The sequence below is a fragment of a genome, unplaced genomic scaffold, assembly GCF_019419815.1.
Source record: "Pyrus x bretschneideri cultivar Hongxiangsu unplaced genomic scaffold, Pyrus_bretschneideri_v1 Contig58, whole genome shotgun sequence".
Lineage (NCBI taxonomy): Eukaryota > Viridiplantae > Streptophyta > Magnoliopsida > Rosales > Rosaceae > Pyrus > Pyrus x bretschneideri.
Window position 1 is genome coordinate 1745612 of NW_025999796.1, and position 72089 is coordinate 1817700.

General features: G+C 37.2%; 4 protein-coding genes, 1 long non-coding RNA gene and 1 pseudogene across 7 annotated transcripts; 3 read left to right on the forward strand and 3 right to left on the reverse strand.

Annotated features, from left to right (window-relative positions):
- The first annotated feature begins 8351 nt into the window (after positions 1-8351).
- LOC125471146 lies at positions 8352-10015 on the forward strand. The gene is made up of 3 exons (XR_007253416.1): positions 8352-8982; positions 9082-9209; positions 9601-10015. It is a non-coding gene; the product is annotated as an uncharacterized LOC125471146 (long non-coding RNA).
- A 6035-nt stretch (positions 10016-16050) lies between these two features.
- On the reverse strand, positions 16051-22553 carry LOC103929500 (annotated as a pseudogene).
- Positions 22215-32437, reverse strand: LOC103937978. 3 transcript variants are annotated; one of them, XM_009347961.3, is made up of 15 exons: positions 32246-32437; positions 31813-32013; positions 30984-31640; positions 30647-30853; positions 30235-30546; positions 29349-29479; positions 27920-29074; positions 27525-27666; positions 27271-27430; positions 26866-27029; positions 26161-26246; positions 25059-25158; positions 23988-24049; positions 23192-23351; positions 22215-22738 (listed from the first exon to the last, which is right to left on the reverse strand). In XM_009347961.3, exons 1-15 carry the CDS (start codon positions 32420-32422, stop codon positions 22565-22567), a joined length of 3888 nt encoding a protein of 1295 aa, XP_009346236.2. In that variant the 5' UTR covers positions 32423-32437; the 3' UTR covers positions 22215-22564. The 3 variants fall into 3 exon arrangements, with proteins under 3 accessions (XP_009346236.2, XP_048427215.1, XP_048427216.1); XM_048571258.1 differs by lacking the exon at positions 22215-22738 and having other exon boundaries at positions 23213-23351; positions 25084-25158; XM_048571259.1 differs by lacking the exons at positions 22215-22738; positions 25059-25158 and having other exon boundaries at positions 23213-23351.
- Positions 32438-34183: 1746 nt separating this feature from the next.
- On the forward strand, positions 34184-35914 carry LOC103937979 (inactive protein RESTRICTED TEV MOVEMENT 2). Its single transcript, XM_009347962.3, has 2 exons — positions 34184-34482; positions 34830-35914. The coding sequence occupies exons 1-2, from the start codon at positions 34371-34373 to the stop codon at positions 35789-35791; spliced, it is 1074 nt and encodes a 357-aa protein (XP_009346237.2). The 5' UTR covers positions 34184-34370; the 3' UTR covers positions 35792-35914.
- A 3412-nt stretch (positions 35915-39326) lies between these two features.
- Positions 39327-42933, reverse strand: LOC103937986 (double-stranded RNA-binding protein 1-like). The gene is made up of 5 exons (XM_048571280.1): positions 42693-42933; positions 40721-40815; positions 40407-40626; positions 39777-39953; positions 39327-39634 (listed from the first exon to the last, which is right to left on the reverse strand). Exons 1-5 carry the CDS (start codon positions 42931-42933, stop codon positions 39327-39329), a joined length of 1041 nt encoding a protein of 346 aa, XP_048427237.1.
- A 5818-nt stretch (positions 42934-48751) lies between these two features.
- On the forward strand, positions 48752-51802 carry LOC103937981 (protein AE7). Its single transcript, XM_009347964.3, has 6 exons — positions 48752-49040; positions 49316-49448; positions 49658-49763; positions 49860-49959; positions 51072-51117; positions 51435-51802. The coding sequence occupies exons 2-6, from the start codon at positions 49322-49324 to the stop codon at positions 51533-51535; spliced, it is 480 nt and encodes a 159-aa protein (XP_009346239.2). The 5' UTR covers positions 48752-49040; positions 49316-49321; the 3' UTR covers positions 51536-51802.
- Positions 51803-72089: the final 20287 nt, after the last annotated feature.

Below are 72089 nucleotides of genomic sequence, written 5' to 3' on the forward strand. Positions count from 1 at the left end.
TTGGAAACTGACTCAAAAACGTAAAATAAAGTTTAAAACACTGAACTAGACTCAAAGAATGCAAAACTAAACACTTAAAACACTAAAACAAACCAAAAGACTCAAACAGCACCCAAAACACTCAAAACAGCCTTAAAAACACTTTCTGGGCAGTTTTGAGCACTTTAACTACTTTGGACGAAATTGGGTAATAAAATGAATCAAAACACTTAAAAACACAAACGAAGGCACTTTCTAACTAAGTTGGACACTAAAGTAAAGGGGGATTGAGTTTTTGACGAAATTAAATAAAATGCACAGAATGTAATGCAAACAGATTGTAAAGATGAATTTGATGAAAATATGGATGAAATGCTAGCTAGAGGGTTCTTCTCCACACATGTCACACTTGCACACAAAACGATTTCTAATTGCTTTTCAATAAACCATGAATTCTCAACGCCCCAGATTAACCGTGAATTGCACTAATTAACCCTCAGATTTTCCTAACGTTATTGAATTGGATGATTGCATACGACAACCCAAAACATTCCCCACAAGTCCCTTACATGATTGCATAATAGAGATACAAGCAAGAATCATTAAGTTCTATGAAAACCATAAGCGTTGACGAAGCATTTGTTACTATGATTGCATGAAACTTATGCCAAGAATTTACTTAACGCGATTGAGATCATCAACCTTTACTACTTGTGAATATAATTCCATAACGATTAGGTGAAATTTCTTTATATCCTAGCATCCAATTTATGCATGATAATTAATCGTGCACTATCAACCAACACACACAAATCAATGTAATTCACATAGATAAGTAAATTGAATTCACAACTTATGAAACGCAATTGGAAGTAATCAAATCATATTGCAAGCATAAACATGTATTCCCCTAGCCAAGGGGGGGTTTAGTTCCTCATACGCACAAAACAAAGAGAATTGAAATTAAACATTGAAATCAAGGAAAAGAAACACCTAAAAATTCCAACAACTCAAACTTGAATTGTATGAACGTTTAGGCCCTTCTCCTCCTCTTTGTTGCGGCACAAGGTCTAAGGATAGGTTTTGGGGGTTATGGATGGTGTAGAATGATGTGTTTAGGATAGGGATGGATGTAGGGGACTTCAAGGCTTATTTTTGTTCAGAAAATATGAAGAATGGTGAAGTATGGATGTGTTATAGAGAGGGGATGAATTTCTAGCGTGAATGGTGAATGAATGAATGGTTGTTTTGTGGCTGCAATGGATGTTTATTTATAGGTGGATGAATGATTAAAGAGGGAATATGACAGCTAGGTTGGTTGGTGGCTGCCATCATGAAGAGTGCATGGATGTGGCTGAATGGGTTAAAGAGGGAATGATGATAGGGTTAAAGAGGGAATGATGATGGGAGAGCATGTGGGTGACAGCTAGGTTGGTTGGTGGCTGCAATGGAGGTGTGGAATGATGATGGGAGAGCATGTGAGTGAATTATGAAGAGTGAATGCATGTAGGGTGCTGCTATGGTGGGAAATATTGGGCAAACAATATCCTAAGGCTTTATTACTTAGTTTAGGAAATGATGTAACTCCAAATCCTCCTTTAGGTCTTCAATTTCGTCCATTCCTTTTGGTCCAAGCATATGATATCCATTCCAAGCCCAATTTTGCTCCAAAATGCTCCAAAATGCATCCTTTTGCATACTTTGCCCTTAAATCCTGAAAATACATAAAACTAGCTTAAAAGACTACTTTACTAAGGAAAAACACTTTAAATGCACAAGACAAGCTAAACTAAGGTGCATAAATATGCTCCTATCATCTACCACTATCATTCTGAGGATATGTACTACAAACAATAGCTAATCTGCTAAATGAAGTGCCTCCAAATAAGTTCCACAAACACCATATGTGTGATATGGCATGGGAGAAGCCAAGTCTTAAACATCTTAACCTAGTGCTTTGTGCACGTCCTTACAAGTAGTGCTCACATAGAAAATTGGTCCTCAGACCATCTGAGTTAAAAGTGACATTGGATCTCCATTTTTTTTCTCGAGGATTTAAAAGCTTATTCATGAGCTTAGTCAACATGTAATTATGGATTATTTGACCTAAATGTATTTACAAGATATTCATCATATAATTTGCTTGTTATTACAAGCACAGTGTCCTAAGTTTTGTTGGCTATTTCATGCCACTTGGGATTAAATTATGAGCACACAATGTTTCATGGCTTACCACAAGTTTCAAGCAATTTATTCATTGTCATTTTCTGCTTATGAGATGCATCTTGATCACATGCATCATCATGATCAATTCGGTTAAGGTAAAATTTTCCAACCAATAAGTAATTGTGTACTGATGAGTCGATATTATGTATATATTTTAGAGAGCTTTCAGAAAAAGGGTTTGAGCTGAGTTTAATTTAACAAAAAACCATCCTATAATATTGTTTAATCAAAAGGGTTTCATATTTAATCGTAAGGACAAAACTAATCTATATCAAGTCCCACAAACATTGAACGCATATGGACTAAATTAAAAGCCCAAAATGAGATAAATTTGTTTCCAGCCCTTGCCCCTAACAAAAACCCCTTCTCTCAGCCAATGCTAAAAATTAATTCTTTATGAGTAATGATATTCATACCATATTTTTATACCACCTTAGGTGACATCTGATGTGAACAGCCACATCATTTGAAAAATTTGCAAAACCCAAGGAAATGAAGAAGAAAGACTCCTCGTATACTACAATCATCATTTAATTAACTAGTTTTTCTTAATTATTAGTTAATTAAATAATAAACTAAATTTAAAAATTTGATTAATTCAAATGATGTGGCATCTACATCAAATGTCATATAAGATGGTATGAAATATGATACAAAAACATGGCATGAATTGGATTACTCATACTTTATTTACATCTGTGCCACTACCTCATTAATCCACTAGACAAAGATTAATGGGTTGGTTATTCAAAAGGTGCCTACCTCCTCCAACGAGGTGCAGCCGACATTCTCGTCGAGAAGAGGAAGTTTGACCGAGCAAAAATATGGTAAGGATGGAGGATCAACATCCCAGTTTCATTTTCGGTTCGTGGTTTTTTAAGGAGAAAGTTTAAATTTGGGGTAATTTCTTGATGATTTATATCAGTCAACATCAAGTTTGGCTAATTCCCAAAATTTGGGTTGCGAATCAAGCAAATAATTAAGACAAGCAACAAGGGAGCAATCAACAGCAGTAAACCCAGGAAGGCGTTAAACCTTTGTGGGTTACGGAGAAGGAAAGTAAGACCATGGGCAAGGGAAATTTCAAATTTTAAATATAATATGTCAAAATTTTATTTGATGGCTGATGTGGCAAATTGAATACAAATGCTAAATTCTCTTCTTTTCCCAATGAATGTATCAAATATTTATTTTATTATTTTATTGGGCCTAGAGTTACATTAACTATTAAAAATAATCAAAATTAATTGTAGTTTTTATTCTATTAGTTGTTAATGGTATCCATGTATTAAAAAATTCAATTAAATATATTTGACTCATTTTTTGTTTGTTGTCAAAAAATGCAGCTAGAAAATAAGGAATCAAATGATCCACATGCCACATCATATATGGCATATCCATTGGAGATGGTCTTATGTGGCATTTTGATATTTTTGAAATTTTTTCTCTCTACCCGATTTGTCAAATTAAATTATTAAATTATAAATTTTTTTTTTCCTTTATTTCTATTTTATATTTTAAAGATTCTATGAAATTAATAGAAAATTAGTAGTCTGAAGCAAAAGGAACACCTTCTGCAAAAATAATAGGACATGCCCTTCTGCTTCAGTGGGTATTTCACCGGAGCAAATCTTGAGCAAATACTCTTTGAGTTTTTGTGCAAGATCAAGGTCCCAATTGGATTCTAGGTGACGCTCTGCTGCACTGTATGAAATTCGCCTCCACCGTCGCCGTTGTTGCTTCCACCTGATTCGTCTCTAGCGTTAGTTGATGTGATATAAACTAACACACCAATTAACCCTCTTTTTAAATAGTTGTAGTATGTGAAAGTAGGAATCGTTTTAGACCAGGGATTAGGAGGGATGCTAATCTACTCAAATTAGACTCAATTACACTTAACTAGACTCTTCTGACTCAAGACTGACTCAAAACTACACAAAACAAACAAATTGACTCGAAACAATGTGTATGGACGAATTCTAACTTATGTTGACTCAAAACACTAAACAGAAACCAGTTTGAAAATATTCTAACTAAAGGACACGAAATATAAAAGGGGAAGTGGTTTTTGACGAATTTAAAGTAAAAGCAAACAGATTTAAAGACTCTAAACAACTTTGGACGAAATTGGGTGTTTTAGTGGGTGAATGGCTAGCTAGAGGGTTCATCTCCACACATGACACATATGCATACAAATCTATTTCCAGTTATTATTCCTATAAACTATGAATGACAATGCCCTAAATTAATTGTGAACTGCACAAATTAACTCTCAGATTTTCCTAATTTCTTTAAATTGGACTCAACGACGCAATCAAATTATTCTTATCAAGTTCCCTATATGAACTGCATGATAGAGATACAAATCAAAGATCATTAAGTTCTATGAAAATCATAAGCATTGACAAGGCATTCGTAGCTATGAACTGCATGATACTCCTGCCATGGATTTACTTAACACAATCATGACTAGTGATTTCTACTACTTATAAATATAAGTTCATAACTATTAGTGAAATTCCCTTATATTTTAGCATCAGATTCATGCATGCAAACTAAGTGTGCACCCTTAATTAACATACAAGAATAAGTTATCAATCAAACAGATAAATAAAGCGCATTCATGTTTTACGAAACAATAACTGGAGTAAATCAATTCATATCACATATCTGTTCATGGCTTCAAATTCGCCTCTAACTAAAAAGAATTTAGTTCCTCATGTTCATCATAATTGAAAACCAAATTAAAATAAACATCGAACTAAAACTAAGGATAGAAAGAACCTAGAAACGCTTCAGCACTCCAAAGTAGGCAGCGACACTTCCTTGGATGGTGGCAGGCACGGCACTCTTCCTCTCATTCCTTCCTTGCACAGCACAAGTCTCTATAACTCTCAGAAACCTACGGCACACTCTTTGTATTTCTCTGAATTTCTCTCATGTGTGTCGTCTGAATTATGCGGCAGAAATTTGTATATATAGGCCTATGGTTATGCACAATTTCTGAAGGGAAAATGATTGCACAATCCTAGGGGGAAAAGGTTAAGGTTACACAGCAGAGAATGGGCCACCTAGAAGGAATAGGTGCGGCATAGAAATAGGACCAGATAAGGCCTTCTAGAAAGGGTATTATGGCAGGTTTCTAGAAGGACAAGGGATAAGGGGTGCGGCACCAATGTAGGAGAAGGATAGGGCTTCTAGAAACCTGATTTGTAGGTATCCTAATGTCATTTAGATGTCCTCCTTGCAGCTGGAATTAAGGTGGAATAAGATTATGTTAGGATAAGATAAGATAAGGTTGGATAAAGTTTGGATAAGATAAGGTTGTTTGGATAATGTTTCCTTCTTTTTAGCTGATTCCTTATCTTCCAAGCTTCCAAATTTGTTTCTCTAGATATTATGCACATTCCTAGCCTCTCTTGAACTTTAAATTCATCCATCCACCTTGCTCCATATGCAAGTTATCAATTCCAGCCCAAAATTGCTCTAAAATGCACCAAAATGCACTTTCTTGCCTTTTTTGCCATTTAAACCTACAAACACACGAAAATAGCTTAAATCACTATAATAAATAGAAACTAACTATGTAAATGCAAGAAAACAAGCTAACCAAGTCGCATAAATATGCTCCTATCATTAGTCAGCTTCCGTGAGTCGGATTGTGCATTGGCGCACCATGGAGGTGCTGGATTCATATTTGGTGGGGACTAGGTTTTTCAATTTGGGGGTTTTCTGAACGCGATGATTTTTTTTAGTCGAAATTAGTCCACAAATTGTGTGAAAGATGGAAAATCAAAGATTTTCTCTTCATGAGTTTGGTCTTGGTTTGATAGGAAGATGGATAGAGCATGAGAGAAAGCGAGAGAGGGCAAAAAATTTAATAAAAAAGATTTAATAATTAATTAAAAATTATTTGAAACTGCTGTCAAAATTGACAGCAACCCTTTCTGCTGGAGAAATTTTTTAGTGTTCGGTTGGAAAATTCTTGTGCTTTTTTTTTATTATTATTGTTATTAATGATTTGAACTTTTGACATCTCTTTTAAAGATGCTCTAAATGAAGCAGAAAAATAACATTTTATAAGGTTTTACTCCCTGCTTCTCGAGCTCATATAGATCAAGATTCAAGGCAAACCTTTATAATTAAGTCAAGTAAGAGAAAAGGCATGTTAAAAACTCGTTCAGCCAAGGCCATGTAAGATGCAAGTTTGGACTTTCTTGTGAATACATTTATTTCATCCCATAATATTTCAAAAATAAATTGAAAATTCTAGAAAGTAGATGTTGTATGGGGAGGAGAAGGCCTACAAGGAAGATGGAGAAGGGTGACGAAGGCTTGGTGGATGAGTTGTCGTCAAGGATGTGGGGGTGTAAGCTGGGTGGTGTCTTTAGTGGGGAGGGGTAAAATTAAGAGAGAGAATGAGAGGCACCATCTTAGAGAAATTTTTCATTATGACTGAAATATGGGTAGTAACATTATGTGTTTTTATATAAACGGTGGGAAATTGTATTTTTTAAATTATTAACTTTTTAGCACACATTTTTCATCATTGATATAATGACACGTAGTGTACCACTTCGTGTTCCAATCACCCTGAAAAATCTCTCGCCATCCTAGGGTAATTTTCGTGCTAGTTGGTATATCAATATTTTTTAAACTGAATATTGATTATCATTATTTGTTGAATTGAACACGGGTATTATCATTATTTCTTAAACTTAACACTAGTACCATCACTAGTTTTTAAACCGAACACTAACTATTTCTAAAACTAAACACGAATATTAATACTAGTATTATCACTATTTCTTAAACTGAACATTGACTATTTCTTAAATTGAACACTAATTATTTGTAGAACTAAACATGGATACTATCACTATTTCTTAAACTTAACACTAGTTCTATTGCTATTTCTTAAACTGAACACTTACTATTTCTTAAACTAAAAACTGATTATTTATAGAACTAAACAACGGTACCCTCAATATTTAGTAAACTGAACATTGACAATTTCTTAAACTGAACATTGACTATTTCTAGTACTGAACAACGGTACCATCACTATTTCGCAAACTGAAACTATTTCTAATACTGAACAGCGATACCATCACTATTTTGTAAACTGAACATTGACTATTTCTAGAATTGAACACAAGTACTATCACAATTTCTTAAACTGAATCTCACTATTCCTAGAACTGAACAACGATACCCTCATTATTTCGTAAACTGAACATTGACTATTTCTTAAACTAAATGCTCACTATTTTTATAACTGAACAACGGTATCATTACTATTTCGTAAACTGAACACTAATTATTTTTTAAGCTGAACATTGATTATTTCTTAAATTGAACATTGACTATTTCTAGAACTAAACAACGATCGTAAACTGAACACTTACTATTTTTTAAACTGAACACTAACTATTTCTAGAACTAAACAACGGTATCATTGCTATATCGTAAACAGAACACTGATTATTTCTTAAACTGAACACAAGTATTACCATTATTTCTTCAATTGAACACGAGTTCTATCACTATTTCTGAAACTGAACACTGACTACTTCTAGAACGGTTTAAATTCGGGATGAGAGAAGGCAGAGGTTTTGAAGATGGAGAAACTAAGGTTTGATCATGAGATTTGAAGGCAAAGAGAAAATGGAGGTGCTAGCGTTCCCTAATGACAATAGAGATGTTTAACGAAGTTCGTTATTTAACAAATTTAGGCCATTCTAAGCATTCCAATTGTATTTGGCTACTTGATGCCCTGGAGACTTTCTGTTTTCACATTTGAATTTGAATGGTTCGTTGGCTATCCATTGTTACTATCTATGAATTATGGCGATTAAATAAAACACCATATCACAGACAAACAAGAAGAGGACAAAGTAACCGCTCTTGCATAAAATTTCGATTTAATAAAAGAAACAACACATCTTTTATATATAAAGCTGGAGCTTCAGTTTGGTCACACACTTCGATAAAAATGATTGGATCAAATTGGCCCTAGGCTCAAAAAAAATCAAAACAGCAAAATTTAACGCATAAAATAATACAAGGGTAATTTTGTAAATTTAGTTTTAAATAATGCCCTGCTTCTTTGTTCCACACCACTTCATTCTTGCTTCACCGCGATTTGGTGAGTCTCGACTTCTGTCTCACAAACCTCTGCTTGTGTCGCTCTCTCCTCCACTGCTTCAACTCACAACCCCAATCTCCACCACCACAAAACATCAAATCTCCTTTTTTCGGTTTCTGAGTTGTAGGCAATTTAGGGTTAGGGTTTTTTGAAAGGGGCTTTCTACTTCAGTATTTTCTGCTGTTTCTGAGGTCTAACGGAGGAGGTTTTATCGGGCAAGGAGATAAAGCAATTAAATTTTAAAAATCTGGATTTACAGTTCGTATTTTGAGCCTGAATTCATGAAAACAAACTTAACCCATTATTTATCAGCGATAATTGATCTGATTAATTTAGTTTTTAATCATAATCAATGGCATGTAGCTTTAGCAGGAGTGGGGTTTGGGAAATTAGCCAATACCCATGTTGCTTTTTGTTCGTATGCTTTCCATTTCTCCTCTCTTGCCATCTTCTCTGTATTTTTACCCTTGGTTCCGTGGTTCTCCGGCCGCCGTTAAGGTTTGCTGGATTGTCCGCTTTGCTGAAAACTATGTCCGAAGGCCAGTGCAAGAGATCGCTATTGGTCAGCTTGAACCACCAACGATCTCTTCGTTGATATATCCTCAGCATTAGCAGACTGTTCTCCAAAGGTTGCTTTATCTGTCTTCCGTAGCATTTTACCCTAATATCGTTATGTATTATAAATTTATTACAAAGCTACAAGATATAATTCATTGTCTTTGCTTCAGGATTTTCAGCATGGGGTGGAATTTGTTGCAGAGCATGTACTCCCGCTGCTCATACCTCTTCTTATTGACCAGCAATTAAATGTTCAGCAGTTTGCCAAATACATGCTCTTTGTCAAGGATATTCTGAGGTAATAATTGAATGTTTTGAGTTTTACCCAAGTAATGTAGATTATTATCAAAATTGTAGAAAGAAGCAAACAACATATGCATGAAGATTTTATGAAGTACAAAGAACCAATCATGTTACCCTATGTCTTTCCTGAAATGCCTATTTAAATTTGTTCGTTTTGAAAATGAGTCAACCAAACCATTTTCTGGATCTTCCCAAGCAGGGACCATTGTTCTTGGCAAAATGCAGTAGTATTGAAGCTAAATGATGATTGTTTGAACTAGATTCAGGAAAATGTGAGTTTAGTAGAGAAATACTGTGTTGCCAGAATTTGGCATTTATGTTAAATGCTGCTTTTGGTATTTTAGTTTGTTTTTTTGCGTTGTGTTGATTATTGTGGCTGCTTGCAGGACCATGCTTTATTTCTTCAAGTTGGCAACGATTGCAGAGGTAAGCTCTCTGATGAAGTCATCTACTTTACACTTTATTTCTTTTTACATATGGCTAAATTTTTTTCATGGATTTATGTATTTCTTTCCTGTGAATTCGAATTCAAATCGGATTTATAGATTAGTAGAAACAAATTTCATGAATTTTTTTATTTGCGTGTGTGTTGGTTCTGTTCTTTAGCTACAAGCAAATAATCTGCATATAATTAGTATTTAGGATCTAATTTTTTTGGCTTTTCAAGAGTAGCAGCAAAAGGTACCTTTTCTTTTTTTCTATTTTTGTAATTTTCAAATGTGATTAAATTAGTTGTCAAATGATTTCTTTTTTTTTTTTAACAATTTTTTTTAACAAACGATATTATATACACTAAGGGGGGAGGGGGTGGGCTTAGTCTCACAATGGACTAGCAATGATGTGATTCAATCAATTGTTTATTAAATATTATTCTCTATTGTTAAAGACGTTCAAAACATCTTAAAAAGCGTGTAATGCCGGTTATAAAAAATGTTTTTTGCACGAGGATAATAATGTGATTTGCAAACAATAATAATGTGATTAAATTAGTTGTTAAATTATTATTATTATTTTTTTTTTAATTTTTAATTTTTTTAAACAAACGATATTATCTACACTAAGATGGAGGAGGATGGGTTTAGCCTCACAATGGGCTAGCAATAATGTGATTCAACCAGTTGTTTATTAAGTGCCGGTTATAAAAAAAGTATTTTGCACGCGGGTAATAATGTGATTAAATTAGTTGTCAAATGATATTTATTTATTTATTATTTTTTAACAAAATATATTATCTACGCTAAAGGGGAGGATGTGTGCTTAGCCTCACAATGGCTAGCAATAATGTGATTCAATCAATTGTTTATTAAATATTATTTTCTATATTCTTAATATAAATTCTATAAAGACCAATTTTATTATATGAATTCAGCTACTTTAATTGGTTTATGAGGGATTTCTTCTAGTATAATCTAAGATTATTCATTTACTTTAAATATTTAACTTTCCTTTTGTCAATTTTCGCATACAAATACATTTAAAACATGTAAGTCGCGTTTAACACACCGTGATTCAAAAAATGAAGACTAGTAAGTCAAGAAAATAAATAAACCCACCACTCCCAATTAACCAATTTGTCAAAAAATAGATACCGCCAACATTTTTTGACTATATATACCAATAAATAGATACCGCCAACATTTTTTTGACTATATATACCAAAAGAAGATAAGAAGAAAAAAAAAAGGGAAAATTGCAGACTTAACAAAAAAAAATATCAATGCAGCCATCAAATCACCCCATATAATGACCATATGAAAATATTTCAGACTTGGAGTGCATGGAACCGTCAGCTCAAATCTTTGACCATGCGAAGGTAGTACGGATCAAAGTGGAAAATCATGTGAGTTGAAGTTTGGGAGCTACTACCTTTTTGCTGTTTTTTTTTTTTTTTTTTTGTGGAAATTTTGGGAGCTACTACCTTTGGCGTGAACAACATAGAGAAAACATGAACGATGCTATGATTAAGAGATTGAAGGATCACCTATTTGTGGCTCGAGCATATTTTCCTAGTATCGCGAAATTTCCATCACAGGACAAGTTGTCTCATGAGTTAAGACAAAATATTCAGGAGGTGGAGCATGTTCTTAGTAAAAGTACTATAGATGCTAATCTACCCCAACAGTAAGTTGTAAGGAGGTAGGAATAACAAAGAGATCTAGAAAGGAAGAGGGATGTTAAACAGACAAAGACTTGCCGTTATGGGCAAAATCGAAAATTTCATTGTTTGAGCCATTTTAATTAGATTGATTTAGTATTGGATTTTGTCATAATCATTAAATAAAATAAAAATTAATGAAAAGTACTTCAAATCTTTGTATTTTAATAAATAAAAAAATCATTCATTAACTTTATTTAATACTAAAAACAAAAAAATAAAAAATAAAAAAACCATAAAAAATTCAAATTGCAGTCGCCGTGTCCCCCCACCTCCCTTTTCCACACTCCACTTTTTTCCCCTATAGTCAGCTACATTAATAGATTTTATTTTATTTTTTTATTTCTTTGTTTTTTTTGCTTAGAATAAGAAAAAAACTTCAAATTGAATTACATTCTCCAGTATTATTTTTGTGGTGTTGTTTTCCAATAGCAGTCAAGATGACGATAGATTTTTCATTGTGCCCAAAACACGGGATGATACATCACGTGTCTCTATACAAGTTGTGAGATTCTTATGTTAAAAAATTAATAACATAAAAAATAAAATTTCTCACCACTTACATAATAACAGGGGGTGTACCATTTGCGTCACGGGCATAACAAAAAATTTCTCCAAGATGACATCCAAGCTCAAGAAATTGGATGGAGAGCTACATTTATTATTGTAGGTATGTGAAAAATGTGAGGAAATTTTAATTTGGTAATTGAAAACAGCTTTTTGAATAATTATTGAGAACATAACCTTCTCGAGGTTTTGATCTAAAGGATCACTTATAGGTTCATTGTTTTTGGCACAATAGGTGCTTTTGCAGGACCAAAAAGGGTCCAAGTTTCAAACCTTATGAAACTGAACCAAGAATTAAACACTATTTATAAAACTTGACCAATAAGTAGAACTACTCATGAAACTAGACCAATAAGTAGACCCTATTTATGAAACTGGACACTACTTATGAAACGAAACCAAGAATTAGGCATTATTTCCAAAACTAAACCAATAGGTGGAAGCTATTTATGAAACTGGACTATACACTATTTATGAAACTAAACTAAGAACTAGACAATATTTATGAAACATGACCAAGAACTAGGTATATTTATGAAAGTGGATCAATAACTAAGTACTATTTATGAATTCGAACTACGAAAGAGACATTATTTATGAAACTGTACCAATTACTATACATTATTTATGAAACTAAACCCAATAACTAGGTACTATGTATGAAACATGACCAGAAACTAGACATTATTTATGAAAGTAGACCAAGAATTAGACACTATTTATGAAATTGGACCAATAAATATTGTAGTACTGTTTAGTTTAATAAAAACTGCATGTCATTTTTTTTTATTTAATGGTGTCATTTTCATTAAAATTTAAGTTCTTTTGTCATTTTTACTAAAATTTAAGGGGTTTTCGTTAAAATTTAATTTTTTTTTCCATTAATAAAGTTATAGCATAGTTTTTTTGTTAAAATAAACTTAGCTCAAACCTTTTTCATGAAAGTTACCTTAAATAAAATTATCACATGGTTTTTTGTTAACATTCAAAGTTTTCAAGCCATTATCGTTAGTTTTCTTTTTGTTTTATGATTGTGCGTAACTAATTCTATTTTTTGCTAGGGCGACGCCACGAGCCTTAGCAATAATATGTAGTTTATTTTCAATTTTCTTATGACATTATGCATGTAGGTTTTGAATTATTAATCACTGTGTTTGAAATTATCTAATTGTCTTGATGCTTGATCACCATTAGGATATTTAAAGAAGTAATTTGATGCAATTTTGGTAGGGGACTATCCCTGAAATTGACGAAAGTTTCTTGGTTCATATGTGTAACATCACTTAGGATGAACACCACGCCTTAAGGGTTGCATGGTTTTTCAAAAAGTTTTCACAGAGCTTAATGAGTCTTGCATGTTTAGATTCGATATGGACACCACAGACGAGTTGCATGTTTGATATACGTTCTATGTTAAGGGTCCAAGTAGAGCATACTTTAGGAAAACCTAACCTTCAAAATATGCATGTATAAGTCATAAGTAATTAGAAAACTACGTATGAGGTGACGGCGAAACCCTAGTGCTTAAATTGATTTTCAAAACCGTTTTCTTTACTTTGCCGCTTTCTTTAATTGTTTTAATTTAAAATTCATTTTTATTATTTTAGGTCATAAAATCAACCTTTTAGCCAAACTTTGTTTTAAATAATTAATTAAAATTTGATTTTACATAAATTTTTTTAACTAATCTCTGTAGAGAACGACCTTACTTGAGCTAAGAAACTATGATATCCCTACTTTTGTAGGTGGTAAAAATCTTGTCATGTACACAAAGATGGGTCATCCATACAAATTGGGATTCAAGTGTCTTTTTTTTTTCTTTTTTTTTTTTTTCATCTTGGTTGTGCTCATATCTGCTACAATTTTCTCGTTGTTAGGGGATAAATGACAATTTCATGAAGGTTGTCAATCAGCGTTGCTACATCCGTTTTTGTCTCATAAGTGATGTACATTAATCTGTTGCATGTACTCAAATCGCCAGATTTATAGGTTCCAAACTTGAACTCCTCGTTAGTGGATATTAATAAAGTTCAAGCCCTAATTGAAAATAACTCTCCATCGGATGGTATGATCCAATTCTATAAGTTTTCCACCTTAAGATGTTTGTCCTAGATGTGACAACGGAAGCCCCAAAGAGGCATTTGTACCCAAGCACTAAAATACCTATAAATTACACATGCGTAGGAGAATTGTTTGGATAAAAAATTGATGATAATTGATAATTTTTAATTACAGTAGCTGCTCATATCATTAAAACTATTTAGTCGCATTTTCTCATTAAATGTCGACAAATTGAAAAAAAATAAAATAAAGCCAAATTGGAAAGGTGCAAATTTCATTTTTAAGAGCTATTGGAAAACATGGAATAAAGAAACCTATAATTTACACCCAAATCTTGGGCGTTTGTAATGAAGTGAAATAAACTCACCAGTATGGCATGATGCTTCATATATGCAGTCACATTTATGTAAGTACAGTGTTACTTTAGATGTGAGACTTATGGCATGTGGAGACTGCATGCCAACCACTTGATAATTTATTACTTGAAGCCATTTTTTAAAGTATGAAAATGCCATGAAATTCTTATCCAAAGATTTCAATTTAAGAGCATAAAGCACAAAATATGTACTCAAAACCTATTCTAGATAAATTTGGTTTATATTGCCTCAATGAGTACTTTTGTTCGTTCAAACTAAAATTATATCGTTGCAACATATTCTTGAAAGAGTAAAGAGTGAACTCTTGGTAAGTCTGTAAAGCTATTTGTGTATATGGCGTGTATTCACCATGAAGTTTAATAAAATACTTGTATATTATTTTGGTATTTCTCTAATTTTTTTTCCCAATTGGTTTTTCCAAGTAAGATTTTATCGAGGCAACTATCATTAATTGGTGAACATTTAAGCGGGAGTGTTATAAATATTATTCATTATCTAGTTGTTCACTTTTGGGTCAATATGTCATAGCTCAATAGTTAAACACCTTTCTATGTAAATCCAACAACTATAAATAGGCACTCTAATGAGAAAGAAAACACTCCTTGATTTGTCCTTCATTTTCTCTCTTGTCTCTCTGTATTCTCTCTTATTCTCTAGTTTATTTGCAACAATATACAAGTTATGTAAAGTACTAGAACATGTTGAAACAATGAGGAACAAGGATATAAAGCATGTTAATCCAAGTGTCTAACAAGTTTCTTGCAATTTATTGAAAAGATAAAATGTATGGTGAAAGTTATCTGTGCCCACCTAGCAGGATTGGGCCGGTGCTTAGTCAGGTTAAGGCAGCCAGTCGGGCACCTAGGCAAATCTAGGCGTCCTTTCTTATTTTATAAACGGCTAGGGATCGATCATAGCAGTGACCAGTCACCTAGCGCCTAGGAATTCCTATTTTAGGAGGTGAAACGGAGCATGATTGGAGTTGATTCATTTGAAATCCTCCCTAAATTCGAATTAGGAGCTCATTTAGAGAGACTAAATGCTCTTACGTTTTATTATTAGGCTTTTTAGTCAAAATAGTCCCTTAGATTGACATAACTCCTCATGTTGGTCCTTAGGATTTGAAATCTATAGAAGTGATCCCTGAGTTTTGTCCACTATCAATCGTTTTGGTCATTCCGTGAAAATCTATGTTAAGTAAGGACCAAAATAACAAAAATGCCCACAATTTAATAGGAAAAATAGGGCAATTTGATTTGACAAAGTTTGAGAGTATTTTTGTCATTTTACCTTCTTAAACACAAATTTTTCACGAAAAGTCCAAAATGATAAATAATGGAAAAACCTTAAGGACCACTTCTATCGATTATAAATCTCAGATACCAAAGTGAGGATTTATGTCAGTCTCAATGACCATTTTAACTAAAAAGTCTTATTATTGTTATTATTCACATAAGCGTTGCACCTTACCCGGTTTCGTCCCCAACCTTGTACACCATCTTACGGTATAGGAGTTTGATTTAGCAGTATTGGGGCAGAGCGTTTGGACAATAATGACCCCATTTCTGCATAGAAATTTCCTCAAGTATACATATAAACAGAAAACACCCAATTTCCGGGAACACCAACCATTTGTCTCAGTATAAGTTGCAAACACAAAAGGTATAACAAGATAGTTCATGTTTAGTTGTCTTACATATTAAGGCTTATTCAACAGTAACGTTCACAAACTGGACAATGAACCTCAACACAAGTAACATGAGATGGAATTGTATCTGTCGCCAGTTCTCTTTTCTTTTTAGTTTCGCACTATAAACAAATCCAAAATATGGTGAAAAACGTATGTACTTGAACCATATTCGTATCCTTACTGAGATCAAGTGATGGCGATTGACTCACATTTTAGGTTCTTTGGCTGTGATGGACAAATTAACCAGCATGATCATGCCTTCCAGCCATAACGTACGTTTATTCTCCGCCTACAATCCATTCCAAGTACCTCTCCACAGCTTCCAGCCCACACAGCTCCTTCACAATAGGCATGGTAGCGGGAATATCCAACTGGAATATTGATGCCGATCCATCTAGGCCACCCCACTCAAGAAGCTGTTTTCTTGATTCTTTAAGAGCACTTCCACCGGGGGTGGGATAGGCCGGCACACAACCAAAAAAATGGCCCGGCACCTAGGGAAGTCTCTCCAGCCCACAGGATTGCCTGGCACCCAGCCCAAGCTAGTCTCCAAGCCAGCCCAAAATTGACGGACCTTGGGACCGGCCCATATGACGCTGTGGTGATGTCAGCGATGGATGGAGCGACGGAGGGAGAAGGCAAATGGCCTGAAAATGATGGCCCGAGTTCGACGGAAAATCTGAAAAAAAATGCACTGATAGCAAGTTTGCATCAACACAAAGGTTTCCAACACGATTTATATGTTAGAAACCATAAGAATAGGATTGAGAACTTACCCAGGTGAAATGCAAGAGATTTCACCGAGATTGGACCTTGAACTCGTAGGAGTTGTCTGTTTTCCTTTGTTGGAATCACATGTAGGGAATTAAGCCCTCAAATTAACCACAAAAATTGCAACACAACAAGATTTAAAGCTCAAGAACACGATACAGTGATAGAAACATCACCTGGGTTAGAGATTGAGAGCTCAAGCTCTCGGCTTCAATGGTGGGATCTCGCACCATGCACCGATGCCGCATGCAAGGCCATGGTTGGGTTCTTGAGCTCCAGGGATTACAAAAATAATATTTTGTGTTTGATTTGTTGAAGGTTTTGAAGAGGAATGAGAAGAAGAGCTCACGGGAGTGAGCTGCAAAAGAGAGAGAGAGGGAGAGAACCGGTTGGGGATTATAGGAAGAGTACAGTGTTAGTGGAAAGATGACTTTATCTTCTTCTTTTTTATAATACAATTATTATTTTATAATAAATAATAATAATATTTTAATAAAATTGACTAGGCTATTTTTTTTTAGGGATGGAGATGCTCTTGGCCTATTACTGTTCATTGGAGTCTATCACTGTTCACTGAGTGGATAAATGCGTTAGGTGCTGGCGCAAAGTCTTTAATGATAGAATAGCTCTAATGGCAGCCCTTGTAGCACAGTGAACAGAAACCGCAAGAAGTAACGGTGGCTCACCAGAAGCTGCACACAAGATTTTCAATGTGTTTTTTTTCAAAATTTGGCTACTTTTATGCACACAAAATACTTTTCAGGCATCGGTTGTAATTGATACAAGTAGAATTGTGCAAGGCACGACATGGCATACCTTTTGAAGAGAGCACGCGTTTTTTGTGATGCCCACTGTTCAATACTTCTACGTTGAACTGTTTGGGTATGGTGTCCATAGTAGGAATCTTATATGTCCATGTACCTTCTGAAATCACCAACCCATCAGAGTTTTCCGAGTATTCTTCAAGCATGAAAAACCCAATACCTTGAACAAAAGCACCTTCAATCTGCAAGAAACATGTAATGTCAAACGTAAGTTAACTAAACCATATTGACGACGCGCCAGTGAACTGGTGTTATGGATCTTAACAGATTGTAGAAAAGTTGAATACTACAATCTTATTCCAAAGACGACTAGATGACGAAAATGCTACAATGCTTCGAATAGAGAAATCCTAAAGACACTAAATAACGAAAGTATCCTAAAAATGTGTAAAATAAACCAAATTATTAACTTCTCTTACAATGGAATTTGAAAAATTCTCCAAGGCAGAACCTACCGAATAGCAATACAAAAATAAAATGTAGGTAGAGCTTAATTCAAAGAAAATGTATGCGGAAATTATAAAAATCTGAGTAGCAAGTTCAATCATGCTAACCTGTCCTAAATCCACAGCAGGGTTGAGACTCTGACCACAATCGTAGATAATATCCGATTGCAGAATTCTGGTTTGTTCAGTCAGAACGTTTACCTCCATCTGTGATACAAACTGGTAGCAATCACCCTAATAGTGTGACTGTGACATTGCACTATGATTTGCTCTGCATTATGTAAACCTGCATCTATGCCCTTTGGTTGCCGAAAATTCAACAGGCGTAAAAGAACTACAATATAAAAGAATGAAAATGGAGTAAGACGGTCAACACAAACTTGCCTCACTCACAGCAGCGCCATAGTTAAGGTATCTCTTGGAAGCAAAATCAGGGACGTAATAAGAACTTGCTGATAAGTTCACATCTTGCAAGGATGCCTGCATTTTGACAGAAGAAAGATAAACTGCAACGAGTACATACAAATTTCGGAACAAAGAAGTTTGCTAGTTTTGTGGCCTTGAAAAGCTATAAGCTGCCACTAGGAAGCAAGGCAAGCCTGAAACTTTGAGAAATCATTAAATACATAAGTCTAGAGAAGTTTTCAAAATCACCCATTTACTCCACCTGCAAGAGTTTCCTACAGATGAATTCTAGGGCATGGTGTTGCTAGTAGCAACTTGCTACTTAAGTGTGCTGATTCATTTTTATTCCTCTGGGGTTTGAGTTTCTTGGGCAGTTCAAGATTCAGTGTGACCTATTGGAGCGCCATGGCATGGATGTGAAACAAATCAATAGATTAATTGTTTCAAAAGAAAAAAGTGATGCATCACTAATTTCTTGGCGATCGCTATTTGTACTCCTCACACTCCTCCGGGGGGCTGCAAATAACATGATATTATGGTAGTGTTATTTGCAGTCCAACAAAGGAGCACACGAGTGAAAATAAGCCCTCCTCTCAATCCAAATAGAATACCTGCTGAATAAGAGTCTCCCAGTTACTAGAGCCCATTTGCTCCTTCAATCTCCCTCTGAGAGTAGCTAACCTCTCAACCAAAATATTACATCAAAGTCTAACTGTCTCAAAGCTTGCCTCAGATGTAGTGCTCCCGACAGTAATTCCCGCTTGAATTAAGCTCAATGTATCTGATTGCACCACCCGTACTTTATCCAAAAGATCTCCACTACCATCACATTGAATCGAACCAAGAGCAAAAGCTGTCACCTGTTTTACCTTCTTCCAGAGCCCCTGACCCAGTTCAATTCCTCCAACTTCAACAACAACAGACCCATCACTTAAAATGCTTACTTTTCCCGGAGTTGGCCTCAATGACACTTCACACAAAATCAGTACTCGAGAAATTCCTCTTTTCTTCCATTTATTACACCTATTAAATTCTTTTACCATCTCAGTCCTTGGGTTAAAGCTTGAAGACATGGCCAACTTGTTCCATATCAATGGTAAAGTAAACTCCAGAGGTTCACCAGCGCTGTGCTCGTAAAACAAATCAAGGCTGTGAGATGTGTGAAGATTAACACTTCTCACATAATCTACTTCTATAGAAAGGGTGGACGCTACATGTTCAATTACAGCTTCAGCGATAAATGACCCCTGCACCTCCCCAGGGGCTCGCATAGTAGACCTACTCGGAGTGTTTGTTTTGCACACCATGATATCGAAAGCCAGAGCACCCCAGTCATACTTCTGAAGTGCCCACAGAATAGTTCTTGGCAATACTGGACTAAAGCCTATGGAAATCCCTGCATTTATCAATATCTCAAGTTCTAAAGCTGTAATCTTCCCATCAGACTTGAATCCCACACTGTAAGTTATCTTCATGGGATGCCTTCCTCCAGCCACTATCATATCAGTCTTGCGATTGAGATACATCCGTACCGGTCAATGTAATTCGTGTGCTGCAAGAGCACATGCAGTTGCGACCTAAAACATCAGAATTGCAGCGGCTTTATCTTCTATTGAACATTGGGAATCAAGTACTCCAAAAACCATAAACATAGCAAGTGATACATATTCTAAAGTTTATTGGTTTACCACCATTCCCAGAACTGACACTAATAGCACATAGAACTATTGGTTTACAACTATTCCCAGAACTGACACAAGTAGCATTTGTGCTAACTATTGCTTTATATTCTAAAACTTCGCGTCATGTGTACACCTCTCTGCATTGCTAGAAAGCCAAGACATTCTATTCAACAAACATTTTTTTTAACAGAAACGAATGTTATTGATCATTTTAAAATCATATTGAGTTCAACATTCGCAATGAGGTTGTAGTTACAGCCTACAGGATCCTAAGATCTCCCATTTGACAGAAACAAATGACAAAGTTCACTGGTGCGCTGCTAAAAAATCATATGGGTCAGTATCAATATCATTTTATGCATGAACTATATATAAGGGCTTGGTTGGAGTTCTTTGGTTAAAGTACCTCCTATACTCGTTCCCAACTTATTTCTAAATTTCTGTGGTGCATGGTGAGACTAAACTAGTATGTTTCTCTCAATCTGCATTTGTGTAAACTACGAATGCAGGATCGGAGTTGTATGTGCTTAATCTACACTTAAATGGACAATCGGAGTTGCATTCATTGTCTAACAAGTGCTTAATCTACACTTAAACGGAAAATCTCGTCCACGATTAGATTGAAATATATAGATTTCTGTGGGTTTTATACTCACAGGCACTGATTGTGTGCCCTTTCCACCAAAGCCCCCTCCGACCCTTCTTCAAATTACTCGAATATTATTTTCAGGAATACCAAGACATTTTGCAATTGTAGAGTGTGCATACTCAGGCCCTTGACTTGAAGTGTAAACCACCATGCAGTTTTCTTCATCTGGTAAAGCAAGGGCTGTTTGTGTCTCCATGTAGAAATAGTGTGAACCAAGTTTGATCTGAAAGCAAGGCATTCATGGATTTGTAAGTTAGTGGGCGATTCTACTTGAAACCAGGGAACAGAGTTGAATATCTGAAATCCAAATTACAAGAACACAGAAAAGTAGAAAAAGGGCAGAACATTAGTGTGGGAAGGAGACCGGGAAACAAAGAAAGAATGTCATTGATTTTTTAACAAGTCCGGAAATGTACAGATGTCACCATTACGGTTATATAGAGGCAAACTCTTTACTTTTACTTCCTTACTATCTCCCTTTTTCCAAAAAGGAGTTGAACCCCAAATCCTCCATATCAACATGAGCTGCGAAACTCTTGCAGGCATCAGCCATGGGTCGATACCCAGTACATCGACAGTGGTTACCTGCAATAGACTTTTCAGCTTCGGAAACAGAAAGCTTGGAGAACCCAGGAGGGGGATCAGGTCTATTCGTCATTTCAGCATTGACAAGAGCTCCAAAGAGTGAAACACACATGCCGGGAGTACAAAAGCCGCATTGAGAAGCATGGAAACCAGCAATCCTTTGGTGAATTGGGTGGAACCCGTCTCTGATATTTCCAAGGCCTTCGGATGTTGTAATTGAACATCCATTTATACTGCAAAGCAGAGTGAGACATGAACTTGCGGTAAAATCTCACTTCTTCGACCGTCGTATTAAACAATGTGATGAAGAATATTGAATCGTATTAAACAATGTGATCAAGAATATTGAATTAGAGAATCATCATGTTGCATCATAGTTGTACTGCATAGGTTCTCCAACCAGTTTTACTTAATTTGGGTAGCTATAACATATTACTAGGTGTCACTCATAATTTGTGAAAGCTCTGAAAATTAGCAATCACAATCTTGCCACTGCCTTACTAATTGGAACTTAATGCATCGTACATCAAATAAGGATGATTTGAATAAATATAAATGAGATGGATAAGCAACTAAATAGTTTAATTAAGCATAATCAAGAATTAATTAATTAATCAATCAATCATAAGAAAGGTTCGTATTTGCCTTTTAAGTTAGTTTCGGATTTCGGGACCTAAACTAGTTCTAGTCCTCAAGGCATATTTAGTTTAGTTGTATGACAACTAAATTAAAACGAGCAATTAACCAAACTAGAAAGGTGAGGCCGGCCATGCTTGGGGGAGTGACTTATGTATAAAAGTAACTTCATAGCATTTCCTTGGGTATGTAGAATGTAATACACAACGGCTATCATCATGTCTCTATATGCAGCTCTTCGTATCACTAACGTCCCACAAGAAGTAGTAACTATCCTTCACTCTCCAAAAACCAATAAGTAGATTTTGTTAACGTTCGCCAGATAACACTCAACATATAGGAATCTGCTACCTCAAGGCCTCAGGATTTCTGAAATATTTGACACAAATCAGTAGGAGACATCATCTACCGTGAATCCTTGAGAAATTACACTCTTCAATCATTGTAACCAATGGGGCTGCTTCGCGTAGTGTCGGCATGTCCAAATTCATGTCACGGAGCTTTAGATTGCGAAAGCATAAAAGGCCATTTCATTACCAACGTCTGAGTAATACTTGTTGTAGTTGAGGTATTCCCAAAAATGAGAAAGTCCAAACTCCCCATGTTTAGGTGACTTTAGGTAACAGAGGTGCAGTTCTTTCATGTTCTTGTCAAAAGTTTGTTTTATAGCAACCACCTGCAAAACAGATACACATGCATGTCATCAACAGGTTCGTTCGTGTTTTGAACATGATATTTCAGATCACCGATTTTCATTTTAATATTCAACTGCACAAATCCTCTATAATGTCTCATCACAGATGTGCATGAATATCTACTTAAGCACCCGAAGCAGCAGAGAGTTGTTTAGGATGCCATGACACATGAATGCATGTACGAAAACAAACCCCATTTCCTTGATGACTTGGGTGTTCCTGAAAACATAGTATGCTTTGCGTTTTAAGCACCCGAAGATCCCTATACCAAGCTAGCAACATTTTTCTTGCACTTTCGCCTAATGATCATAGTTGTTGTCACCTACTATATAAATGGCATTGCTAGTTCAACTAAAATGATATTGTTTATAATTTTATGTCACCTTAAATTTCATGTCCACGGTTATTTTCAACTTTACAAATGTGATCATCACCTGGGATATATTCATTCCAGAAAGCCTAGCCGTTCTATTCCCTTCACCTGTTCCAACATCCCACATTCCCCCAGTCAGACAAGACCTGAAGTCAAGAGCACACTGCAGAATGCTTTCAATGATACGAGCTATAGGTCGTGTTTCATCAGATAGGAAACATCTGCAAAGGTAAGATTCATGGTTAATTGACAATCAAAGGAAACATTATCGAGAAATATTGAAATGTCAAACCATTCCACAAGGAGGGCAGAATTCCTTTTGTTCAAAATTCAAATTGATTATCCCTAAACACCCTTTTGCTGGGGACAAGAAACAGTTTTCCACCTTATGAAATGATCTCTTTTACCATGCCATTAAAATTTTAGAATTTGTACACTATAGTACGGTGACATACTGCTTGTAACAGACGCAATTAATGTGGGCCTACCTCTTGATAAAAACAATTTTTTTTCCACCCTTCTAATCTCCCTAACCATTTTTCCACAATCAGATCCCAGTCCCACAAATTCAAACCTGGATTTCCACCAGGTGGAAGAACCCAAAATTTCATAGGCCAACTTCACAGTTGACAACCCAATTTAGCAGCTAAACCCTTCAGTTTAGTTTCTTGTGCATTGATTCAGAAATCTTTCAGCAGACACCAAGACACACTTGGTGCAATCTTTTTTTTTCACTTACTGACTAAAAGTGAATCAAATGTTTTATTGACACAATCACAAAGCATGGAAATTTAGAAATACAAGGGCATACATCTAACAATGGTAAGAATAATTTACGCAATGACCAATGAACTTACATGTCAAGCGAATCTGTTAAATATGCCATATGTGCAGACTGAAGATCCATCATATCTTTGACCTACAGTAACCAGATGTCAATTTTTAAGATTGTCGTCATAAAATATTCTAGAAGAAAAGGCATACCAGAAGCAATTGAATTATATGGCATAAAGAGGCATGATATGAATCGTAGATGTCTACATGTGGCATTTTATTTTTCAAGATATACCCACTCAAATTAAATAACCTTACAATTTACTCAACAATAAATAGTTCAATCTAACATAGAGCAATCTAATCAATCTTGTACCCAAATTTGAATTTTGATTTTTCTTTCCCTATTTTTTTTCCTAGTAGAATTCAATTTTTGTTTTAGGTGCTAACCGTGCCATTATTGACATTCCAAAAATCTCATTATGCACTCCTCATAAGTGTATTTTTCTTTCTAAATATAGAAAGTTTGGGGTGCACAATGAATTGTTTTTGAGTTCCAATAACACCCTGTATCAAACAAATTTCCATTACAAACAAATACCGAGGATCTCCAGAGTTTCACATCAACAATTGAGACGCTCAAAACAATCTATGCATTTGAAGATTTATGGTTTTTTTTTTATCTTCCCTAGCATGGGACCTAGCAGCAAAGAAGGAACATATTCCAAAGGCATTGGAAATCATAAAATGTGCAGTTTTTAATTGCCTTTAGGACGGGGGAAACAAAAGTAGGAGACTTTGTTATCCATCACACAGGGCAGGCTTTAGATGATTTTCATCAAACCACTTGGGGAACTGGAATCAATAATTTTATTTTTAAATCAAAATTAGTTTAGCAAAGATTTTTATGGTCCTTTCATGCGTCATGAATTCAAATAACATAGATATCTCTCATCACCATCAAATGTAATGTGCACTAGCATTACATGGACATCTTATAGAATATAAACATGGAGAGAGAAAATGAAACTTCAACCGCAAAGTTGATGTACAAAGATTTATGACCTATATATTAACCTTCCCCAAAAATGAAAGTCAATTTTCAAAGGTAAATTGCATGAAAACTTTTAAGAACAAAATAGGAAGCTTCAAACCTCATGCTTAAGTGAGAATAGAAACCTGCACCATGATACATGTGATAGCTGTGACTCCACATACTGCTGTAATGTAGATACAAAATGATTGACCTGGTGCCTAGGCATAGGTCAGAGAGACAATTAATATACATTCAATTTGAATTCTTAAAGCTATTTCTTGATCAAATTTAAAATTCCTCTGAGGAAGTTAGATTGTTTGAGAAGATGGTCACCCATTTCCCCCTTCTTTAGTTTTTACCCTAGGTTAAAGTTAACCCTGGTAGAAGTCAGACTACCTAACATATAGACAATAAGAATATTCTTAAAAAGTTTACAGTCGTTATTACCAGACTCTACCCAACATCTCACAGAAATCCTACAATCAAATTTCTTCAATCTTGCTACAGGTAAAAGAAATCAATTGAAACACATCTCCAAACATTTGAGGAATAGGGCAGTGCAAAAGGATCTCTGTCCTACACATCTCATTAAACACATCTTTCAATTAGTCAGAATTGAACCCTTCACCTGTCACACCTCTTGCATATTCCTTTCTCTTGTTTCCTCCTGTTATTCCCCCTCTTATGGAGGCCAGTAGTCCTACAAATATAGAATGAGAGCAGCACTTTCCATCCTATAAGACCCCTAAACTTGGTGAACTCAAGATTCAATCCCAGGACTCCCCTACGATGACAACACAGATTACTAACTGAACCATTCCGCAGGGATGAAAATGTTGGCCAATAGCTCTGACATTTTTGGCCGAAGTATCCTTTTTTTTAAAGTGTCAACACCAATACTTGGGCAGGGGGTTATTCCTCCTCAATGTGGCGAACAATTCATGCTTATGAAGATATTCATCCCAAATAGAAGGGAGGAACAAGATGCAAATTCAAATGAAATAAACTCTCTAAGCATGTTTTACACTCTCTATATAAGTCAATTCTAAATCAACGTAAGCCTTACTAGAGTACCCACGTACTAACCCGACCAATTAATCTAAATCGATTCCTTCTCTGAGATCAATTACTCCTTTGAACAGAAAAGAAAACCCAAAAAACATCACTAAAACGAGAAATAAACTTTCTCATAATATGACAATCACAACTGCTCCACGTACCTCATCTTCACTAATGCATTAAAATGGCCAGCTCCCGTTTCGTATTGTTCAGAGTGATTATTCTGACTAATTGAATGTACCAAATCCTGCAGATACCAAGAAATAGGATCACTTGAACTACCATGCATTTCCATGACCAAATGTAAGTCCACATAACTTATGCACCAAAAAATATTACCATGAATTACCACGCAGTTTAAGAAGAAGAAACGGAAAAGTTAATAAAATCAAGAACATCAAAACAAGCATTATGCAGTCATGAACTGTGAAAAAAGGTGTAGTGTAAACGAAACTCATGTATCAATTCAGAACTTAATTATTTACAACTGTCAGAGAACACTTATGTCTCAGAAATTCATGTTTAAAAAATGAGAAGGTAAATCAGCCCCAAAAAATTCCCCATCACAAACCAATAGTAGTTAGTTCTGCTTCCAGTTTACTATGTTTTACTTTTTCAATGCTTAAGATTCAGAAGAATGATCAGCTGGTAAAGTACAACAACCAAAACTCAACAGGAGGCACAGATCACACGGAAATGAAGGAAAAAAAAAATGCTATGTTACCAACATCTGTAAGTATAGACAAATATTAACCATCCCCCTTCTGAAATTTGGAGCTTCATAGCTCTGGCTAAAAAAGGGAGATTTAAGAGTGGGGGAGGATGAACATCTACAATAAGCTTTTAGCCAGCCAAAGAATCCCTACCTTTAATGGGCGCCATACATCAGTCAATGAGAATAAAGCAAGCTTCACTTGCATCAGAAAACTGAAAATTTCAGCATATATATTCAATGCACCAGGACTCAAAACAATACTTATGGGCCAATCCACTCGATAACCCAAACCAAGAAAGTTGAAGGAATGGACACCTGCATCATTGATGAGATACAGTATTAGAGGGTTGTGGGGGTAAAGAGAGAGAGAGAGATAACAGAAGAATTGACTAGTGAAAAGTTAGAAATATATGTTTCAAGTTCCAAGCTTAATCTAATCTGAAAGGAAGGACAAGAGGGGAGGCACCATATGCCTTTTTCTGGTGGACAATAAATTAATTTGAACAATAATCAAGTAATGTTCCAATAGCTGATGAAACATGTGGGAGTAATGTACCACTAGCCGATGCAGAAAGAGTCATTGTATCATGTCCTTTCATGTACACAAATAACCTGTCCTTATGAAGGTCACGTTCACATGATGACCTCTGAACTGATGACTCAAGGAAACCTTGAATTTCTGAAAGTCTATGATCTGCCTCTGTAACGCACCATTTCTATAATTTCCAGGAAAAAAATTTGAAAAAGAGTCAGGATGGTACCATGATAACTCAGATACTAGTATTGTGTAATGACAGTAGTGATTATTACATGATGCCAAAGGGACATAATAAACAAATCAGCCCAGTCCGCTAGTTCCATAAAGTGGTAGCGCCGCAGAGCCAGTAAATGTTCTTGCAAATCAAACCCTTCTTCAAGCAACTTAATAGTTAGCTTGCTGACATACTTATATCTAGCATATTTAAGGATAACATCTCTCTTCCAACAGAAGTACTTTGAGTAGGACAAAAAACAAATAAGGGACATACAAGACTCGCAAACTTTGGATAGCTAGAAACAATCAAACGCACAAACTGATGGTTGTAAAACTTTCTATGCAGTCCAGAATGTGCTCAACCAAAGCATTTACAAGAAAGAAGAAAATAAGAGGTCTACTCAGGACCTGATAAACTTTCCTTCTATGTACTGCACAGAAAAAAGGATACTGAAGCATGATTTCCTGAAGAAGGCATTTGTCAATAATAAAATCAAGTGGTATCTCAAAATTCTCTGGCTTGCATTGTCTGTGATCTTCAACTCTATTAACGACAGTGTCACTAAATCTACCAAGCAAACTCTCCCAACAACTACCACCAGATACATTTGTTAAATTTGCGTCTGCTTGGTTGCGGTCCTTTGTGTCAGAAATTGGAAGAAAATCAGACGCTTCGGTTTTATCAATCAAGACATTATGTCCACCATAACCTTGTTTGCCAAGGTGATCCCTCCTGACACTGCTTGCTGAGGCACTGGAGTCTGAGAGCCCTGCAGGCGGCTTTTCCAGATACACCTTAACAGGGTCTTTTATGAAAGAAAGGTCAAAGTAAGGCAAATAGACCCCAAAGTCTGTTCTGTGTCTCTGTCCTGGCTTGGTTATCAGATGAATTAAGTTAGTTTTTGTCAACATTGGGTTCATGCTGAGAAAATTGTTATGGGAGTTAACCTTCCAACGTTGTAACGTCAATAAATCTGAAGAAGTATATGTAGCGTTTCGAGATTGATTCTTGCCAGAGGCTTCTTCAATTAAAGCATGAGTCTCAATTCCTTTTTTAAATGTACCTTCCTTTAAGGTCCCTATGATTCTCTCATTCACCTTTGAGGCAGAACCCATTGGATGTGACCTTAGACCATCGCTGTACTCTTTATCAATGACAGAATAATTGTCAAATGAACTACTTTCTGGCCAATCCTTAGCAGATATACAATTAACCAACTGAGCGCTAGACATACAAGACCAGTTTGACTCCATTGGTTTGACGGGCACAGATATCTGGCTTGTAAACATTCCTTCATTATGAGAATGTACAGGGGAATCTCTTTCTTCACAAAATATATTCGGGTCAGTTATGATATGGCATGAATCTTCACATACATGAGGATTGTGCAAATTATCAACAGGACTACTCATTGAAAAGCTTAAAGCAGATAGATAATTTTGTTCCCACTCATTGATATTATTGGGAAGCTCAATATTCTGCTCCGACACATCTTGCTCTTCAGAATAACTGGAGGTTGAACACTCAGATGACTCGTATGTATCCACCAGATCAGATAGACCATCCCTTGCACTTAATTCATCAAAATCCAAATCAAGAACTGCCCTGAGAATTAGAGAAGTCCAACCATTTATGAAGCTACAATAACATTTGGAAAGAAAGTGGCAAAAAGAAAGAACTAGAAACACGAAAAAGGAGCACATGTATTCACCAGCCTCTCCCAATCCTAACATGGTAAGAAAACCACACATGCAAAAGTGCAACAGTCATCCAAAAAGCATAGACATGCACGCATTCCCATGCACAAAATAAAAATACATAGACATTCCACAAACAGAAAAGGCGATAGGGGAGAGAGAGAGAGAGAGAGAGAGATTACACATGTGACTCCCTTTCATCATCTGTTGGAGAAGCAATAAAACTATGAACTTTGTCATCCAATGTGAACAGAACTGGGATGGTGGAACTCCTTCCATTATTATCCAAGAGAACTCTGCCTTGTGGAACTACCTGCGTAAAGAAAATGAATCAAGTTATAAGAAAACCAGATAACAACACTGCAGAGAAATTGTATTAAAGAAGGCAGACATGAAACCCACGTTTCCTCTCATACAAGACCCTTAATCCTTCTACAGAGTAGAGAAGTAGATAAGAGAGAGGCACCTATAAATTATAATCCATGGCATAATTTACTTTCCAAATATGGGCTGCCTGGACGTAATCATGGCATGTCAAAAGACCTATCAATATCAGAACAGTTTTATGGCAAAGGACCTAGCGATATCAACTTAAACTTGCACTACGTGCTAAAACCCAATTTGCTCATCATAAGCAGAGTTTCAATGTCACACCATCAGAGATCGCTTCCAACCAGCAATATATACCATTTTAGAAAATACCAGAGGAACAACGTCTTGTAGTTACATCTGGAAAGTGTTGATTCAACCTACGACTATAAGAAAATGACATGACATGTTTTACGTGAAAAATTCAAGGGTAAGAAACTATCAAGAGTACTTGCAAATCATACAGACAGTTATAATTTTTATAAGCCTAGGAATGCAAAGACATCCTACATAAACAATTAAACATTGACCGGAAACTGAATAAAATGCTAATTGCATTGCATGCTGCACACTGAAAAAACAAAGACAAAAATATTTAAAAAAAAAAAACCAATTAGAGTTATAATGCTATTCTATTTCTAATTTCAAAGGAGAAACATGGTTTCTATCTAAAGAAACTAAATTATCACAGTCAATGACCTGTTGAAATCTGAATTCAAATTTCGCTGAAAGATTCTTTAGTTTTTCTTGCATCTTTTTGTAGTAAGTGTCCCTTGAAAGTATCATGGCCTCTATATTTTCTTTGCTGAAAGTCAATGGAGATGAATAACATGGACTATTGCCCGAAAACCCACTCCAGCAGGGAAGAAACCCCTCGTAAGTATGGTCTTTGGTGGCAACAAAAGTACACAATTCAAGCAATTTCACTAGAACTTGCAGTTGCTGACCAGCTCGAACTAGTGGAATCAAGAAGTCCTTCAAAAAATAAGGAACAGCAACACCATCTTGCTCCTGAGGTGCAAACACCAACTGTGAGAACTTGTGTGAAGAAGAGAATGATGAATTCATTGAAAACATAATCTAACTCCAATAGCAAAAGTAATAGCATTACCCTAATAGTTGCCAATGGGAAGTCAATCGGGTTTCCGGCTTTACCGCATTGATTTGGAGACATACTGTCAACATATTCTACCACAAACTCCTTGTAAGGGTCACTGATCTCAGCTTTGAAAATCCATGATCTAATAAACCCACAATATGGTTCAAATGTACGAAGGAAGATAAATTTGAGTAGAGGACGATGAGCAGGATCAGAAACCTAATAAAATAAATATATATGTCAATTAAGTGTCCACTAGCAAAACCAGAAGTTAAAATTTTAAACTGAATAAATAAGAGCATAGCATACTAAACAAGGTTTCACAGTCGGGAAAGAAAAGTAAGCTAACCTGTAATTGGGTATACAGATATGTGAGCAAATGCCCTCCTCTGTAGAACTTAGAAAATTCAAAATTTGCTTTTGTAACTAATTCTTCCAAAGAAGATACTGAGAAACAACTAGAGAACTGATACACGTTACATAAGTTTGTAAGGGATTCAATCTGAGTCCTCAATTCTTTCGTGTGCAAATACAACTCCAGCATAGTTAGATCAGAATACACTACACTGTTCATACATCCCACTACAGAAGACGAAAGCGAAGAGCGCCTCAAACCCACTGATGCATACAAGGTATCCAGTGCACACATGTACCCTTCCACAACCTTTCCCACGGCAACGGCAAAAGCATGATTAACAAGACTAAAAGGAGGGCATTGCTTCACTTGAGCCTCACCAGCAAGATGATCTTGACTTTCCACATTCAAATTCGTAAAGAAATCCACAAATTTTCGGAGGAGAAAGACTAGCAAACCTGAGCAGCCAATGGGTTGGAGAATGCTTCCCAGAGCATGGGTGCTTGAAGACCTATTCCACAGGCTTGGAATCTGATGGAAGCTCCGATCAGCCGGGTCGGAGCGAAATGCAGCAGAAATCTTCTGGATACTAACAAGGGCTGATTCGACTCCTTGAAGTGCATTCATCGCCAACCTCACCAAACTTGCCTCCTGTACCCAAATGATTCAAATTCTTCAATTTTTTTTTATTACTTTTAAAGGACATCTACAAAATACAGAAGTTCAATTTTCCCTCAAATCAAACAAGATTCTGACTGAAAATCCGGAAACTTTGGAAAACTAAGATTGAAGAAACCCTAAGTTGAGAGAAGGTGGGACTTACGGAGACGGCGGAGGCATGGTAGAGGGACTGAGAGGAAGAGGAGTTGGGATTTAGAAGGTGGGAATTGCCGCTTTCGGAAGGGATCGATTCCCAATTAGTTGGAGGAAGCCATGGATGTTCCAGCCTTAGATTCTCAAACAACGAGGATGCGAAATTGGTGTCCACTGCCATACTATCGCAAACTAAATTTGCAAAACAAACCTGGATATAAATAATTATGTTATTAGTTCAAATTTTGAATTTAAAATTTAAAATTTGATAACTGATATGGCATTTTGATATATTTTTATGTTTTGCTCTTCACTCAATATGTCAAATTAGATTATTATTTTATTATATTTTTTTTTATATATAATTTCTGTCTTATATTTTAAATTTTACATATAAATAATTCATAATAAAAGTATGAGTCATAGGCTTCAACCGCACTTACAATTCGAAGGAAAAAAGGCCGATGCATCCGAAATCTCCTTCGAAACTGAGTTGGAGAGTACACTCGATGTTCAGCAAAATAATCATTATAGAGTCTTTGGTGCCCATAGAGTCGTCTTCTATTGATATATGCATGACCTCTTATGGAACCACGACGTTTTCTCATTCCTGTCTCCATGTTCTCTTGTTCATTTTGTAAGGCAACCAATTCCAGCCTTTCCAGTTCTTCATCACACTCATAATTAACAATACTACAAAAATGCTCCTCTGCTGAATCAGAAGATGAGTCTGAAAAAATTTGGGGCGTGTTCACAAAATTTAGTAGCGCTTGAGGTTAAACTGTAGAGGGAGATTAAAGAGCTGAAGAACAAGAATGCTAAGCTGGAAGAACAGCACCAGTTTGATCAATTGGAAATGCTTAGAGTTGCGGATGAGCGAAATGTTGCAAACGAGAGATACGAAAAGTTGTTGCTGGAGATGAAGAGGGGAGTTGGAGGAGATGATAACGATGTCGTTATGGAGTTGATGAGGAAGTGCAGAGGTTGAGAAAAAGAAGACTTTCAAGGATAGAGGAGAAAAAAAAAAATTAATAGAAGATATTTAATAATTACTAAAACAAATTTGAAGCTGCTGTCAAATTTGACAGCAAGCTCCTTTGCTGCCATTTCATGTTATGTCACATAAGATTTGGTATTTCGGTTGGAAACAATTAGTGGTTGTCTTTTTTTACTGTTATAGCTTATGTGGACAATTTGGCATCTCCTTAGGAGATGCTCTCACGTGTTTATTTTTTATTAATGACATATCATTTGGTTTGCAATTTGGTGCCTTTAACATTATCCTTACAATTATTATAAAAGCATCTCTTGGAGATGTCAAAATCATAAGTGGAATGTCATCGTGTATATTTGACATCAAAAGTCACTCCAACTAAAGTGTTACTTGCTGACTGGATTTGAAAAGTTTTTGATTTTGAGTCAAATTTGATATCAATGTCAAATTTATTTTTAATTCATTTTAATGGTGGGTTCTTTTTCCGCTAACATTTCAATCAATAAAATTTTTTTAAAAAAAACTATTTAAATAATAAAAATAATATTTAACATTTCGGTTGAAGAAGTACAAAATTTGACATAAGACTTCAGATTGTCACATCAACCATCAACTGTAATTTGACAATTCTTTTGGAAATGTCTAATACAAACAATATATTTATCACATTAACTGTAGCAAATAGATCAACAGTTCTAACTTCTAAATGTGTTTTTGTCCATTTGTTTTTATACAGTTTGATAACTAAAGCATCTCATGCTTTAATGATTTTTTATAAAAATAATCTTTAAAGATTGCTTTAGTGCATGAAATTTTGTAAATCGATTACGTAGTGAACGGTGGAGGACCTCCTCCTCATTTATTATTGAAAAGTCAAGTCAATTTCATTCTCTATGAAGTGGTGGGGGTTTAAGGCTAAGGGCCAGTTTTTGATCTTGCTTGTAGTGTTACGTGTTGGCGGTCACATTGTACTTAAAAGAGAGAAAATTTGTGTGCACTTTTAAAAATTAATGAAGGTATTAGAGGGAAGAGAAAATATTAACTTCTCCCGTTTTTATGAAAGCAGCTTTTGAAAAAAAAAACCTACGAACTAGTGTCAAAAGTTATTGTACAGAGTTGATTGTTTTTAAACCAAGTACGAAATTTGAATGAGACGAGATATTTTGTAACAAGCAGCAAGCTACAACAGAATCCTTGTCTGTGTCCAAGGAAGGAAGGATGCTCGTCTCAAGAGACAAGGAAGGAACCTTCACTTTTGCCATGCATCAAGTCAAGTTTGTCCCCAATTCTATCTTGCCCCAACCAATTAAACCAAGCATATACTTGAACTTGTGAAACAAAGAACCCTAACAACAACAACAACAACAGCAACAAAAAAGGAATAACTTAAATCCAACCGATTAAACCATTCATATATGCCAATATCTTCATCATGTGTATAGCTATAAAATCCAACCAACCATTCCTTATATTTTGCACATCACTACATTCAAATACAAATCTATCTTCTATCTGCTATCTCATACAAGTTAATTAACAAGAGAGGCAGAGTCTAGTCTGATTTACATTCATCGATGGAGGGAAAGCCGTCTTCTGCAAACATTAATCGTGTTTATGAAGACATTGAACCATCAGCTGAATGGGAAAGAGAGGCAGCTTGTGACACTCTCCTCATTTATCTGCACGGTTTGTTGCTTGCTTGCTAATCCCTTTTCATCATTAATCTCTAGTATCTTTTATCGTTTCTTTGTCAATATCTCCATAAATCTCTCTACCTAATTAATATAAGTAAAATTCATTCTGTTTATTCAATTAATTGGTTTTTAGTAAAAGACTTGTGTGTTTTAGCCTGTCCCGATGTGGGAACTAGTATAGTACAACACCCTAATGGAGCGTGTTGGAGAATGTAAATTAACAATTATCGAAATTAACCATGTGATGTGAACTTTTCTTTATTTGTTTTTCACATGGTCTTTAAAAATGATGAATGGAGGAGTGTTGTTTGAGGATGCTTTGATTGATTTATTGTGCAGGATTTAGAAAGGAGAATCTGAGGATTCAAGTAACGTCGTCTCGCAACATAAGGGTGTTTGGTGAACGCGCACTTGGTCATGACAACAAGTGGCAGCGTTTCCGAAGGGAATTCCCCATTCCCTCCAACTGCGACACCAACGACATCACTGCTAGATTTGAGAACGGCATTCTCTACGTCAAGCTTCCCAAGGCAATTGCTCCCGCAGTAGTTGAATCGAGGGACAAACCACAAAAGCCACCCACCACCACAGAAGCTCCTAGGCCACCCACCACGGAAGCTCCAAAGCCACCCAAAGAAGCTCCCAAGCCACCAGCCGTGGAAGCTCCAAAGCCACACAAGGAAGCTCCCAAGCCACCAGCCGTGGAAGCTTCAAAGCCACCCAAAGAAGCTCCCAAGCCACCCACCACAGCAACACCTAAGCCTCAAGAGTCCGCACCCACCACAGAAGCGCCTAAGCCTCAAAAGCCCATAAGCACAAGTGATCTGCCACAGCCTCAACAGAGGACTAATGCTAATCAAGAACAGAACAAGAAAAGCGATGGTGGATCACATTACGTGCCTGAGGTGCCTCCGCGGGCAGTGGAGAAAGAGAAGGAACCAATTCATCATCCAAGTAAGGCGAAGAAGAGTACTGATAGCCATGCGTTAGCTGATGCTAGTAATGCTGCTGCTAAAAAACTTGAAGATAATCGGGCGAAAAAGGTTGAGGAGGATTCGACAAAGGAGGAGTATAAAAGAGCAATATTCGGGCATGAGAACACCGCCGGGGGTGTTGATAGGTGTTATAGAGCACAAGGTTATAACTACAAGCAGGTGCTTCAAGGCTTGATCATGGAGCTGAAGCAGCAGCCAAGGAAATTGGTAAACTTGGGTCTGGCATTTTTATTTATTCTGGTACTTGGGTTTTATGTCAAACACACAATCACTTTCGTTCGGGAATTCAAACGCGAAGAACTGTAAATCTGTAACGGCGTCTTGTGTATAGAAGCCGTTCTAACGGTTGAATAAAATGCATATACCAAGTGCATGAATTGAATAAAATGGCTTAACAATTTGGAGGGCTATATATGCCCAATTTGTTTACTTACAATCCCTTGTAATTGAAATTTAAATTAACAGTTAAAACATGTTATATATTCTATATTTCATTTCACGATTGAACAAATACGATCGATGTGTTTATGTACTCCTATCATAAAAGCATTCATTCCTTGCAGAAACGAGTACCGGAAATTAACTGGTATAAATATGAACTTCATCCTAACAAAGCTTTCTCTTTTCAGGAAGATGATGCGAGAATTACTTGACACTCAAATTAAACCCTCGTTTGACAATTGTAGTAGAATGGATAAGTGAGGGATCGTTCTAGACCGGGGATTAGGAGGGCTTGCTAAAACCTTCTAAATTGACTTAAAAACGTAAAAACAATATAAAACACTAAACTAGACTCAAAGAATGTGAAACTAAACGTTAAAACACTAAGACAAACCAAAAGAATCAAAATGCTTTAAAAACACAAACTAAATTGATTTCTAACTATATTGAACATTAAAGCAAAAGGGGGATTGAGGTTTGACGAAAATTGAAATAACGAAACAAGTTAATAATTAGACAGAATGTAATTGATGAAATAAGATGGTTGGTGAATTAGCTAGAGGTTCTTTCTCCACACATGATATTTATGCATATGAATCAATTTCCAGTTATTCCTTCATTGAATTATGAACGACAATGCCCCAAATTAACCGTGACATCACTAGTTAACCCTCAGATTTTCCTTATATTATTGGATTGGATGGCATCATTCGACAACCCAAAACATTCTCAAAAGTTCCCTACATGTCATCATAATAGAGATACAATCGAAGATCATTAAGAATAATGAAAACCATAAGCATTGACAAAGCATTTGCAACTATGACATCATGTTACTCATGCTAAGAATTAAACTTAACGCGATCGTGACAAGCGACCTTCACTACTTTCAAGTATAAGTTAGTAACGATTATGTGAAACCTTCTTAAACTTTAGCCACATACTTATGCATGCTAATTAAGGGTCGACCCTCAATCAACAAACACAAATAAGTTAATCAACAAATAGTTAAGCCAATTGCATTCACGAATCAAGAGTTCATAACCGGAATTCATCAATTCATATTACATAAATAATCATGGTATTGAAATCACCCCTAGCCAAAAAGGGTTTAGTTCCTCATAACTTTGAAATCAAAGAAACACCTAAACATTCCAACAACTCAAACTTGAATTGTATGAACGTTTAGGCACTCTTCTCTTCCATTCCTCATATTACAAAACAAAGAGAATTGAATTTAAACATTGAAATCAAAGAAACGCGTAAACATTCCAACAACTCAAACGTGAATTGTATGAACGTTTAGGCCCTCTTATCTTCCTCTTTATTGTGGCACAAGGACTAAGGGATATTGTTGGTGTGTTGAATGGATTGGGGGATTATGGAAATGGATGAGGATAGATGGAAGATAGAAAGAAAACCCACGGCTAGGAGAGGGAATGGAAGTGTTTGTGGTGTGGTGTTGTGTATGAAATGAGATGATTTTTGAATGAATAAATGCAAGGGTATTTATAGGAGGAGTGGAGATGTATATGACTATTTGTTTAAGGTGTTTGTGGCTGCAATGATGAAGAATAGCATGTGGAAATAAAAGGGAAAATGTGGTGAAATGATGAAGTAGGAAGGTGGAAATGCATGTGAGATGTTGGAAAGGAAATGGGAATATGAGTAGGCCATGGCATGGGAGTTGTTTTGTTGGTGTAAATGTGCCATGGTTGCAATGATGAAGAATAAAGGGTGCATGTGGGGTGGAATTGAATGAATGCAAAGTGAATGAATAATGAAATGAGTTAAAGAGGGAGAATGTGGTGAAATGATGAAGTAGGAAGGTGGAAATGCATGTGACTTGTTTGTGGAATAAAGAATGAATGGTGGAATGATGAAGAGTTGCATAAAGAATGCATGTAGGGTTAGCTAGGTTGACTTTGTTTGGGTGCATGTGTGTTAATGGTGGTTTTGCATGTGAATTGATGGATTGTTTTTTATGGAATGGATGGTTCTTTGCATGGCTTTTGAAGTGATTGTGGGATTTGGAATTGAAAGGAAATGCATGGCCTTGGGGTTGGTTTAAGAGAGAATGGGCTAGGCCCTTTGTTTTATGTCCAAAATGAATACAAGGCCTTCAAATTCGTCCAACACTTTGGCTCCAATCATATGCTATCCATTCCAAACCCAATTTTGCTCCAAAATGCTCCAAAATGCATCTTTTTGCTTCCTTAGCCATATGAACCTAAAAACACACGAAAATGGCTTAAACTACTAAAACAACTATGAATTAACAACATAGATGCACGAAAACAAGCTAAGTAAGTCGCCTAAATATGCTCCTATCAGAAGACTTGATCATTGCCTTGTTACCAGATACAGTATTACTGAAGCTTCTAATTGTTGGAGAACAATTCAGAAATAAACAAAAATAACAGAAATAAACAGAACTTGAAATTCTAATATTTTATTTACCAAATATACTTGATGTGCAGAATGAAATTATACAATAAATACATAAACTAATATAAAAATATCAATGATACTAACTTGATCACAGAAGGTAGAGGCTAGCGTAAAAGCTATGTCCTTCGAATTGTATTTTCGTCCCACTCTTGTGCTTGTGGTTCTACAACGTCTGCTCGACCAGGATACAACTACCAAATTCTACAACCCGCACTGGATTATAGAACTCTAGCGAATTGCTTTGTGTGTTTACTCTCTGGAAGTTTTTGTACGGAAGATAAGGAGGAAGAAAAAGATGATTCTCACTTGGATACTGTGATTGCAAATATATAGGCTGTTTAACACCCTTTCAAATACATGTTCAGTGTATTTGAAAGCACACAGCTCTTTCTAATAACTGTATCTTTTAATCAAAAAGTACAACTCTTTCTAATAGTTGTGTCTTTTAATCAAAACGTTTTTTAATTAATAAATTAATTAAAAAACTTAATCCGAAAATTAAAATTAATGAATCTGATTAATTTTAAATTCCAAGGCCCTTGTCTTGATTAATTAATATTAATTATATTCAGGCTATATTATATTCAAACCTAATCCACACAACCATAAGGCCCAAGCCTTCAATCCATTTCCAAATGGTCCAAGTTCTAATTACTAAAAAAAGGAATAAGTCTATATAAAGGCTTGTGAAAAAATACTATTGACCAATGTGGGACAAGAGGGTCTCAAACTCCAACACTAATTAGTGAGCAAAAGGAATGCAATTTATTATAACTCATATGGTTATCAGACTAATGCAAACGGGGATGAGCAAGAGAAAAGGCTACTTGCCATCAGTTTTGAGAATTAAACATAAAATTTATTCTAGTATCCGTGTAGAATTAAACATAAAACTAAGTCTGTCGTGTAGAAGACCATTTCTGGTAAAAGTTGGAACCATCTCCACAGCTCAATTGCTTTCTTCATTTGGGAACTCCAGGATGAAAGGAACCCACTTGTCATCACTAACGGGCAGCACCGTTATGCGATTAGGGAGTGAAATATCTGGAAATTGGTTGTAAACTCTAACCCTGTGGCACAGCAAGTAACTCTTCAGTCCACCACCTTTCCATCCATTAGTATCTGAAATTGAAACATCAGTAGGAGGTTTCAGTTTTTTAAATGTTTGAGAGGGACCGCTTTCTTCAGTTGAAGGGAATATCGATTCAGAACATGAGGAAGACTGTCCGATTTTGTTCATGTTATCCATTAGCACTTCTGCATGAGATGATGAATTTTCTGATGAGACTGACTCTTGAACTTTGATAGCAATGCGTTCATAGAAAAATGGTAAAACAATTTGAAATCCAACTGCACAAAAACTGGTAGAAAGATGCAAGGTATTAGATGAAGATGTCACCTTTAGTTTCATTAACACGGTCCTCATACTTGATAGCTGGAGATAAAACCGATTGATGTTCATGTATGAGATTCTCGAGTGACTCAACAGCAGTGGTCAAGTCTGAGCTTTGAGTGGTTTTGATGGCACGTTCTAATACATGTGGGGAACTCAGCTTAGTACTCCGACTCAATCCACCTAACAGAAATTAACCTAGCTTCTCAATGTACAACATCATTGACTTTCTGTCATATGAAAATAAGCAAAAGCACTGAAGCAAACACGACTCCAAAGTTGGATACAAGGATTTAAATTCTACGTAACATTGTGAAGCGAAATGTTATAAACGTAACACATTGTTTCCCTAAATCCAGATGATTAAATTCAAACACTGTCAAGTCAACTAAGTCCTAGTAACGAGTCAAAAACCATCTGGCGTCTATCACGGTGAATAATTTGAGATCATTAAACCCTGCCTTGCCAGGTAAGTATGAAAGAAAAAAATTTCATATGCAGCAGAAGAATATATACGATTTTTCTGTTTGTAGTGCATGCTCATGCTAAATGAAAACCATAAGAACCTTTCTTCCGCCACAAAAATGAAACAACCGAAAGCTATCATCAGAAAAAGGAAGAAGTAATTTAACTTACGCTGTTTTAACGAAATATAGGCAACCTTTGCAGCACTCAGCTCCGCCTGTTTCTTGGATTTCCCTGCATTCCCGCAGAACCGCTCACCTTTTACCTCCACAGTGGAAGAGAATGTTGGCATATGAGATGCACCGGATATCAGAGTCTTATATGTCGGCATGCAAAAGCCTTCTTCCCGACCTAACTCCTGCAAAAGATTCTTGTAATGTCCCATCTCATCCTGTACAAGGAAAGTAAGAAAACTTATATTATTCATGTCTGCAACCACTGGAAATTGAGAGAACAAATGACAGGAACTAGTTTCGAGAACTTGCATTAATTCGGGAGCTGTCTTCTGACAGTGACATCGAAACAGTGTTTGCAGCTGCGCGCTCTGCCTCCTTCAAGGTGTTGTACACCTCTGGATCAGCTGTGAATTGGAAATGTATATGAAATGTTAGTTCCATTTATAGATTAACTTTGCGAATTTGGAATGTGCTTGATTGTCTACTGTTATGTATTCAAACTAATAATAAAGAGATCACTTTTCATCGTTTTGTAGATGATTTACAGGTTTACAGTGCATGTATTCGGCAGAGCAGTATTGCAAAAATGGTCTCTTGGTCACCAGGCTACCAAGAAACTGGGACTTGTTATTAGTCCTTGATGAGTCAATTTCATATTATATATTTCACCCTATTCTTAGTATGTTGTGGGTAATTATTTTGGTAGAATTTTGATACTTTGTTTTATACTTTCAATATAGGACATTCGACTTCCTCTGGAGCAAAACATGATCAAATGGATGAATTTTGGAGTGATTCAAATTGGAGGGCGTTCGTGTGTCTCTTGGTGTGTTCGTATCAAAATTTGGGATTTTTCTATCAAGCAGTTATTTTCTGACGATGGAATAAAAAAGTAGTGTGCAGTGCTGAAAAATGACATTTTTGGGCTTAAATTGCGTTTTTGGAGCCCAAGATAACCTCTAAATCTGATGGGTTCGTAACCTTCTAGAGAAGTGTTCAGAATATTCCAAAGCTTAAATCTAACTATACTGGACCGATTTTGGAGCAGTTTAGGGGTCCAAAACGTGGCTATGCAGATTTTAGGCGAATTTTACCATTTAATTTAGAGTTATGTTTCCTATTTTATTTTAGTATTTAGTTTCCTAGTTTGATTGGAAGACTTTTTATTAGGAGGATTTAATTTTTACTAGGTTAAAAAGACCTTGGCCGGCCCTAGTTAGAGAATACTTCTTCTCTGTGCGTTGTTTGAGAGAGAGGAAATTGGTCAAGTGTAAAGGTTTTTAGACTTTTTCATTCAAGGTATTTTCGATCTTTTATTATTTCAATAAAGAACTATATGATTTTTATCATGAATATGCGTAACTAATTCTCTTTTTGCTAGGGTGAGGCCACAAGCCTTAACAAGAATATGTAGTTTCTCTTCAATTTGCTTATGCTTATATGCATGCAAGTTTTCAAATTATCAATCACCGGTTTATACTATCTAATTGTCTGATAATTTGCTACCATTAGGATGTTTAGAAAAGTAATTTGATACAATTTTAGTCAGAGATCAGTCCTTGCAATTGATGAAGGCTTCTTGTGATTAATATGTGCAAGTTCACTTAGGATGAATGTCATGCCTTAAGGGTTGTATGGTTTTTCAAAAGGTTTCACAAAGCTTAATGAGTCATGCATGTTTAGATTTGATTTGAATACCATAGATGGACTGCATGTTTGATATACGCTCTATATTAGGGGTCCAAGTAGGCATATATTAGGAAAACATAACCTTCGAAATATGCATGTAGGTCATAAGTAATTAGGAGAATTATATAGGATTGTTAAGGTGATGGCGGATCCCTAGTGTTTTCCTAATTTGATTTCTACAAAACTGTTTCCTTTTTCCTCATCTTTAATATTGCAGATTTGTTTACTTTTATTAATTAAAATCGTTTTTATTAAAGTAGGTCATAAAATCAATCATCTCAAATTTCAATTTTACAATAACTAATTTAAATTTGGTTTGCTTTGAACTATTTAATAATTCTTGTGGAGAACGACCTTGCGAGAACCATTTATACTACGATATCCTTGTCATTCTTGCAAGTATTATAGGAGTTTTTAACCCTTTTGCGTGTGTGGTAAAATTCCTATCAATGCTAATTTGGTTGTTCTTTACATAATTTTACTGGAAATATGTTTGTACATACTATGCAACACAAAATTATACATTTTGGAGACTAATTAATTTATAGATTAAACACAACGCAAGTTAAATCACAATTTGACATATACATACCAGTGCCAGAAGAAAGGTTAGAAGAAGGTGGAGAGGTGAAGTGAAAGAAAGCGAGCATGGCAGCTTGGTTTTGGGCTTGTTTGGACGATTTGCAAGAAACCGGGGAATCGAAGGAGAAGCCATTGACCGAAACAGAGGCCCTGAAGCAAGGGTTGTGATCCGGTCCGTCTTTCATGGCCGTGTATGTTGGCAACCCCCATTGCTTCCTATGGCAGACCTCCTGCAGCTTACTCTTGTACATTCTGATCTCAGCTCAACTCTCAAGTCCAAGTGGAAGAGCTGAAAATATATAAGTACCACTGTTGGGTTGAGTTGAGTAGTTAGGAGCTAACTTATCATTATCTCTTCATGTGAAAAGCATGAGTGCATTTGTAACCAAGAAATCATGAAGAAATTGCAACTCCATATGCATTTCTCCAGAACAAGATGTAAATGTGGATTCTAATTCAGTGCCTAACCAATAAAGAGAGCATACAGTTAATATGCATTCGGATATGAATTGATGTAGCACATAATATGACAGTAATTGTTGAGTTAAACTAAAATATTACAGGCCACTGTGAAAAAAGCCCAAGGTTGTGGTGTAAAATATTGTGGAGCCATAAAAGGCCAAGCATGAAGACAAGGCCCAAAAGACCGTTTTAGTTAAGGTCGGAGCAAAAGTTAGGTCTACTAATATTTGAATCGAAGCTAAGTTATTCAATGTGTGATTTTTTGTAGTTCGAGAATGATTCTTTGCTTGAGATGAGGGCTCTTTAAATTAAGAATCAAGAATGTGTTTCTAATAGGAATGGTTATTGAAGAACCATAACTATTGCCTAGGATATTCCTTCAGCAATATTCAGTGCCAAGCTAATAAACTTTCTCACCCTTTGATTAGATGCTCCTTCTAAATTGCTCTGAGCGTTGCTGCTTGCCTGACTCTTTATGGCTAAATGCAAAGACTCATAATCCTATTTTTTACAAAACAAAACACAAAAGAAATCTAAGATCCGTTTGGTATTTGATTTGGATTCAATGTTTTCAACTCAAAAACAAGTTTTGAGTCACAAATTTAAGTCTTTATTTGGCATTTGATTTGAATACAATTCTCAAAACCACAACTCAAAAATATTTGAAAACAACGATTATTTTGTTGAAAACGCACAAAAGTGTGTTTTTGAATTTTTTATTTTTTGGGATTCACCGCTCACTTTTGTTTGTCTCTCTCTATCACTCACTCCCCCTCTCTCTCTCTCTACCACTCACTGCCATCTCTCTCTCTATCACTCACTCCAGTCTCTCTCTCCTCCTCTCTCTTCTCTCTCTTCTGTGTTGTCTCTTCAATCTCTTCCCACTTGCATTCACCATAGCCACCACCTCTATTCTTCATCCTCCGGCCGAGATAAATTGACGGCAACGAAGGTTTTAGAGGTCGTTGGATCTCATATTTCAGATCGCCAACATGACTAGCCTTGGTCCGTCAGCGTGAGTTTGGAGGAAGGAGTCGGTAAATAGCAAAAGGGGTCACACAGGGAGGGGAGGGATGCAGTGGTCAAGAAATTGGTTTGGCCTAGGCGTTTATTTTTTTTTGTTTTGGATTAGTTTTGAGAAGTTGCATGCCAAACAAGGTTTTGAATTTAAAATTTTTAAATCAAAACATGTGTTTTTAGAAGGAAAAAAAAACAAAAGTTTGAGTTCTGTTCTCAAGTTAGATACCAAACAATAGGGTTAGGTTCGGTTCGAAATGGTTCAGTATTTTGCCAAAATCGAATCGAACCGAACCGAAATTTCGGTTCGGTTCAGTTTAATTTTTTTCGGGTTGGTTTTTTTTTTTTTTTTTTTTTTTATTGAAAATGAGTAAAATCTAAAATTTTAACATCTCCAAGACAATCATAACATAACAAAATCCAAATTTTACAGAAATATTCCACTTAACTAAAATCATAAATTCAAATAAACCTTCAAGTTTTCATGCCTTCCACGCACTTCTTCTCTTCAACTCCTCAAGCTCAACGCTTAGGCAGCCTAGGAGGCAACATAACATATTAACAATGCAACTGTTATCTCACTATGTGGTTAATCAGTATATATATATATATATATATATATATATATATAAGATGGAGATTAACAATGCAACTGTTGCTAAGAAAGAGAGAGCTCTACTTTAAGTTTGTAAAATTCACAAGTCAATATAAACGGGGAAGTCGTACATTGTCCATGTATTTATGTTTGTAAAATTCACAAGTCAAGAACTAAAGCATGGTGAATACAGATAAACCATACCATCAATTTTCTCAAACACATTTGTTGCAAACTGTCCACCCTGTTAATCAGCATACATATACAATGCAACCGTCTATATATGTACAATGTATAGAGCTCTACTTCATTAGTGGGGGATCAGCCTAAACTTGACTTATTTATAGAAACTAATTAGTCGACAATTAACTGTCTAGGTTTCTAATTAGGGAGTGATCCATTGCCTAGTTGTTCTAGCTCTCCCAGTGGACTGGTAGTACACTCAAACATGACAAACAAATACTAGTTTGCTAGCAAGATTAAAATCCAGTTGCCCAGTTCTAGCTCTCCCATTGCCCAGTTGTTCTAGCTCGCCAAGTTGTTCTTTAGCCTACTATTTTTTAATTTGCTATCAAGATTAAAATCCAGAAAATAGAAAAACAATCACACTGAAATTTAAAGGCAGATATGGGGTCACAAAGTCCTATCCTTCTAACCATAATTCGAAAAGTGAGTAGTAACGGCAGAAAGAAACCTAGAAAATCGGCAGATTGATAGAAAATGCAAAGTATGAAATGAATCCTTCTCTAATCAGAACCAATTTCAATAGATAAATAGAACATAAAATTAAATACTGAGAAATGAGAGTATGAGACTAACCTTTTGCAGTGGAGACTCGAAACGGCAAGAAAAAGCTCACAGTGAGATGAGAGACTGACACTGAGGGCGAGGTGTGAGAGATTAAGAGTAAGAAGGGTTGAGCCGTCGCGGGTCGCTTGGGATTCAAGATCGAGAGAGACAGAGTTTGAGAAAGACAAATAGTGATTGAAGTTGAAGATCGAGAGAAAGAGAGAGGAGGCTAACCTTTTGCTGTCAAGACTCGAAACAGCAAGAAAAAACTGACGGCGCGGGCGAGGTGTGAGAGATTAAGAGTGAGAAGGGTCGCGCCGTCGCGGGTCGCCTGAGAGATTGAGAGAGACATAGCGATTGAAGTTGAAGACCAAGCGAGAGAGAGAGAGAGAGAGAGAGAGATGAGGTTCAGGCTACGCGAGAGGGTTATTGGGTTAGGGTTACACTTGGGGTAAAACGACATTGTTCTAGCGACACAAATCTGCAAGAAGTTGGAGGCATGGACATGGAGGGTCTCACAAATATGAAGCTTGGAATAGAAAGGAGGATCCAGGTTATGGAAGAATGGAGAAATTGGAGGCATAGACATGGAGGGAGTCTGAAGGCATGGAACAAGAGAGAGAAAAGGGGAATGAAAAATGGAAAAGGTGTGGCTGCTACTACTGGTGGCTAGGATTAAAGGATTTTGTTGATTTCTCATAAAAATTAAAAAAATTCTTCGAAATCCTGAAGGCATGAGGGTTCGAACCCATGTGCTCCAGCTTGAAAAGTTTCACTGAAACCAACTTGGCAACATGTTCTATTTTATTATGATTGTATGACTAAACTATTTATAAATATTGAAAAAAATAATTAAATATATATTGGTTCGGTTTGACAGTTTCAGTTTGATTTTTTTTCGGTTTGGTTTTTTTCGGCCTCGGTCTGGTTTGGTTTTTGGTTTTTGGTTTTTTGAACCCACCCCTACCAAACAAGCCCTAAAGTCTTGTTAGCTCCCTTTTTTTTTTTTTTTTTTTTTCCAACAATCTTGTTAGGCTTAAAAAAGGAAAATGTTAGTAATACCATTTTCTAAGTCACAGTCATTAACTATATAATGTGTCACTAATATAAAATAAGCAAATTAATTAAATAATTAAGTAATAGGGTGAAGTGTCGATTTAGTGTCACATCCCAACCCTCAGCTCCAGTGATATTGTCCGCTTTGGCATTCCCTGCCCGCAGACAGAGCTACCGCACGGTTTTGTTCCTGCGGACCGGTACTCAGCCGTAGCCAGCGCCTGCTCTCCCCTCAGGGAGTCCGCAAAAGGCCTCACTGAAACTTAAGGTTGGCAATGGATATATAAGGCCCAAAGACCAAGCCCTCACGGGCGATGTGGGATATATAGTAGTATCCCACATCGCCCGTGAGGGCTTGGTCTTTGGGCCTTATATATCCATTGCCAACCTTAAGTTTCAGTGAGGCCTTTTGCGGACTCCCTGAGGGGAGAGCAGGCGCTGGCTACGGCTGAGTACCGGTCCGCAGGAACAAAACCGTGCGGTAGCTCTGTCTGCGGGCAGGGAATGCCAAAGCGGACAATATCACTGGAGCTGAGGGTTGGGATGTGACAATTTGGTATCAGAGCCAGGTTCACGGTCGTGGTGTGCCGACGAGGACGTCGGGCTCCCTAAGGGGGGTGGATTGTAGTATCCCACATCGCCCGTGAGGGCTTGGTCTTTGGGCCTTATATATCCATTGCCAACCTTAAGTTTCAGTGAGGCCTTTTGCGGACTCCCTGAGGGGAGAGCAGGCGCTGGCTACGGCTGAGTACCGGTCCGCAGGAACAAAACCGTGCGGTAGCTCTGTCTGCGGGCAGGGAATGCCAAAGCGGACAATATCACTGGAGCTGAGGGTTGGGATGTGAATGTCACATCCCGGCCCGGGGCGGATCACTTCCCGGGCCCGCTCCACTACCGTAGCACGATATTGTCCGCTTTGGGCTTACCATTCCCTCACGGTTTTGTTTCTGGGAACTCACACGAGAACTTCCCGATGGGTCACCCATCCTGGGAGTGCTCTCGCGCGCTACTCGCTTAACTTTGGAGTTCCTACGGAACCCAAAGCCAGTGAGCTCCCAAAAGGCCTCGTGCTAGGTAGGATGGGAATATACATTTAAGGATCAGTCCCCTGGGCGATGTGGGATGTTACAATCCACCCCCCTTAGGGGCCCGACGTCCTCGTCGGCACATACGCGGCCAGGGATAGGCTCTGATACCAAATTGTCACATCCCGACCCGGGACGGATCACTTCCCGGGCCCGCTTCCACTACCGTAGCACGATATTGTCCGCTTTGGGCTTACCATTCCCTCACGGTTTTGTTTTTGGGAACTCACGAGCAACTTCCCAGAGGGGTCACCCATCCTGGGAGTGCTCTCGCGCGCTACTCGCTTAACTTTGGAGTTCCTACGGAACCCAAAGCCAGTGAGCTCCCAAAAGGCCTCGTGCTAGGTAGGATGGGAATATACATTTAAGGATCAGTCCCCTGGGCGATGTGGGATGTTACATTTAGCCCCTAAAACATCACCTCAGTGAAAATTAGGTTCCTGAATTAGTTTTTCAATAAAATAAGTCCCTAAATTAGTTAAAATTGCTAATTTAATCCCTAATATTATATTCAAAGCTATTTTATTCTTTTGTCAACTTAAGTCACTTGACACACTTTATAATGTGTTACTGTTCTTTTCTCGCCTATAATAGCCCTTAACATTTCATATCGGTTGTGAATCTAACGTCTAATTTACCCTTTAAAGTTAACTTCATACACTATATCTTTATGTAAAATTACTAATCTACCTTCCAATGTGTATCACATGCAAGTCACGTGACATAAATGAACGGAAAACTAAATATATTAGCTTCGAATATATAATTGGTAGATTTTTATAATTCAATGACTATTTTTTTGAAAAAATTAGTTTAGGAACCTAATTTTTGCTCAGATGATAATTCAGAAACTAAATTGGCCGTTCATCCTAAGTAATAATCTAATCATTATCAACCAAATCATATGCTTTATAAAAGAAAAATGCTAAAGAGACTCTCTTAAGATGAGACTCTTTATGGACTATCCACCACCTCATATGTTTTGCACAATGCTTTAAAATATTTTGGCATGGAATTGTGCCAAAAATCTAAGGTAGGAGGAGAGTTCTTGGAGAATTTGACTTTTAAGAGAGTATGCTCAGTGTTCTTTTTATAAAATATGATTTAAATAGATGGTGATGGGAAGGTAATACGATTCACCTTCCAACACCCGATCCCTCGATCAGGTTTTCTATCTCCCTCCTCCCTCCTCCGACACCACCGCCAGCCCAAAATAAAGGTTCCCCCTCGCCCCCTCCACCAACCTCCTCTTCTCTCAGCCCTTATCCGCCCACAGCCTCTCCCTCCATCGCTCTTCAAGCCATCAAAATCCGCAATTTTGACAGCCTGACGAAAGCGACGTAAAGCGAAAGAGGTTGGAGTTCTCTCTCGGTTTTCCTTCTCATATTAATTTCTAGTTAAATTTTCAGCAACCTTAATCTCTGCTAAACCTCGTATGGATGTCTATATCAACACACACACACACAGAGACACCTATGTATATGTTTAACAAACAATTTCGACTGTTTAATGTTTCAGCAGTGTCTGTAACGGAAAACAAAAGTTTTAGCTGTGAATCCATGTCTTTTCACACGTTGACGTTGGTGTGCTTTTTGTTTCTAATTTTGTTTACTGTTATTTTTGCTTGAGGAAAAAATGGTGTCTGAGTTAATCAATGCGAATCCGGTCATCTACGAAAGGAAAGAGCGTCGGGTTCGTAGCGTTCCAAGTGCTGCTGCCGATGAATATGCCGTTGAAGCCATTGACCAACAAGAGATTTTTGATATCCTTTCTGTATATACTTGTATTTATGCATTTTACTGTAAATGTATATGAAGCATCTATGTGTATGCCGAGAAGAGTTTTTGTTTTCTATGAACGAATATTAATCCATTGATCAACTTAATTGCTGTACTTTAATCAGTTTCGAAAGTAGTTTTATGTTTTGTCTTGTATGCCGGGATGAGTTTAGTCGTCCTTAACAATTCTTAAATCATATTAGAGATATAAAGGACCCGGAACACCCTTATTCTTTGGAGGAGCTCAAAGTAATAACCGAAGATGCAATTGAAGTCGATGATGGCTGTGGCTACGTCAGGTAGACAGACCTTTTTATGCTCATTTTAAATAGGCTTTTGCCTAGTTCTGGCTATGTTTTGAACCCTGTTGGCTAAATGATGATTGTTTTCTTCAGGGTCACGTTTACTCCTACCGTGGAACATTGTAGTATGGCAACAGTTATTGGTCTTTGCTTACGTGTTAAACTCTTAAGGAGCTTGCCTTCTCGTTACAAGGTACGATCTTTATCTTCTTGTTGAATTGGATTCACAGGATTCTCTATTACCATGTTATATAGTTTAAATTGGGAGTGAATACCAGGACTCCATCCAATTGAATTTCTGCCTGTATAATAGTACTGTTTTTTAAGCTGTTGAGATGAATGTAAAATGTAACTGTCTGTTTAATTTATGAGATTTGGGTAAAAAAAATGGAGAGGGGTTTGTTTGGAGAGTCATATTATTGTGCATTATAATACTATGATATACATACAAAAGAGTCATGCACCATTTCTTATGTTGGGTGAATAAGAGTGGAAGCGGGGAAGACATTGCTCAAGATGGTGGAAGCAGGGAAGATATTGCTCAAGTTGTGTTTCTCTACAACAGTGTGATATTATGATGAACCTTTCCTATGTTGTTATTTGGTTGATTTAATATCTTGATGTTTAGCTTACCTATTAGGTCACTACACGTAGTGGAGATAGACTCTGTATTTGGTCACGATAGTATGCTTTTGATTTATGCCTGGAAGTTGGAATAACTATATAGGTATGCTCTCAAACTTGGTTGAAAATCAGTAACAATTAGAGTCTGCCTTTTGCGGATCTTTTTGTGTCCACTTATCTATTTACTTTTCTGATAAAATGCTAAAAGGCATTCTGAAGCTCCAATTTTGTGAAAGCATCATTTTGTGCTGTTTGTTAAAGAATGAGTGTTTAAGGGAATCTTCTGATATGTCCACGCTCGACATACAAGTTGATATGGTTTTTGTGGTGTATGTACACATCCAAGAATAAATGCATAAACATGTAGGCACACAAACACATACTCAAGAAATATTTTACAGCAACCACTTGACATAAGTGTAGAAAATAAATTTTGATCGGAAACAAGTAGTTAGCTATGCCTCCAAATTTCGTGCATTGTTGTGAACTATTCGACCATTCGAACACTCTTGTGATGCCATTTAGAAATAATTATTGGACGCCCCATTTTCCTCCAAAGTGGAATAGCTCAGCATTGTCTGCCTATGATTCATGATGGTCCTTTTGTTTCTTCTCTATTGTACCGATTAAGTCTCAGCCTTTGTAAGCGTGCTAATTTTTTAATATTTTCATTGTGGTTAGGTGGATATTAGGGTGGCACCAGGATCTCATGCAACCGAAGCTGCCGGTACTCTCTCTCGTTCTTTCTCTCTCTCTGGGTTTTTGTGACACATGGTTGAGCTGTGGAATTTCTCATGATTCGTTGATATGATTCTCAAACCAATTCACAATTAAGCTTATAGCAACACATTCCATCTACACCAAGCTAACATTGCAAAGGTTACTGACATCTCGTTACTAAAACAAAAGGTTACTGACATCTGTTTAAAAGAAACCTACATGAAGTAGTCTTACCTTTCACCTGGGTGATGGAATAAGCATCTTAATAAATTTTTTGATTATTCTCGTCTAGCATTCATGATTTTACTTTTCTTACATGTGCAGTTAATAAGCAACTGAATGATAAGGAACGGGTGGCTGCGGCGTTGGAGAACCCAGGCCTCGTTGATATGGTTGATGAATGCCTTTCTCCTTCATACGAGTGAATGAATCGCTTATCTTGACTGATCGACTGGTCCAGTCATCACTATACAACTTTTCTACCAGATATTTATACATCTTGTGGCCACTTATGTTGGTACATTTTGAATGGCCAGTTAAGATGGGGAATATATGGATTAAAAGAAATAGAGCCCCTTGTTTAAAATTAGTTTCATTGTTTTTCCTCTCGACTGATTTGTATTGTATTAATGTACCACAGAATAGCATTAGTTTATGTTATGTGATTTAGTTTAAAATCAGATTGTTGAATATTTGGGGTTGCTTTGCTTTGATAACTTTATTGTTTGTTTTAAAGAGAAATTAAACAGATAAGAGCGAGGAGATGGAGAAATACAGGGTTCTAATTTACCTTTACACTGTTTAGATGAGGAAATTTAAGATTACAAAGAAATTTTAAAAGGGTCCCTAAAATTGACTTATACCATCAAGACGGTCTTTGAAATTGAAAATTGATCAATGTAGTTCTTGAAAGTAGGCGTTGCAAATCAATATGCTCTTTTCGTCTTAATTTTGTCAAAAAAATTTATTATGTGTTGGTGTGACACAAAAATGAGTCTCACAAGTTGTTTTTTATTTTTATTTTTTATTTTATCATAAATGGTCCCTGAAATGATCCACACAATTAAGATAGTCCCTGAAATTGAAAATCAATGTAATCCTAAAATAAATTTCTCAAATCAATGTGGTTATTCAATCTTATTTCTTTCGAAATTTTTGTTACTTGCGGATGTGGTGTGACATCCCGTCTCGGAATTATCGGAAACGTACGTGTGAAAAGATTGTTTTGCCCCTAGTTTGTTTTCGTTATGTTTTTGGTTGTTTTGTGTGGTGTTGGCCAGAGTTGGACCACACACACACACCCTGTCACTTTCCCTCTCCCTCTGTCTTTTCCCTGTCTCTCTCTCCCGAGCCCATTTCCTTCCTCTTCCTTTTGAAAGTGTACGGACACACACAAACACACTCAACCACTTGCAGATCGAGGGAACCAAGTACACCATCAAGTTCGTGAGGCTGAGAGGAGTCCAGTGGTGCCATTTTCAGGTAAGAACTTCGACGTTTTCACTTCGATTTCACAAGCTCAGTTTGGGGTACTATTCATGCAAATTTAACCTAGCTAGTTTTTGGGATTTTGAAGCTTGTAGTTGTGTTTGTGAGGTTCCCAGGAGCTTGGGAGTGCTTCGTTGGACAAATTTGGACGTCGGGAAAGCTTGGTTCGAAGTTGGCCGGTTTTTAAGTTTGAAGACAGGTATGATCGTGTGGTTTTTAGCCTTTAAAAGTAGTCTATCGTGATTCTCCTAGGTCTAAGCTTCATTTTGGTTCAAGAATCATGAAAATTGGTTGAAAAACGAAGGAGAATAGTGAGTTTGAAGTTTCCTCGGTTTTCCGGTGACCGGAGTCCGGCGAGGGTAAGCCGGAGAAGAAACAGGAATATTTCGTTGAGTTTAACGGAATATTCCTAACGGCAGTAACGGTATCCGGTTAAGTTTAACGGAATATTCCGTTGATTTTAACGGAATATTCCTGACGGCGTCAATTGACACCGTCAGTGTGCATGGCACGTGGCCGCGCGTGGGGGCGCGTAGGTCCGTGCCTATTTTGGCGCGTGGGGGCGCGTGAGAGGTCCAAAAATTATTTTAAAAATATGGTTGTGATCCTGAGGTTGTGTAGATCACGTTGGTATATTCATTTGTCCATTTTGAGCAATGTATGAGAAGTTATTTTGAACGGAAGGTTATGTGCTTTAAAGTTAACGTTTTTATAGTTAATTCGCATATAGGTGACACGTATCCCGAGGACGAGCGTGCACACTCGAGGCAGGGGGGCTACGACCCTTCCACATACCAGTGAGTGGGCTTTTGTTTTCCGTATATACCTATATACATATAATTCCCAGAAATTAGTATAAATGCTTATTCGTTATATGCCGTTTCTTTTATATAATTGGTTATTATGCATGGTTGGTTGCATATATGGTTATTATGTATATTCATTTATACGTTTATATATAATGGTGTTGTGGAGGCACAGGTAAGTGCCAGGTAAGCGTTATTTCATATATGCATTCAATAGTGATTAGAGATGCTTAGAGAGCTCATAACCTGCACCCTCGGTGTTAGTGCTCCCGCCCAGAGTAGGGCACAGTCCTTCACGTGTTGTTCACCTCCCGCACCATACGCTCAGCTTGGATCCAAGTTAGGTGCACAGTCCTGTCGTACAGACCACTATAAGTGGTTCCGACTCGTAGGTGACCCGCGATTATTCGCACAGCCTTCACGTGATCGTAGCACTAGAGCGTTTATATGTATTACACCCAGGCTTGTCGTACAGACCACTATAGGTGGTTCCGACTCGTGGGCAGGTTTAGTTGTTGAGATTGAGATTTGAGCTCTATATTCAGCCGTACAGATCACTTTAGGTGACTCCGGCTGCCAGTGATAAGTTATTGACACGGTTATACCTGAGCACTTGCATGTTATTATGAGGCTTTGAGCATGACGGCATACCTTTGAGCATGATGGCATACCCTTGAGCATATTTGGCATATTTATACCTACGTATGTATGTTTATTTTCTGGGAAGTATACAGGTTTTACGGCGAGGGGTTAGAATGTATTTTATGAAATGGTTTTCAAAGAATTTGTTTTTGCCCACTCACGCTTTTGTTTTGCGCCCCTCCAGGTTCTAGTAGCTTAGCGGGTTTGGTGGTTTTCCCAGAGGACGTCCCGGCATTTCTGACAGACACTCACCGATGTAGGGTCACCTTCGGGTGCACTATTGTTGTATCGTTTCTTTTGGACTGTTGTAGGCTTGAGGCTCTGAATTCAGCGACTTACTTACGCTAGCACATACTTTATCACATTATTTTTGCTAGTTTTTAAATTATTCGTACTTCTATATTATTTCCTTTAGCTTCCGCGCTATGCACATGGCTACGTCACTTCCACGTGACGGCCAGCATGCCCTGGCCTCGGTTGGGGTGTGTCATGTGGCACATAAATGGATCCACAAGTCTAACTAAATAAAAAATAGGTCTAATAATTTAATAATTTAATAAAATAGTTGTCAACTCAGTAACTTGATCCTGCAATCACCATTGATCCCAACTCGTACTCCTCTACCTCCATCTATGGTAGCGTTTGCTGTCTCTTCTCTAAAAAAGAAAATTCTCAAGACACCCATCTTTACACCCTTTGAAACCTTTTATCAAATTAGACTAGGACGGAGACCACCTTTGGTTATGACTTAGATTTGGTGACGACTTTTGTGACTCCACCGTCAACATTTGGGCGATTGACAACCTCACAACCTTAATCTTGGAGAGCTTGTTGGACGCTCCTCTGGAGATCTTGGTGACACAAAGAATGGCAAGCTCTGCCTTGAGATAATCTCATTGCAAAAACGTATTTTGACAACTTTTTTAATCAATTATTAAATCCACATCATCACATAACATAATTTTTGATAAAATTGTGACGGAATGACCATATTGATTTGTAACACCTATTTTTAGTGACTATATTGATCGATTTTCAATTTTAGGAACCATCTTATGGTGTGGGTCAATTGGAGCGATTAGTTGTGATATAAACTCATTTTAAAATGATGAAAATAGAAATGATGATTTTTTATTTTATTATTATTTTTATTTTTTTAAAATTTGTGAAATTTCTTGTTTGGTTAACCTAGAAGAGCAATGGAATTTGAATACAGAATTTGTTACTTTTCACTCTCACTCAAAAAAATTTGGAGACACACCTATTGATATGAAATTTAAACTTGAGAATTGGAGGTCCCAAATTTCAAGTTTTTTTCCATACGGAAATTCTAAATTTCTATGTTCATGAATCCAAAGAAGAGATTTATGGAATGAGAATTTGAATTATTTTGATTCTCAAGTTTCCTGCATTTACTAAAGTATAGGCATGAGAATTGTTTTACTTCTAAACTTTTGCTTGTGTTTACTAACATGTAAGGAATTGGAGAAATATTTTCTTTTCCGTAAGAACCGAAATCAAACCTAAAAACTAATAATTACATCAATTGGAGGAGTAGTTGATTTGATTCCTTTTCCTTTTCTTATTTCTAAGTTCTCCCGTTATCTATTCTAAGGTTGAGGAGTGAATTGACTATAGATTAGCTACAGTCAATTGTTTGCCCCTTGCTTTCACCTTATTTACAAGAAACCCATTATATTTGGGCTGGTATTGTGACTGAGTTGTTCTGGGCTGCTCATGAAGTTGTCCCTGGGCTTTCTCATTTGTTGGTTGAGGTTGGCCCTTTGGGACTCTAAATGACGAGACTGCCCATCTAGGCTTCAAATCGCACGATGAGGATTGCAAGTTAGAGGGGTGGAGTCGTCATTTCATTCTTGGGGTTTCAGAGGGAGTGGGGTTAGGTTGTTCCCCATCATTTCGTTCATCTTTGTTGAACCTATGCCGTCGCAGAGAGATATAGAGATATAGAGAGAGGGGGTAATTTTTAAACTTTAGGAGGGTAATGTTGTCCGTAGGGTGCCCTCTTATGGAGAGAGTTGAAATCACTCTTTTACCCCTTTAAATCTTATCCAACGGACATGATTAGGGGTCATTTTGGTCCTTTTGTACCTTGGGTTGGGGTAGGTCGATTCGATGGCTCAAAGTATTTTATGCAATTCTGTCAGTTGCAAAGAGAGAGAGAGAGTAGGATTCTCTCCCTTTTTTTTTCCCTCTTCTATTTGAACGGTCATGGTTAAGCCACGTTAACATCTTATATTAATTTTTTATAGAAAAAGAAAGACAAAATAGAGAATATGAGAGGAGGAGATGGAAGGGAATGGAAATAGGAGATGAGAGATGGGGGAGTATGGGGTAGGGGAGAGGATTCTCGGGAAGGAGGTATGGGTTTGAGGAGAAAAAGTAAGGGAGAAGTATGGGGGTAGGCTGTGCCATTGGGGGTAAAGGAACAGAGAGCTACTATGAGAGAGAGGGATGGCTTCGGCTTTGATCTGATCAAACCCACCTCCAAAACCCTTCCTGATCACCATCTTCAGCAACCCAATTCAGAGCCTGCTCGGATTGGGAACTCTTGGAGAGTTTAATGTTTCGAAGTTACATGTTTTTGGATTTTTGTGTGTATTTTCTCAAGGGAAAAAAGTTGAATACATTTTTTGGTTTCTTAGCTACCGAATGGGAAATATTTCATTTATTAGTAATGCTTTGAAAAATGCGTGATTCATTAAGTGAAAGACGCTAATCGAATAGTTAGAGATGCCGCAAGCAAAGATCATATACCCTAATTGACTGCAAGTTACTTTTATTTGTGTTTGTAGTGATGTAATGTTGCTTCTGTTTATTGTGATTTTAAATCAAATGCCTTACTTTGTCCAAATTTACTACAAGATATAATCTGTATCTTACGGGAAATGGTAAATAGACCATTTTCAGAATAACATGAAATTAGTTGGATATGGCATAAAAAGAGGGGATACTTATAGTCTCATAAATCTGGAACTTTGAACTTGTTAGGTGAAGAACCAAATTGTCTTATAGCATGCTTCTCATTTATTTTAAAAATGGATTGGATTCCTATAAATATTTTAGCGATTGCCACTTTAAGATAAGGCAGTTGTATTTTTCAAAGTGAATTATCTCATACATATACAAAACTATGTGAAATGGACTAAACTATAATCTGGGACTTTTACCTAACTTGGCTATATGCCAGAATGGTTTCTATTTAAAAAAAAGAAAAGAAAAAAAAAAATGAAGTTATCTCCTGTCTTTTGGTATCAGAACCGTCTATCTGTACATGATCGTTTCTTCATTGCTTCATTGTAGGTGAGAATGTTATGCAAGAAAGCAAAGGAAATTTTAATGCGAGAAAGCAATGTTCTGGTGTAAATTTTGGTTTCTTTAGTCTCTTAGTACATTTGTATTACATTACATATTTCACTGTTATTACGTTTTGTATGGGGGAAAAGCGTTATTGTTGTCCTTCATTTTGAACTAGTAACGCTGGTGTGGATCTTTCAAATTATATGGGTAGACACTTATTATTATTTATTTGCATGCCTGTGAAGAGGCCAGTGACAATTTGTGGTGATATTCATGGCAATTTCATGACCTTGCAGAGCTTTTTCGAATTGGAGCGTTTTCTTGCTTGCAATTTTGAATTATTTCAAATTATGAATGAAAAAGCTTTTTTTTTTACAACATGGTTGAGAGCTTAAGCTTTTGATTTCTTAGTTTATATCAAGACATTTGATATGGTTTCATTTATTTTGTGAAATTAGATACTTTCTGTGAAGATTTTTCTTTGGAGTTCAGTAAATTGATTGCTCCTTTGGCTGTAAGTTTGACTTTAGTAAATTTTGGACTTTAGTTTCAATGATTACCAAGCATTAATTGTTATTGGTTAGCTTTGTTTTCTGGAATTTGGACTATGAACAATTCAAAGGTTTTGGGAAAGGAATGCATTTTAATCAGGCCAATTGGGTCCTCCTGGCAACGCAATGTCGAAAATTTTTAATTCCTGAGTCCGACAATTTTGGCAAGATGCAAATGAGCTGTGATTGGGAAGGTAATATCATCCTAATATATTTTTTGAAGCAATTTACTTATTTGCATTTTTTAGCTTTATGCGTCCAAGAGGTTTCAAGTGTTAGTGAGGACCTCGAAATGTATGTATTAAGGTTAATCAGTAGTGGTAAACATCACTTTGAGTGATTAATATAAGGAGAAATTAGGTTCTCATCTTTTATTTTGCTATTCCATTAATTAAAATCCTATTCCTTTTTAATTTTTGATCAAGATCCTTCGGTATTAATAGGCCTGGCAAACGGGTCGTGTCTATCGTGTTCGTGTCGTTTTCGTGTAACACCTGTTATCTTAACGGGTCGTGTCGTGTCACACCTGTTATCTTAACGGGTCCTTAACAGGTCGTGTCACTTTACCCAACGGGTAAAGTGACCCGACCCGTTATGACCCGTTAAGAAAAAAATATTTTTTTTTTAAATTTGCACATACCACACATTGCCACATAAATATTACTTCAAAACATTAAAACATTTCTCGTTCAAGTACTATATCTACACTCGAAAATAAAAGCCTAATAAAAAAAATAATACATACACTACTAATCTATTACAAATATTAAATGTGCAAGGATAAAGAGTTTTTGTTTTTAAGATTGTAAGTCTTTCTCAAAAGTTTACACCTCCATTTACAAAATCTCCAAGCATATACAAACAATTTTGACGGTTTGGATCGTTGAAATTAGTTTTGGAGAATTCGTAAAATGATAGATTGACTAACACTTTGAGTTTATTTATACTTTCATTAAGTATAACATAAGATTTTGTGGTATCCACTTGTGTAAATATTTCAAATTGAAGATCGAATTCATTCATTGTATTCATATAGGGTCAAGGAGTGTAGTTATAAAAAATCATCAAAATCGGAGTTAAAATAACCGTTAAATCGTGATTTTTTCGTTTATAACCGTTGAAAAGCTTTGTCCCGTTACTTGATCTCTGAATATTTTTTTTTTTGTGATTTTTTGCTAATGTGATCTCCAAGCATATACAAACAATTTTGACGGTTTGGATCGTTGAAATTAGTTTTGGAGAATTCGTAAAACGATAGATTGACTAACACTTAGAGTTTATTTATACTTTTATTAAGTATAACATAAGATTTTGTGGTATTCACTTGTGTAAATATTTTAAATTGAAGATCGAATTCATTCATTGTATTCATATAGGGTCAAGGAGTGTAGTTATAAAAAATCATCAAAATCGGAGTTAAAATAACCGTTAAATCGTGATTTTTCGTTTATAACCATTGAAAAGCTTTGTCCCGTTACTTGATCTCTGAATGTTTTTTTTTTTTGTGATTTTTTGCTGATGTGATCTCCAAGCATATACAAACAATTTTGATGGTTTGGATTGTTGAAATTAGTTTTGGAGAATTCGTAAAACGATAGATTGACTAACACTTAGAGTTTATGTATACTTTCATTAAGTATAACATAAGATTTTGTGGTATCCACTTGTGTAAATATTTTAAATTGAAGATCGAATTCATTCATTGTATTCATATAGGGTCAAGGAGTGTAGTTATAAAAAATCATCAAAATCGGAGTTAAAATAACCGTTAAATCGTGAATTTTCGTTTATAACCGTTGAAAAGCTTTGTCCCGTTACTTGATCTCTGAATGTTTATTTTTTATGATTTTTTTTATGTGATCTCAAAGCATATACAAACAAGTTTGACGATTGGCATCGTTGAAATTAGTTTTAGAGAATTCGTATGCCATCAATCAAGTTCCGGTGTGTGTGTGTGTGTGTATATATAACTATATATATATATATATTTATTAAGTAGATTTAAATCTATTTATTTTGTACGTATAAATTATAATTGACTGGTACATGGAATAGTATATACATCACGTGTCACGTGTGTCATTATAAAAATAGTGAGATATGTCATGACAGTCATGTGTGTGATAAAAAGTTAATAACTTAAAAAAAAAAAAAAAAATCTCACCACTTCTATTAATTTTCATTTTTCCCTCTCTTTTTTGTTTCCTTTTCAACTTTTTCTTATCATTTTCATTTTTCCCTCCAACATCTTTCCCTAATTTCCTCACTTTTTTGTTTTATTTTCAACTTTTCTTAACATTTTCATTTTCCCTCCATTTTTTTTTTCAAAAAGGGCGGCAAGTTGGCAATGGCAAGAAATTGATTATTGAAATTTGAATGGAAACAAATCACGTCAAATTTCAATGGATGCAAAATCATGCAATGCATCATGCATATTAAATTATTAATTAATAATTATTATAGTTTTTATAAAATTATATATATATATATAATTATTATAGATAGACTTAATATTTTGGGGGTATAATTATTATAGTATATATAATTATTATAATTATTATAAATTTTATAGTTAATTTAATATATATATATATATTTATTATAATTTTTAGGGGTATAAAATTGTAAAATTAATGTATATAATTATTACAGTATTTTTTTAGGGTTATAAAATTATAAAAATAATATTCTGCTTATCGTATATCGTGTTACCCACGTGTATACCCGAACCAACCCGTTATTTTAACAGGTGTTTATCGGGTTACCCGATAACGACCTGATTCATTATCGTGTCGACCCAAATACCTGTTAATTTCGTGTCGTGTTGTGTCGGGTTATCGGGTCGTGTCAGAAATTGCCAGGCCTAGGTATTAATAATATCATTAATTATTTTAATAATAAAATATTTTTTGTATTTCTAAATATATTCATTTAATGTTTAAAAATGTTACAATTAGTATATTTATATTTATGACTAAATTTTTTATCATATATTTTTAGTTTTAGTTTGTACCCATTTTAAATTTATAATTCTTTTTTAATTTGCACCAATTTTTTTTTTCAGTTTTAATTTGTACCCATATATTAATTTCTTTTTGTACCCATGCTAATTATATGTACCCATTCATGTAAAACTTTTTAATCTTAAAATGTACTCATTCTTAAATTTACCAATTTGTTATGTACCTTTTTTTTTTATATATATATATAAAATCTTTTCAATTTTTTTTTAAATCCATTTTTAAACTTATATGGGTATATTCTTTTTTCTTTGATTTTAAAATGTATCCATGTCAAGTTTAATCTAAGAAATTTACTAATGTTATTAAGCCTAATATCATTTTTTCTTTTTTTCTTTTTTTTTTGGTGATTTTGAAGAATGTACCCATGTTTTGATACAATAATTTTTTTCGTTAATTTTGATGAATGTACCCTGTTTACATACACACACACACACACACACACAATAGTATATTTATATTTTAATATTTTTAATCCCACAAATTATGGTTTTTTATTTAAAATCTCATTTATATAAACAACTAAAATTTCTAATTTAAAAAATGTAGTAACGTACACAGAAATAAATGATCACATTGATTTCAGGGACCTCGATCAAAAATTAAAAAACAACAAGGTTTCAATCAAAGAATACTCATAGCTAAGGACCGCATCCAAAATCTCCCTTAATATAAACTCTATATGTTTTCATTTTGAATGTTGAAGTTGTGATGTGATAGAAACTGTGACATCCCGTCCCGGGATTATTAAACGCACGTGTGAAATTACCTTTTTGCCCTTGGTCGTTTTTTTTGTCACGTTGTGGGTTGTTTTGGTGTGGGGTGGCATGTGTTGGACCACACACACACTCCCACAGACAGACACTGTCTCTCTCTCTCTCTCCTTCTGTCTTCTCTCTGTCTCTCCCGTGCTCTCTTCCTCCCTTCTCCTTAGAAACAGTACGGACAACACACAAAGACACCCAAATCTTAGTAGATCGAGGAAACCAAAGACACTATTCAACTCGTAAGGTCGAGGCGAGCTCAACCATACCATTTTCAGCTTGTAGTTGTGTTAGGGAGACCTCAAGGAGCTTGGGAATGCTTCGTTGGGTGAATTTGGACGTCGGGAAAGCTTAGTTTCAAAGTTGGCCGAACTTGGATCGTTGTTGCAGGTGACACGTATCCCGAGGACGAGCGTGCACATTCGAGGCAGGGGGGCTACGACCCTTCTACATACCAGTGAGTGGGCTTTTGTTTTCCGTATATACCTATATACATTTATATTCCCAGAAATTGATTTAAAAAGGGTTATTTGCCTTATGCCATGTACTTTATTATTTATCGTTTATGCATCGTTGCATGCATCATTTGTGGCATACATATACATATGCATACGTCATATATATTTATGTGTGGGTGCTGTGGAGGCATAGGTAAGTGCCAGGTAAGCGTTAATTAACGATTGCATTAAATAGTGGTTAGAGATGATTAGAGAGCTCATAACCTGCACCCCCGGTGTTAGTGCTCCCGCCCAGAGTAGGGCACAGTCCTTCACGTGTTGTTCACCTCCCGCACCATACGCTCAGCTTGGATCCAAGTTAGGTGCATAGGCCTGTCGTACAGACCACAGTAGGTGGTTCCGACTCGTAGGTGACCCGCGATTATTCGCACAGCCTTCACGTGATCGTAGCACTAGAGCGTATATACATGTTACACCCAGGCCTGTCGTACAGACCCTTAGGTGGTTCCGACTCGTGGGCAGGTTTAGTTATTGAGATTGACATTTGAGCTCTATATACAGCCGTACAGGTCGCGTTAGGTGACTCCGGTTGTCAGAGGATTGTGTGATTGATACGATTCACACCTGAGCACTTGCATATCATTAGGAGATTTTGTCATAGCATAGATTGAGCATGATTGGCATACCCTTGAGCATGTTTGAGCATATCTATACATACGTACATATGTTATTTTCTGGGACGTTTACAGGTTTTACGGCGAGGGGTTAGTTTGTGTTTTGCTAAATGGTTTTCAAAGAGCTTTGTTTTTGCCCACTCACGCTTTTGTTTTGCGCCCCTCCAGGTTCTAGTTGCTTAGCCGTTGCGGTGGTTTCCCTTGCGAGCTTTTCGGCGTTCTGACAGACACTCCACATTGTAGGTTCGCCTTCGGGCGTACTACGGTTGTTATTTTATTTGGACTGCTATAGACCTGCTCTGAATTTGTATCGCACTAACTAGCACTTATTCTAGTACTTGAATGCTAGTTTTTAATTATTTGTACTTTTATATTACTACTCTATTAGCTTCCGAACGTGCACATGGCTACGTCGCCTTTGTGTGACGGCCAGCACGCTCCTACCTCGGTCGGGGTGTGTCAGTTTGGTATCAGAGCCTAGGTTTGGCAGTCCTGTGTCCTTGTGAGTATTCTAATAATTTTGGTGTCTTCTGTCAGAACTATGCCGCCTCGTCGGGAACCCCGTCGCTCTTCTGAGCTTACGTTCCCCGATATTACTCAATTGGGGGAAGCTTTTGCTACAGCCCTTCAGGCAGTGATGCGCCCTCCCCAGAGGACTCCTTTGGAAACTATGTACAATCTGAAGTTGGATAAGTTTAAGGGCAGTGAGGGACCCGAGAACGCAGAGCGCTGGCTAGAACACATAGAGAAGACTTTTCGGGTGCTACATAATCAGGGGAACTTGCCTATGGAGAGATGGGTTGAGACGACCGCTTGGTTTCTTGATACGGAGTCGGCAGCTTGGTGGGAGCAGGAGCTTCGTAGGTTGACTCCGGATCAGAGGGTCGAGTGGAATGTTTTTACGAGGTTGTTTAGGAGAAGGTATGTGCCCCCTGAGTATATTGACCGTAAGAAACAGGAGTTTTCCGAACTGAAACAGCGGAAGATGTCAGCGAATGAGTACTACCGTAAGTTTACGGACTTGTCCCGTTACCACCCTGATGTCGCTGGTAATCCGGCGGAGATGCTCCGTCTTTTCCGTTTGGGCACTAGGAAGAAGTGGCGTTCTATGGCGTCTGCAATCCACAGCGAGACTTATCGGGACTTCTATGAGATACTACTGAGGATCGAGGATTCGGAGAATATGTCGAGCGATACTGATGAAGAAAAGGACGGCAACCAGAAGAAAGATGACAAAGGTAAAGGTCAAGCATCGCTTGGGCCCCGTCAGACTCAGAACTTCAAGAGAGGTGGAGCTAGTTCTAGTTCTTCGAGTGGTGGCTTCAGTGCCACTGGGCAGGGTCGTGGAGGTAGATTTTCTGGTGGCGCTAGAGGCCAGAGGCAGGGCGATGGTGGGCGAGGCAGAGCCCCAGTTTGTCGTAGGTGTAACAACCGGCATTTCGGTGAGTGTAGACGTGGTAGCAATGGTTGCTTCACATGTGGACAGGTGGGACATAGAGCGGCACATTGTCCCCAGGGCCAGCAGCAGCAGAAACCACAGCAGACCTTTATGCCACCACCTGCACCACTCCAGCAGATCCAGGGTCCTAGTGGTTACGGACAGGCAGGTCGAGGTGGTGCCTACCACTACCAGGGTGATGCTGTACCCTATGCCTCGGGATAGTATCAGTATCCTCAGGACCCCTACTCCCAGGGTAGTTACCCTCAGTATTCGGGCGGCTATATGCCGTATCCTCCAGCTTCAGCCGGCGGTTCTCAATGGTATCAAGGAGGACAGTTTCAGACAGGAGAGATTGCTACCAGTAGTGCAGGGTCTTCGAGACAGACCGGTCAGCCCAGTCAGGGGCGTGGTACGCAGAGTCGTGGTGCTCAGGCGAGCAGAGGTCGTGGCGGACGGCAGCAGGGCCAGGGGCGTATACACAACATTTCTTTGCAGGATGCTCAGAACAACCCGGATCTGATTATGGGTACGTTAAATATTCTTGGTTATTTTGCTAGAGTCTTAATTGATTGTGGAGCTACACATTCTGTGATTTCTCATACATTTGCTCAAGTGACGCAACCTCGCCCCACACCCCTAGGGTATGATTTAGAGTTCGCTATGCCTAGAGGGGAGAGATGCATTGTGGATCGCGTGTACCCAGGTTGTCCAGTGTTAGTGGAGGGCGTGGTTATGCCCGCTGATCTTATCCCGTTAGATATTGTGGATTTTGATGTGATTTTGGGCGCGGATTGGTTGCACCCCAATCGTGCCAATATTGATTGTTACGGGAAGGTAGTTACATTTCGTCGTCCTGGACTACCCGTGGTTACCTTTGTTGGTGAGCAGAGTGGGGTGAGACATGGTGTTATTTCGGCGCTACGAGCGAAAAAGTTGTTGACTAAGGGTTGTCAGGGGTATTTAGCCCATGTGGTGTTGGATGAGGTTCCTCCTTGTGGTGTTGAGGACGTGAGGGTCGTCCGACACTTTCCAGATGTTTTTCCCGAGGAATTGCCTGGGTTACCACCAGATCGAGATTTGGAGTTCACTATCGAGTTGCTTCCAGGTACTAATCCTATTTCGTTGACTCCTTACCGTATGGCACCTGCTGAATTAAGGGAATTGAAAGTGCAACTGCAAGAATTAGTGGATAAAGGATTCATTCAGCCTAGTACTTCACCTTGGGGCGCTCCAGTGTTATTCGTAAGGAAGAAGGATGGAACTTTGAGACTGTGCATCGACTACAGGCAACTCAATCGGGTGACGATTAAAAACCGTTATCCCTTGCCTCGTATCGATGATTTGTTTGATCAGCTGAGAGGTGCTTGCGTGTTCTCTAAGATAGACTTGAGGTCTGGTTACTATCAGCTGAAGATCAGTAGGGATGATGTCCCTAAGACGGCGTTCAGGACTCGTTACGGTCATTACGAGTTTCTGGTTATGCCATTTGGGTTGACGAATGCACCAGCCGCTTTCATGGATTTGATGAACCGAGTATTCCAGCCTTACTTGGATAGATTTGTCATTGTCTTTATTGACGATATTCTGGTGTATTCTAAGTCGAAAGCGGAGCATGTTCGACATCTTACTTTGGTGTTAAAGAGGTTAAGGGAACACCAACTATATGCTAAGTTTAGCAAGTGCCAGTTCTGGTTAGACCAAGTTGCGTTCTTGGGGCACGTCATTTCTGCTCAGGGTATTTTGGTTGACCCTCAGAAAGTTGCAGCGGTAGAGAATTGGGAGCAACCGCGAACCGTCACCGAGGTGAGAAGTTTCCTTGGATTGGCAGGGTATTATCGGAGATTCGTTAAGGATTTTTCGGTGATTGCCTTACCACTGACGAGGTTAACAAGGAAGGATGTTAAATTTGAGTGGGATGATAGGTGTGAACAGAGTTTCCAACAGTTGAAGCATTGTCTCACTCATGCACCTGTTTTGGCACTCCCAGACGATAGCGGTGATTTCGAGGTTTATAGCGATGCTTCCTTAAATGGTTTGGGATGTGTATTGATGCAGCAGGGTAGGGTGATTGCTTATGCTTCGCGGCAGTTGAAACCTCATGAGATGAATTACCCTACACATGATTTGGAGTTGGCTGCTATCATTTTTGCGTTGAAGTTGTGGAGACACTATCTTTACGGAGAAAAGTGCAAGATCTTTACAGATCACAAGAGTCTCCAGTATCTCTTTACTCAAAAGGAACTTAATCTTCGTCAGCGGAGGTGGTTGGAGTTGCTCAGCGATTACGATTGCACGATTGATTATCATCCTGGTCATGCGAACGTAGTGGCTGATGCGCTTAGTAGGAAGTCACAGGGCCGCATTAATGCGTTGTACGCTAGTCGTGTTTCTCTTTTGGCTGACTTGCGTGCCACGGGAGTGAGGTTAGAAGCTGAAGATCGAGAAGTGGCGTTACTTGCTAATTTCCAAGTTAGGCCAATTCTTATTGATCGGGTACTTGAAGCTCAGGTAGCTGATCAAGAGACTCAAGCACTAATTCAAGCTCGTGAGCAAGGAAGGAGGCGAGACCTCAGAGTTCGAGATTCGGATGGCATGTTGATGCTAGATGGTAGAATGTTCGTGCCTAAGAGCGTGGAGTTGAAGAAAGAAATTCTCGATGAAGCACATATCTCGGCTTACGCCATGCATCCAGGAGCTACGAAAATGTATCATACCATTCGACCATTTTATTATTGGCCAGGTATGAAGAGGGAGATAGCCGAGTATGTGAGCAGTTGTGCTGTTTGTCAGCAAGTTAAAGCAGAAAGGAAGAAGCCGTTTGGGTTGTTGCAGCCGCTTCCAGTTCCCGAGTGGAAGTGGGAAAATATCACCATGGATTTTGTGTACAAGTTGCCGCGTACACATAATGGCTTTGACGGTATTTGGGTGATCGTTGATCGACTCACTAAGTCGGCTCATTTTATTCCAGTGAGAGAGAAGTATTCTTTGAGCCGTTTAGCGGAGTTGTTCATCTCGAAGGTTGTGAAGTACCACGGTGTTCCGGTGAGTATTGTCTCGGATCGTGATCCACGGTTCACATCGAAGTTTTGGGTAGCTTTCCAGGAAGCCTTGGGCACGAGATTACTTTATAGTACGGCGTATCATCCACAGACCGACGGGCAGTCAGAGAGAACTATACAGACCTTAGAGGATATGCTGCGAGCTTCGGTGTTGCAGTTTGGTGACGCTTGGCACCAGCGGTTAGATTTGATGGAGTTTGCTTACAATAATAGTTTTCATTCAAGTATTGGCATGGCACCATTTGAGGCTTTGTATGGTAGAGCTTGTCGCACACCGTTGTGTTGGTCAGAAGTCGGAGAAAGGGTCTTAGTAGGTCCGGAGATCGTTGAGGAGACTACCCAGAACGTCCAGGTAATCAAGACTAATTTGAAAGCGGCACAAGACAGACAAAAGAGTTTAGCGGATCGGCATGCTACAGACAGGGTGTACGAGGTCGGAGATTGGGTATTTTTGAAGCTTTCGCCGTGGAGAGGTGTAGTGAGATTTGGGAAGAAAGGCAAATTAAGTCCACGGTACATCGGACCATACATGGTCGTGGAGCGAGTTGGTGAGGTAGCTTACAGGTTGGAGTTACCTCCGGAGCTAGCCAGAGTGCATAACGTTTTCCACGTGTCTATGCTCCGACATTATGTTGCTGATCCATCCCATGTGATACCTCCTCAACCGTTGGAAATTAACCCAGACTTGACGTATGACGAGGAACCGGTGACGATCATCGATTGGAAGGAGAAGGTTCTGCGGAACAAGACAGTGAAATTAGTGAAGGTTTTGTGGAGGAACCATTCCGTCGAGGAAGCTACGTGGGAGACAGAAGGTCGAATGAGGGATTTGTACCCTCGTTTGTTCTTTGGCCAGTAGGGGCTGCTGTTTGGTTGTTTTGAATTTCGGGACGAAATTCTTTTAAGGTGGGAAGGTTGTGACATCCCGTCCCGGGATTATTAAACGCACGTGTGAAATTACCTTTTTGCCCTTGGTCGTTTTTTTTGTCACGTTGTGGGTTGTTTTGGTGTGGGGTGGCATGTGTTGGACCACACACACACTCCCACAGACAGACACTGTCTCTCTCTCTCTCTCCTTCTGTCTTCTCTCTGTCTCTCCCGTGCTCTCTTCCTCCCTTCTCCTTAGAAACAGTACGGACAACACACAAAGACACCCAAATCTTAGTAGATCGAGGAAACCAAAGACACTATTCAACTCGTAAGGTCGAGGCGAGCTCAACCATACCATTTTCAGCTTGTAGTTGTGTTAGGGAGACCTCAAGGAGCTTGGGAATGCTTCGTTGGGTGAATTTGGACGTCGGGAAAGCTTAGTTTCAAAGTTGGCCGAACTTGGATCGTTGTTGCAGGTGACACGTATCCCGAGGACGAGCGTGCACATTCGAGGCAGGGGGGCTACGACCCTTCTACATACCAGTGAGTGGGCTTTTGTTTTCCGTATATACCTATATACATTTATATTCCCAGAAATTGATTTAAAAAGGGTTATTTGCCTTATGCCATGTACTTTATTATTTATCGTTTATGCATCGTTGCATGCATCATTTGTGGCATACATATACATATGCATACGTCATATATATTTATGTGTGGGTGCTGTGGAGGCATAGGTAAGTGCCAGGTAAGCGTTAATTAACGATTGCATTAAATAGTGGTTAGAGATGATTAGAGAGCTCATAACCTGCACCCCCGGTGTTAGTGCTCCCGCCCAGAGTAGGGCACAGTCCTTCACGTGTTGTTCACCTCCCGCACCATACGCTCAGCTTGGATCCAAGTTAGGTGCATAGGCCTGTCGTACAGACCACAGTAGGTGGTTCCGACTCGTAGGTGACCCGCGATTATTCGCACAGCCTTCACGTGATCGTAGCACTAGAGCGTATATACATGTTACACCCAGGCCTGTCGTACAGACCCTTAGGTGGTTCCGACTCGTGGGCAGGTTTAGTTATTGAGATTGACATTTGAGCTCTATATACAGCCGTACAGGTCGCGTTAGGTGACTCCGGTTGTCAGAGGATTGTGTGATTGATACGATTCACACCTGAGCACTTGCATATCATTAGGAGATTTTGTCATAGCATAGATTGAGCATGATTGGCATACCCTTGAGCATGTTTGAGCATATCTATACATACGTACATATGTTATTTTCTGGGACGTTTACAGGTTTTACGGCGAGGGGTTAGTTTGTGTTTTGCTAAATGGTTTTCAAAGAGCTTTGTTTTTGCCCACTCACGCTTTTGTTTTGCGCCCCTCCAGGTTCTAGTTGCTTAGCCGTTGCGGTGGTTTCCCTTGCGAGCTTTTCGGCGTTCTGACAGACACTCCACATTGTAGGTTCGCCTTCGGGCGTACTACGGTTGTTATTTTATTTGGACTGCTATAGACCTGCTCTGAATTTGTATCGCACTAACTAGCACTTATTCTAGTACTTGAATGCTAGTTTTTAATTATTCGTACTTTTATATTACTACTCTATTAGCTTCCGCACGTGCACATGGCTACGTCGCCTTTGTGTGACGGCCAGCACGCTCCTACCTCGGTCGGGGTGTGTTAGAAACTAACACACAAATTAAATCCTATAAATTATGCAATCGTAGTATGAATAAATAGGGATCGTTCTATTCCGGCGATTAGAAGGGATATTAATTAACACAAATTAAACTTAAAAATTGAAAACTAAGCTAGACTAACACAAAATAAGAATTGAGGGGGATTTTTGGATGAATTTTAACAAAAATAAAGTAAATTGTAGCAAACGAATTAGGTCTTGTATGAGATATAGGTGAAAGGCTAGCTAGATGATTGTTCTCCACACATGAAACATAAGCATACAAATCGATTTCCAGTTATTATTTCTATAAACCATGAATGACAATGCACCAAATTAACTGTGAACTGCACAAATTAACTCTCAAATTTTCCTAGGTTCATTGAATTGGATTCAGCGACGCGATCAAATTATTCTCCTCAAGTTCCCTAACTATGAAAAGCATGATAGAGATACATCTCGAATCTCATTAAGTTATATGAAAATCCATTGACGAAACATTCGTAATTATGAAAAGCATGATATTCCTGCCAAGAATTTACTTAACTCAATCATGACTATTGACTTTTACCACTCGCAAATATAAGTTCATAACGATTAGGTGAAATTCTCTTATATTCTAGCATCAAATCCTTGCATGCAAACTAAGTATGCACCCTTAATAAACATACAAGAATAAGTTCTCTATAAAGTAGATAAGTAAATTGTATTCATGTTTTATGAAACAATAACTGGATGTAATCAATTTATATAAAGCATATGATCATGGCTTCGAATTCACCTCTAGCTAAAAAGAAACTTACTTACACATGTTCATCATAACTGAAAAGCAATCTTAAATAAACATTGAAACTTAAAATAACGATAGAAAGAACTTTGAAAATTCTAGCAATTTCAATGGATGAATGGTAGGCATGGCACACTCTTAATCTTTGCAGGAACTTCATATATATAGGGGGAAAATGGCTGAATCCAAGGAGGAAAGGGTTTTGGCGTTTTTGAGTTATTTTAGGACTCTAAAAATAAAGTAGAAAGTGTTGCAATATGATTAGGATTCTTCCTTGCAGTTGGAGATAAGATAAGATAAGATTGGATAAGATAATGTTCCTCTCCAACTAGGATTCCTCTTTCTTGTCTAATTCCTTGCCTTCCAAGCCTCAACTTTAATTTCTCCAGATTTTAGCACATATCTAGCACCATTTAAACACCAAAAACGTCCAACCCATATCCAATCCAAGTCCAAAACTGCTCCATATTGCTCCATTTGACTATTTATTGTCATCTTTACCAACTAGACCTAAAATAATACAAAAATAGCATAAACTACCAAAAAAAAATGGAAATTAACGAAGTAAATGCAAAGAATAAGATAACAAAGTCGCATAATGCTCCTATCAAATTCCTCCACACTTAGCTTTTGCTAGTCCCCAAGCAAAACAAAGAAAACAAAACAAAACCTAAACCTTTCAGCAATTGCCTCAAGGATTTCCAATGAAACATGACGTGTTAAAAATCACTACTCACATAGATTTTAGCCATCCTTACTCTTAAGCTTATCTTATCCGCAGTAAGCACTCACTAGCTCGCATTTAATCAATTAACACAACATTTGAAAGTATAACATGCCTTAGAGAATTCGCTCAATACCTCATCGGATATACTCTCTATTTTCACACAGATTTTTTTACTACACTCCCTATACTAAGTATATGTGAGAGGATTGATGTAAACATGTAGACTAGCACTCACATATGTTATAACAAAGAAGACACTTTCTGGAATTATTAATACAAACATGTATATGATCTCAATGAATTGAATGTCACTACTTAGAAGCAAGAACCAGGGATTCCATATACTCGTACCAATTTCAAACTCCACATATTGAAACACATAAAAATCAAGATAAAAGTATAAGGGTTGTAATGGGGCTAAGGTATTGGCTAACAAAGAAAGGTTAAGGATAAACAAAGGTTCTTAAAGTGATAGTAAGCAAAGTATTGAAATCAACACTTAGAATTCAACTTTTGATTGCAGCACCCAACTTAAACACAAAGAGGAGATTCGTACAACTTTAGGGTCATATTCACATTTTTGGACCATTCTTCAACAACCAACACTTATGAACTCATTCTCACTTCTTTCTCAACTTTTTTTTTTTCGTTTTTTTTTACTTTTTTTTTTTCTGCTTTTTTTTTCTGCTTCTTTTTATT

Excerpts from the sequence above, each read along its gene's own strand:
- LOC103937978 (XM_009347961.3), bottom strand. The coding sequence starts at position 32,422 with ATGGAGACAGGAATGAGAAAACGTCGTGGTTCCATAAGAGGTCATGCA. Across the intron at positions 31,641-31,812 it reads ACCATGCCTCCGCCGTCTCC|GAGGCAAGTTTGGTGAGGTT; the intron begins GTAAGTCCCACC and ends ATTTGGGTACAG. Across the intron at positions 27,431-27,524 it reads TTATGTCCCTTTGGCATCAT|AAATGGTGCGTTACAGAGGC; the intron begins GTAATAATCACT and ends TGGAAATTATAG.
- LOC103937979 (XM_009347962.3), top strand. The coding sequence starts at position 34,371 with ATGGAGGGAAAGCCGTCTTCTGCAAACATTAATCGTGTTTATGAAGAC. Across the intron at positions 34,483-34,829 it reads TCTCCTCATTTATCTGCACG|GATTTAGAAAGGAGAATCTG; the intron begins GTTTGTTGCTTG and ends TTTATTGTGCAG.
- LOC103937986 (XM_048571280.1), bottom strand. The coding sequence starts at position 42,933 with ATGTACAAGAGTAAGCTGCAGGAGGTCTGCCATAGGAAGCAATGGGGG. Across the intron at positions 40,816-42,692 it reads TAACCTTTCTTCTGGCACTG|CTGATCCAGAGGTGTACAAC; the intron begins GTATGTATATGT and ends TCCAATTCACAG. Across the intron at positions 39,635-39,776 it reads CCGTGTTAATGAAACTAAAG|AAGTGCTAATGGATAACATG; the intron begins GTGACATCTTCA and ends CATCTCATGCAG.
- LOC103937981 (XM_009347964.3), top strand. The coding sequence starts at position 49,322 with ATGGTGTCTGAGTTAATCAATGCGAATCCGGTCATCTACGAAAGGAAA. Across the intron at positions 49,449-49,657 it reads TGACCAACAAGAGATTTTTG|ATCATATTAGAGATATAAAG; the intron begins ATATCCTTTCTG and ends AACAATTCTTAA. Across the intron at positions 49,960-51,071 it reads GCTTGCCTTCTCGTTACAAG|GTGGATATTAGGGTGGCACC; the intron begins GTACGATCTTTA and ends CATTGTGGTTAG.